Source organism: Thamnophis sirtalis, unplaced genomic scaffold (assembly GCF_051295495.1).
Source record: "Thamnophis sirtalis isolate CommonGarterSnake01/CBP01778 unplaced genomic scaffold, rThaSir2_p1.2 scaffold_2, whole genome shotgun sequence".
NCBI lineage: Eukaryota > Metazoa > Chordata > Lepidosauria > Squamata > Natricidae > Thamnophis > Thamnophis sirtalis.
In genome coordinates, this window is record NW_028261382.1 from 49,685,184 (window position 1) to 49,754,770 (window position 69,587).

The window sequence follows — 69,587 nt, forward strand, 5'->3', positions numbered from 1 at the left end:
CTTGTCCAAATACTCACCATCTCCTTTTTCCCACATCATGGAGGTTCCTGGGATCTTTTGCCTTGTCCAAATACTCACCATCTCCTTTTTCCCACATCATGGAGGTTCCTGGTCTCCTTTGCCTTGTCCAAATACTCACCATCTTCTTTTTCCCATATCATGGAGGTTCCTGGGTTCCTTTGCCTTGTCTAAATGCTCAACATCTTTTTTTCACATCATGGAGGTTCCTGGGATCTTTTGCCTTGTCCAAATACTCATCATCTCCTTTTATTCATATCATGGAGGATCCTGGGCTCCTTTGCCTTATCTAAATACTCACCACCTCCTTTACCCCTCATCATGGAGGTTCCTGGGATCTTTTCCCTCTTCTAAATACTCACCATCTCCTTTTATCCACATCATGGAGGTTCCTGGGCTCTTTTGCCTTGTCCAAATACTCACCATCTCGTTTTTTCCACATCATGGAGGTTCCTGGGATGTTTTGCCTGTTCTAAATACTCACCATCTCCTTTTCCCACATCATGGAAGTTCCTGGTCTCCTTTGCCTTGTCCAAATACTCACCATTTCCTTTTTCCCACATCATGGAGGTTCCTGGGATCTTTTCCCTCTTCTAAATACTCACCATCTCCTTTTATCCACATCATGGAGGTTCCTGGGCTCTTTTGCCTTGTCCAAATACTCACCATCTCGTTTTTTCCACATCATGGAGGTTCCTGGGATGTTTTGCCTGTTCTAAATACTCACCATCTCCTTTTCCCACATCATGGAAGTTCCTGGTCTCCTTTGCCTTGTCCAAAAACTCACCATTTCCTTTTTCCCACATCATGGAGGTTCCTGGGATCTTTTCCCTCTTCTAAATACTCACCATCTTCTTTTTCCCACATCATGGAGGTTCCTGGTCTCCTTTACCTTTTCCAAATACTCACCATCTTCTTTTTCCCACATCATGGAGGTTCCTGGGATCTTTTCCCTCTTCTAAATACTCACCATCTCCTTTTATCCACATCATGGAGGTTCCTCGGCTCTTTTGCCTTGTCCAAATACTCACCATCACCTTTTTTCCACATCATGGAGGTTCCTGGGATGTTTTGCCTCTTCTAAATACTCACCATCTCCTTTTCCCCACATCATGGAGGTTCCTGGGCTCTTTTGCCTTGTCCAAATACTCAAACATCTTTTTTTTCACATCATGGATGTTCCTGGGATCTTTTCCCTCTTCTAAATACTCACCATCTCCTTTTATCCACATCATGGAGGTTCCTGGGCTCTTTTGCCTTGTCCAAATACTCACCATCTCCTTTTATCCACATCATGGAGGTTCCTAGGCTTTCATTCCTTTTCTAAATACTCACCATCTCCTTTTCCTCACATCATGGAGGTTCCTGGGCTCTTTTGCCTTGTCCAAATACTCACCATTTCCTTTATCCCATATCATGGAGGTTCCTGCTTTCCTTTGCCTTGTCTAAATGCTCAACATCTTTTTTCCACATCATGGAGGTTCCTGGGATCTTTTCCCTCTTCTAAATACCCACCATCTCGTTTTATCCACATCATGGAGGTTCCTGGGCTCTTTTGCCTTGTCCAAATACTCACCATCTCGTTTTTTCCACATCATGGAGGTTCCTGGGATGTTTTGCCTCTTCTAAATACTCACCATCTCCTTTTTCCCACATCATGGAAGTTCCTGGTCTCCTTTGCCTTGTCCAAATACTCACCATCTTTTTCTCACATCATGGATGTTCCTGGGCTCTTTTGCCTTGTCCAAATACTCACCATCTCCTTTTTCCCACATCATGGAGGTTCCTGGGTTCTTTTACCTTCTCTTAATACTCACCATCTCCTTTTATCCACATCATGGAGGTTCCTCGGCTCTTTTGCCTTGTCCAAATACTCACCATCTCCTTTTCCCCACATCAGGGTGGTTCCTAGGCTCTCATTCCTTCTCTAAATACTCACCACCTCCTTTACGTCTCATCATGGAGGATCCTGGGCTCCTTTGCCTTATCTAAATACTCACCATCTACTTTTTCCCACATCATGGGGGTTCCTTTGCCTTATCTAAATACTCACCATCTACTTTTTCCAAATCATGGAAGTTCCTGGGATGTTTTCCCTCTTCTAAATACTCACCATCTCCTTTATCCCAAGGCTCCTTTGCCTTGTCTAAATACTCACCATCTTTTTTTCACATCATGGAGGTTCCTGGGATCTTTTCCCTCTTCTAAATACTCACCATCTCCTTTTATCTACATCATGGAGGAGGCTCTTTTGCCTTGTCCAAATACTCACCATCTCCTTTTTCCCACATCATGGAGGTTCCTGGGATCTTTTCTCTCTTCTAAATACTCTCCATCTCCTTTTATCCACATCATGGAGTTCCTGATCTCCTTTGCCTTGTCGAAATACTCACTATCTCCTTTTCCCCATATCATAGAGGTTCCTGGGTTCCTTTGCCTTGTCTAAATGCTCAAAATCTTTTTTTCACATCATGGAGGTTCCTGGGATCTTTTGCCTTGTCCAAATACTCACCATCTCCTTTTCCCCACATCATGGAGGTTCCTGGGTTCTTTTACCTTCTCTTAATACTCACCATCTCCTTTTATCCACATCATGGAGGTTCCTCGGCTCTTTTGCCTTGTCCAAATACTCACCATCTCCTTTTCCCCACATCAGGGTGGTTCCTAGGCTCTCATTCCTTCTCTAAATACTCACCACCTCCTTTACGCCTCATCATGGAGGATCCTGGGCTCCTTTGCCTTATCTAAATACTCACCATCTCCTTTTTCCCACATCATGGGGGTTCCTTTGCCTTATCTAAATACTCACTATCTCCTTTTTCCCACATCATGGAGGTTCCTGGGATCTTTTGCCTTGTCCAAATACTCACCATCTCCTTTTTCCCACATCATGGAGTTCCTGGTTTCCTTTGCCTTGTCCAAATACTCACCATCTCCTTTTTCCCACATCATGGAGGTTCCTGGTCTCCTTTACCTTTTCCAAATACTCACCATCTTCTTTTTCCCACATCATGCAGGTTCCTGAGATCTTTTGCCTTGTCCAAATACTCACCATCTCCTTTTTCCCACATCATGGAGGCTCCTGGGCTCTTTTGCCTTGTCCAAATACTCACCATCTCCTTTTTCCCACATCATGGAGGTTCCTGGGTCTCCTGCTTGAGTAAAGCGGGAGGACTAGAAGACACCCAAGGCCCCCTCCAACTCTGTTATTCTGTAAGCGTCTCCTGCTTGAGTAATGGGGATGGACTAGATGAACTCCAAGGTCCCCTCCAACTCTGTTATTCTCTAAGCGTCTCCTGCTTGAGTAAAGGGGATGGACTAGATGACCCCCAAGGTCCCCTCCAACTCTGTTATTCTGTAAGCGTCTCCTGCTTGAGTAAAGGGGCTGGACTTAGAGACCCCCAAGGTCCCCTCCAACTCTGTTATTCTGTAAAGGTCTCCTGCTTGAGTAAAGGGACTGGACTAGAAGACACCCAAGGTCCCCTCCAACTCTGTTATTCTCTAAGCGTCTCCTGCTTGAGTAAAGGGGCTGGACTAGAAGACCCCCAAGGTCCCCTCCAACTCTGTTATTCTGTAAGGGTCTCCTGCTTGAGTAAAGCGGCAGGACTAGAAGACACCCAAGGCCCCCTCCAACTCTGTTATTCTGTAAGCGTCTCCTGCTTGAGTAATGGGGATGGACTAGATGATCTCCAAGGTAATCTCCAACTCTGTTATTCTGTAAGCGTCTCCTGCTTGAGTAAAGGGACTGGACTAGAAGACCCCCAAGGTCCCCTCCAACTCTGTTATTCTGTAAGCGTCTCCTGCTTGAGTAAAGGGGCTGGACTAGAAGACCCCCATGGTCCCCTCCAACTCTGTTATTCTGTAAAGGTCTCCTGCTTGAGTAAAGGGGCTCGACTAGAAGACACCCAAGGTCCCCTCCAACTCTGTTATTCTGTAAGCGTCTCCTGCTTGAGTAAAGCGGATGGACTTAAAGACCCCCAAGGTCCCCTCCAACTCTGTTATTCGGTAAGGGTCTCCTGCTTGAGTAAAGAGGCTGGAATAGAAGACACCCAAGGTCCCCTCCAACTCTGTTATTCTGTAAGCGTCTCCTGCTTGAGTAAAGGGGATGGACTAGATGACTTCCAAGGTCCCCTCCAACTCTGTTATTCTGTAAGCGTCTCCTGCTTGAGTAAAGTTGCTGGACTAGAAGACCCCCAAGGTCCCCTCCAACTCTGTTATTCTGTAAAGATCTCCTGCTTGAGTAAAGGGGATGGACTAGATGACCTCCAAGGTCCCCTCCAACTCTGTTATTCTGTAAGCGTCTCCTGCTTGAGTAAAGGGGATGGACTAGATGACCTACAAGGTCGCCTCCAACTCTGTTATTCTGTAAGCGTCTCCTGCTTGAGTAAAGGGGCTGGACTAGAAGACCCCCAAGGTCCCCTCCAACTCTGTTATTTGGTAAGGGTCTCCTGCTTGAGTAAAGGGGCTGGACTAGAAGACCCCCAAGGTCCCCTCCAACTCTGTTATTCTGTAAAGGTCTCCTGCTTGAAGAAGGGGGCTGGACTAGATGACCTCCAAGGTCCCCTCCAACTCTGTTATTCTGTAAGCGTCTCCTGCTTGACTAAAGGGGCTGGACTAGAAGACCCCCAAGGTCCCCTCCAATTCTGTTATTCTGTAAGCGTCCCCTGCTTGGGTAATGGGGATGGACTAGATGACCTCCAAGGTCCCCTCCAACTCTGTTATTCTCTAAGCGTCTCCTGCTTGAGTAAAGGGGATGGACTAGATGACCCCCCAGGTCCCCTCCAACTCTGTTATTCTTTAAGGGTCTCCTGCTTGAGTAAAGGGGATGGACTAGATGACCTCCAAGGTAATCTCCAACTGTTATTCTGTAAGGGTCTCCTGCTTGAGTAAAGGGGCTGGACTAGAAGACCCCCAAGGTCCCCTCCAACTCTGTTATTCTGTAAGGGTCTCCTGCTTGACTAAAGGGGCTGGACTAGAAGACCCCCAAGGTCCCCTCCAACTCTGTTATTCGGTAAGGGTCTCCTGCTTGAGTAAAGCGGCTGGACTAGAAGACACCCAAGGCCCCCTCCAACTCTGTTATTCTGTAAGCGTCTCCTGCTTGAGTAATGGGGATGGACTAGATGACCTCCAAGGTCCCCTCCAACTCGGTTATTCTCTAAGCGTCTCCTGCTTGAGTAAAGGGGATGGACTAGATGACCCCCAAGGTCCCCTCCAACTCTGTTATTCTGTAAGCGTCTCCTGCTTGAGTAAAGGGGCTGGACTAGAAGACCCCCAAGGTCCCCTCCGTTATTCTGTAAAGGTCTCCAGCTTGAGTAAAGGGGCTGGACTAGAAGACACCCAAGGTCCCCTCCAACTCTGTTATTCTGTAAGGGTCTCCTGCTTGACTAAAGGGGCTGGACTAGATGACCTACAAGGTCGCCTCCAACTCTGTTATTCTGTAAGCGTCTCCTGCTTGAGTAAAGGGGCTGGACTAGAAGACCCCCAAGGTCCCCTCCAACTCTGTTATTTGGTAAGGGTCTCCTGCTTGAGTAAAGGGGCTGGACTAGAAGATCCCCAAGGTCCCCTCCAACTCTGTTATTCTGCAAAGGTCTCCTGCTTGAAGAAGGGGGCTGGACTAGATGACCTCCAAGGTCCCCTCCAACTCTGTTATTCTGTAAGCGTCTCCTGCTTGACTAAAGGGGCTGGACTAGAAGACCCCCAAGGTCCCCTCCAACTCTATTATTCGGTAAGGGTCTCCTGCTTGAGTAAAGCGGCTGGACTAGAAGACACCCAAGGCCCCCTCCAATTCTGTTATTCTGTAAGCGTCTCCTGCTTGAGTAAAGCGGATGGACTAAAAGACCCCCCAGGTCCCCTCCAACTCTGTTATTCTTTAAGGGTCTCCTGCTTGAGTAAAGGGGATGGACTAGATGACCTCCAAGGTAATCTCCAACTGTTATTCTGTAAGGGTCTCCTGCTTGAGTAAAGGGGCTGGACTAGAAGACCCCCAAGGTCCCCTCCAACTCTGTTATTCTGTAAGGGTCTCCTGCTTGACTAAAGGGGCTGGACTAGAAGACCCCCAAGGTCCCCTCCAACTCTATTATTCGGTAAGGGTCTCCCGCTTGAGTAAAGCGGCTGGACTAGAAGACACCCAAGGCCCCCTCCAATTCTGTTATTCTGTAAGCGTCCCCTGCTTGGGTAATGGGGATGGACTAGATGACCTCCAAGGTCCCCTCCAACTCTGTTATTCTCTAAGCGTCTCCTGCTTGAGTAAAGGGGATGGACTAGATGACTTCCAAGGTCCCCTCCAACTCTGTTATTCTGTAAGCGTCTCCTGCTTGAGTAAAGTTGCTGGACTAGAAGACCCCCAAGGTCCCCTCCAACTCTGTTATTCTGTAAAGATCTCCTGCTTCAGTAAAGGGGATGGACTAGATGACCTCCAAGGTCCCCTCCAACTCTGTTATTCTGTAAGCGTCTCCTGCTTGAGTAAAGGGGATGGACTAGATGACCTCCAAGGTCGCCTCCAACTCTGTTATTCTGTAAGCGTCTCCTGCTTGAGTAAAGGGGCTGGACTAGAAGACCCCCAAGGTCCCCTCCAACTCTGTTATTCTGTAAAGGTCTCCTGCTTGAGTAAAGGGGCTGGACTAGAAGACCCCCAAGGTCCCCTCCAACTCTGTTATTTGGTAAGGGTCTCCTGCTTGAGTTAAGGGGCTCGACTAGAAGACCCCCAAGGTCCCCTCCAACTCTGTTATTCTGTAAAGGTCTCCTGCTTGAGTAAAGGGGCTGGACTAGAAGACCCCCAAGGTCTCCTCCAACTCTGTTATTCTGTAAGGGTCTCCTTCTTGAGCAAAGGGGCTGGACTAGAAGACCCCCAAGGTCCCCTCCAACTCTGTTATTCGGTAAGGGTCTCCTGCTTGAGTAAAGGGGATGGACTAGAAGACCCCCAAGGTCCCCTCCAACTCTCTTATTCTGTAAGGGTCTCCTGCTTGAGTAAAGGGGATGGACTAAAAGACCCCCAAGGTCCCCTCCAACTCTGTTATTCTGTAAGGGTCTCCTGCTTGAGTAAAGGGGATGGACTAGATGATCTCCAAGGTAATCTCCAACTCTGTTATTCTGTAAGCGTCTCCTGCTTGAGTAAAGGGACTGGACTAGAAGACCCCCAAGGTCCCCTCCAACTCTGTTATTCTGTAAGCGTCTCCTGCTTGAGTAAAGGGGCTGGACTAGAAGACCCCCATGGTCCCCTCCAACTCTGTTATTCTGTAAAGGTCTCCTGCTTGAGTAAAGGGGCTCGACTAGAAGACACCCAAGGTCCCCTCCAACTCTGTTATTCTGTAAGCGTCTCCTGCTTGAGTAAAGCGGATGGACTTAAAGACCCCCAAGGTCCCCTCCAACTCTGTTATTCTGTAAGGGTCTCCTGCTTGAGTAAAGGGGATGGACTAGATGACTTCCAAGGTCCCCTCCAACTCTGTTATTCTGTAAGCGTCTCCTGCTTGAGTAAAGGGGATGGACTAGATGACTTCCAAGGTCCCCTCCAACTCTGTTATTCTGTAAGCGTCTCCTGCTTGAGTAAAGTTGCTGGACTAGAAGACCCCCAAGGTCCCCTCCAACTCTGTTATTCTGTAAAGGTCTCCTGCTTGAAGAAGGGGGCTGGACTAGATGACCTCCAAGGTCCCCTCCAACTCTGTTATTCTGTAAGCGTCTCCTGCTTGACTAAAGGGGCTGGACTAGAAGACCCCCAAGGTCCCCTCAAACTCTATTATTCGGTAAGGGTCTCCTGCTTGAGTAAAGTGGCTGGACTAGAAGACACCCAAGGCCCCCTCCAACTCTGTTATTCTGTAAAGATCTCCTGCTTGAGTAAAGGGGATGGACTAGATGACCTCCAAGGTCCCCTCCAACTCTGTTATTCTGTAAGCGTCTCCTGCTTGAGTAAAGGGGATGGACTAGATGACCTCCAAGGTCGCCTCCAACTCTGTTATTCTGTAAGCGTCTCCTGCTTGAGTAAAGGGGCTGGACTAGAAGACCCCCAAGGTCCCCTCCAACTCTGTTATTTGGTAAGGGTCTCCTGCTTGAGTAAAGGGGCTGGACTAGAAGACCCCCAAGGTCCCCTCCAACTCTGTTATTCTGTAAAGGTCTCCTGCTTGAAGAAGGGGGCTGGACTAGATGACCTCCAAGGTCCCCTCCAACTCTGTTATTCTGTAAGCGTCTCCTGCTTGACTAAAGGGGCTGGACTAGAAGACCCCCAAGGTCCCCTCAAACTCTATTATTCGGTAAGGGTCTCCTGCTTGAGTAAAGTGGCTGGACTAGAAGACACCCAAGGCCCCCTCCAATTCTGTTATTCTGTAAGCGTCTCCTGCTTGAGTAAAGCGGATGGACTAAAAGACCCCCCAGGTCCCCTCCAACTCTGTTATTCTTTAAAGGTCTCCTGCTTGAGTAAAGGGGATGGACTAGATGACCTCCAAGGTAATCTCCAACTGTTATTCTGTAAGGGTCTCCTGCTTGAGTAAAGGGGCTGGACTAGAAGACCCCCAAGGTCCCCTCCAACTCTGTTATTCTGTAAGGGTCTCCTGCTTGACTAAAGGGGCTGGACTAGAAGACCCCCAAGGTCCCCTCCAACTCTATTATTCGGTAAGGGTCTCCTGCTTGAGTAAAGCGGCTGGACTAGAAGACACCCAAGGCCCCCTCCAATTCTGTTATTCTGTAAGCGTCTCCTGCTTGAGTAATGGGGATGGACTAGATGACCTCCAAGGTCCCCTCCAACTCTGTTATTCTCTAAGCGTCTCCTGCTTGAGTAAAGGGGATGGACTAGATGACCCCCAAGGTCCCCTCCAACTCTGTTATTCTGTAAGGGTCTCCTGCTTGACTAAAGGGGCTGGACTAGAAGACCCCCAAGGTCCCCTCCAACTCTGTTATTCTGTAAAGGTCTCCTGCTTGATTAAAGGGGCTGGACTAGAAGACACCCAAGGTCCCCTCCAACTCTGTTATTCTGTAAGCGTCTCCTGCTTGAGTAAAGCGGATGGACTAAAAGACCCCCAAGGTCCCCTCCAACTCTGTTATTCTGTAAGGGTCTCCTGCTCGAGTAAAGGGGATGGACTAGATGACCCCAAAGGTCCCCTCCAACTCTGTTATTCGGTAAGGGTCTCCTGCTTGAGTAAAGGGGATGGACTAGAAGACCCCCAAGGTCCCCTCCAACTCTGTTATTCTGTAAGGGTGTCCTGCTTGAGTAAAGGGGATGGACTAAAAGACCCCCAAGGTCCCCTCCAACTCTGTTATTCTGTAAGGATCTCCTGCTTGAAGAAGGGGGCTGGACTAGATGACCTCCAAGGTCCCCTCCAACTCTGTTATTCTGTAAGCGTCTCCTGCTTGAGTAAAGGAGCTGGACTAGAAGACCCCCAAGGTCCCCTCCAACTCTGTTATTCTGTAAAGGTCCCCTGCTTGAAGAAGGGGGCTGGACTAGATGACCTCCAAGGTCCCCTCCAACTCTGTTATTCTGTAAGCGTCTCCTGCTTGAGTAAAGGGGATGGACTAGATGACCTCCAAGGTCCCCTCCAACTCTGTTATTCTCTAAGCGTCTCCTGCTTGAGTAAAGGGGATGGACTAGATGACCCCCAAGGTCCCCTCCAACTCTGTTATTCTGTAAGGGTCTCCTGCTTGACTAAAGGGGCTGGACTAGAAGACCCCCAAGGTCCCCTCCAACTCTGTTATTCTGTAAAGGTCTCCTGCTTGATTAAAGGGGCTGGACTAGAAGACACCCAAGGTCCCCTCCAACTCTGTTATTCTGTAAGCGTCTCCTGCTTGAGTAAAGCGGATGGACTAAAAGACCCCCAAGGTCCCCTCCAACTCTGTTATTCTGTAAGGGTCTCCTGCTCGAGTAAAGGGGATGGACTAGATGACCCCAAAGGTCCCCTCCAACTCTGTTATTCGGTAAGGGTCTCCTGCTTGAGTAAAGGGGATGGACTAGAAGACCCCCAAGGTCCCCTCCAACTCTGTTATTCTGTAAGGGTGTCCTGCTTGAGTAAAGGGGCTGGACTAAAAGACCCCCAAGGTCCCCTCCAACTCTGTTATTCTGTAAAGGTCTCCTGCTTGAAGAAGGGGGCTGGACTAGATGACCTCCAAGGTCCCCTCCAACTCTGTTATTCTGTAAGCGTCTCCTGCTTGAGTAAAGGGGCTGGACTAGAAGACCCCCAAGGTCCCCTCCAACTCTGTTATTCTGTAAAGGTCTCCTGCTTGAGTAAAGGGGCTGGACTAGAAGACCCCCAAGGTCCCCTCCAACTCTGTTATTCTGTAAAGATCTCCTGCTTGAGTAAAGGGGATGGACTAGATGACCTCCAAGGTCCCCTCCAACTCTGTTATTCTGTAAGCGTCTCCTGCTTCAGTAAAGGGGATGGACTAGATGACCTCCAAGGTCGCCTCCAACTCTGTTATTCTGTAAGCGTCTCCTGCTTGAGTAAAGGGGCTGGACTAGAAGACCCCCAAGGTCCCCTCCAACTCTGTTATTCTGTAAAGGTCTCCTGCTTGAGTAAAGGGGCTGGACTAGAAGACCCCCAAGGTCCCCTCCAACTCTGTTATTTGGTAAGGGTCTCCTGCTTGAGTAAAGGGGCTCGAGTAGAGGACCCCCAAGGTCCCCTCCAACTCTGTTATTCTGTAAAGGTCTCCTGCTTGAGTAAAGGGGCTGGACTAGAAGACACCCAAGGCCCCCTCCAACTCTGTTATTCTGTAAGCGTCTCCTGCTTGAGTAATGGGGATGGACTAGATGACCTCCAAGGTCCCCTCCAACTCTGTTATTCTCTAAGCGTCTCCTGCTTGAGTAAAGGGGATGGACTAGATGACCCCCAAGGTCCCCTCCAACTCTGTTATTCTGTAAGCGTTTCCTGCTTGAGTAAAGGGGCTGGACTTAGAGACCCCCAAGGTCCCCTCCAACTCTGTTATTCTGTAAGGGTCTCCTGCTTGAGTAAAGGGGATGGACTAGATGACCTCCAAGGTAATCTCCAACTCTGTTATTCTGTAAGGGTCTCCTGCTTGAGCAAAGGGGATGGACTAAAAGACCCCCAAGGTCCGCTCCAACTCTGTTATTCTGTAAGGGTCTCCTGCTTGAGTAAAGGGGATGGACTAGATGACCTCCAAGGTAATCTCCAACTGTTATTCTGTAAGGGTCTCCTGCTTGAGTAAAGGGGCTGGACTAGAAGACCCCCAAGGTCCCCTCCAACTCTGTTATTCTGTAAGGGTCTCCTGCTTGACTAAAGGGGCTGGACTAGAAGACCCCCAAGGTCCCCTCCAACTCTGTTATTCGGTAAGGGTCTCCTGCTTGAGTAAAGCGGCTGGACTAGAAGACACCCAAGGCCCCCTCCAACTCTGTTATTCTGTAAGCGTCTCCTGCTTGAGTAATGGGGATGGACTAGAAGACCCCCAAGGTCCCCTCCAACTCTGTTATTCTGTAAAGGTCTCCTGCTTGAGTAAAGGGGCTGGACTAGAAGACACCCAAGGTCCCCTCCAACTCTGTTATTCTGTAAGCGTCTCCTGCTTGAGTAAAGTTGCTGGACTAGAAGACCCCCAAGGTCCCCTCCAACTCCGTTATTCTGTAAAGATCTCCTGCTTCAGTAAAGGGGATGGACTAGATGACCTCCAAGGTCCCCTCCAACTCTGTTATTCTGTAAGCGTCTCCTGCTTGAGTAAAGGGGATGGACTAGATGACCTCCAAGGTCGCCTCCAACTCTGTTATTCTGTAAGCGTCTCCTGCTTGAGTAAAGGGGCTGGACTAGAAGACCCCCAAGGTCCCCTCCAACTCTGTTATTCTGTAAAGGTCTCCTGCTTGAGTAAAGGGGCTGGACTAGAAGACCCCCAAGGTCCCCTCCAACTCTGTTATTTGGTAAGGGTCTCCTGCTTGAGTTAAGGGGCTCGACTAGAAGACCCCCAAGGTCCCCTCCAACTCTGTTATTCTGTAAAGGTCTCCTGCTTGAGTAAAGGGGCTGGACTAGAAGACCCCCAAGGTCCCCTCCAACTCTGTTATTCTGTAAGGGTCTCCTGCTTGAGCAAAGGGGCTGGACTTGAAGACCCCCAAGGTCCCCTCCAACTCTGTTATTCGGTAAGGGTCTCCTGCTTGAGTAAAGGGGATGGACTAGAAGACCCCCAAGGTCCCCTCCAACTCTGTTATTCTGTAAGGGTCTCCTGCTTGAGTAAAGGGGATGGACTAAAAGACCCCCAAGGTCCCCTCCAACTCTGTTATTCTGTAAGGGTCTCCTGCTTGAGTAAAGGGACTGGACTAGAAGTCCCCCAAGGTCCCCTCCAACTCTGTTATTCTGTAAGCGTCTCCTGCTTGAGTAAAGGGGCTGGACTAGAAGACCCCCATGGTCCCCTCCAACTCTGTTATTCTGTAAAGGTCTCCTGCTTGAGTAAAGGGGATGGACTAGAAGACCCCCAAGGTCCCCTCCAACTCTGTTATTCTGTAAGCGTCTCCTGCTTGAGTAAAGCGGATGGACTAGATGATCTCCAAGGTAATCTCCAACTCTGTTATTCTGTAAGCGTCTCCTGCTTGAGTAAAGGGACTGGACTAGAAGACCCCCAAGGTCCCCTCCAACTCTGTTATTCTGTAAGCGTCTCCTGCTTGAGTAAAGGGGCTGGACTAGAAGACCCCCATGGTCCCCTCCAACTCTGTTATTCTGTAAAGGTCTCCTGCTTGAGTGAAGGGGATGGACTAGATGACCTCCAAGGTCGCCTCCAACTCTGTTATTCTGTAAGCGTCTCCTGCTTGAGTAAAGGGGCTGGACTAGAAGACCCCCAAGGTCCCCTCCAACTCTGTTATTCTGTAAAGGTCTCCTGCTTGAGTAAAGGGGCTGGACTAGAAGACCCCCAAGGTCCCCTCCAACTCTTATTTGGTAAGGGTCTCCTGCTTGAGTAAAGGGGCTGGACTAGAAGACCCCCAAGGTCCCCTCCAACTCTGTTATTCTGTAAAGGTCTCCTGCTTGAGTAAAGGGGCTGGACTAGAAGACCCCCAAGGTCCCCTCCAACTCTGTTATTCTGTAAGCGTCTCCTGCTTGAGTAAAGCGGATGGACTAAAAGACCCCCAAGGTCCCCTCCAACTCTGTTATTCTGTAAGGGTCTCTTGCTTGAGTAAAGGGGATGGACTAGATGACCTCCAAGGTAATCTCCAACTGTTATTCTGTAAGGGTCTCCTGCTTGAGTAAAGGGGCTGGACTAGAAGACCCCCAAGGTCCCATCCAACTCTATTATTCGGTAAGGGTCTCCTGCTTGAGTAAAGCAGCAGGACTAGAAGACACCCAAGGCCCCCTCCAACTCTGTTATTCTGTAAGCGTCTCCTGCTTGAGTAAAAGGGATGGACTAGATGACTTCCAAGGTCCCCTCCAACTCTGTTATTCTGTAAGCGTCTCCTGCTTGAGTAAAGTTGCTGGACTAGATGACCCCCAAGGTCCCCTCCAACTCTGTTATTCTGTAAAGATCTCCTGCTTCAGTAAAGGGGATGGACTAGATGACCTCCAAGGTCGCCTCCAACTCTGTTATTCTGTAAGCGTCTCCTGCTTGAGTAAAGGGGCTGGACTAGAAGACCCCCAAGGTCCCCTCCAACTCTGTTATTCTGTAAAGGTCTCCTGCTTGAGTAAAGGGGCTGGACTAGAAGACCCCCAAGGTCCCCTCCAACTCTTATTTGGTAAGGGTCTCCTGCTTGAGTAAAGGGGCTGGACTAGAAGACCCCCAAGGTCCCCTCCAACTCTGTTATTCTGTAAAGGTCTCCTGCTTGAGTAAAGGGGCTGGACTAGAAGACCCCCAAGGTCCCCTCCAACTCTGTTATTCTGTAAGGGTCTCCTGCTTGAGCAAAGGGGCTGGACTAGAAGACCCCCAAGGTCCCCTCCAACTCTGTTATTCGGTAAGGGTCTCCTGCTTGAGTAATGGGGATGGACTAGAAGACACCCAAGGCCCCCTCCAACTCTGTTATTCTGTAAGGGTCTCCTGCTTGAGTAATGGGGATGGACTAGATGACCTCCAAGGTCCCCTCCAACTCTATTATTCTCTAAGCGTCTCCTGCTTGAGTAAAGGGGATGGACTAGAAGACCCCCAAGGTCCCCTCCAACTCTGTTATTCTGTAAAGGTCTCCTGCTTGAGTAAAGGGGCTGGACTAGAAGACACCCAAGGTCCCCTCCAACTCTGTTATTCTGTAAGCGTCTCCTGCTTGAGTAAAGTTGCTGGACTAGAAGACCCCCAAGGTCCCCTCCAACTCTGTTATTCTGTAAAGATCTCCTGCTTCAGTAAAGGGGATGGACTAGATGACCTCCAAGGTCCCCTCCAACTCTGTTATTCTGTAAGCGTCTCCTGCTTGAGTAAAGCGGATGGACTAAAAGACCCACAAGGTCCCCTCCAACTCTGTTATTCTGTAAGGGTCTCCTGCTCGAGTAAAGGGGATGGACTAGATGACCCCAAAGGTCCCCTCCAACTCTGTTATTCGGTAAGGGTCTCATGCTTGAGTAAAGGGGATGGACTAGAAGACCCCCAAGGTCCCCTCCAACTCTGTTATTCTGTAAGGGTCTCCTGCTTGAGTAAAGGGGCTGGACTAGAAGACCCCCAAGGTCCCCTCCAACTCTGTTATTTGGTAAGGGTCTCCTGCTTGAGTAAAGGGGCTGGACTAGAAGACCCCCAAGGTCCCCTCCAACTCTGTTATTCTGTAAAGGTCTCCTGCTTGAGTAAAGGGGCTGGACTAGAAGACCCCCAAGGTCCCCTCCAACTCTGTTATTCTGTAAGGGTCTCCTGCTTGAGCAAAGGGGCTGGACTAGAAGACCCCCAAGGTCCCCTCCAACTCTGTTATTCGGTAAGGGTCTCCTGCTTGAGTAATGGGGATGGACTAGAAGACACCCAAGGCCCCCTCCAACTCTGTTATTCTGTAAGGGTCTCCTGCTTGAGTAATGGGGATGGACTAGATGACCTCCAAGGTCCCCTCCAACTCTATTATTCTCTAAGCGTCTCCTGCTTGAGTAAAGGGGATGGACTAGAAGACCCCCAAGGTCCCCTCCAACTCTGTTATTCTGTAAAGGTCTCCTGCTTGAGTAAAGGGGCTGGACTAGAAGACACCCAAGGTCCCCTCCAACTCTGTTATTCTGTAAGCGTCTCCTGCTTGAGTAAAGTTGCTGGACTAGAAGACCCCCAAGGTCCCCTCCAACTCTGTTATTCTGTAAAGATCTCCTGCTTCAGTAAAGGGGATGGACTAGATGACCTCCAAGGTCCCCTCCAACTCTGTTATTCTGTAAAGGTCTCCTGCTTGAGTAAAGGGGCTGGACTAGAAGACACCCAAGGCCCCCTCCAACTCTGTTATTCTGTAAGCGTCTCCTGCTTGAGTAATGGGGATGGACTAGATGACCTCCAAGGTCCCCTCCAACTCTGTTATTCTCTAAGCGTCTCCTGCTTGAGTAAAGGGGATGGACTAGATGACCCCCAAGGTCCCCTCCAACTCTGTTATTCTGTAAGCGTCTCCTGCTTGAGTAAAGGGGCTGGACTTAGAGACCCCCAAGGTCCCCTCCAACTCTGTTATTCTGTAAGGGTCTCCTGCTTGAGTAAAGGGGATGGACTAGATGACCTCCAAGGTAATCTCCAACTCTGTTATTCTGTAAGGGTCTCCTGCTTGAGCAAAGGGGATGGACTAAAAGACCCCCAAGGTCCGCTCCAACTCTGTTATTCTGTAAGGGTCTCCTGCTTGAGTAAAGGGGATGGACTAGATGACCTCCAAGGTAATCTCCAACTGTTATTCTGTAAGGGTCTCCTGCTTGAGTAAAGGGGCTGGACTAGAAGACCCCCAAGGTCCCCTCCAACTCTGTTATTCTGTAAGGGTCTCCTGCTTGACTAAAGGGGCTGGACTAGAAGACCCCCAAGGTCCCCTCCAACTCTGTTATTCGGTAAGGGTCTCCTGCTTGAGTAAAGCGGCTGGACTAGAAGACACCCAAGGCCCCCTCCAACTCTGTTATTCTGTAAGCGTCTCCTGCTTGAGTAATGGGGATGGACTAGAAGACCCCCAAGGTCCCCTCCAACTCTGTTATTCTGTAAAGGTCTCCTGCTTGAGTAAAGGGGCTGGACTAGAAGACACCCAAGGTCCCCTCCAACTCTGTTATTCTGTAAGCGTCTCCTGCTTGAGTAAAGTTGCTGGACTAGAAGACCCCCAAGGTCCCCTCCAACTCCGTTATTCTGTAAAGATCTCCTGCTTCAGTAAAGGGGATGGACTAGATGACCTCCAAGGTCCCCTCCAACTCTGTTATTCTGTAAGCGTCTCCTGCTTGAGTAAAGGGGATGGACTAGATGACCTCCAAGGTCGCCTCCAACTCTGTTATTCTGTAAGCGTCTCCTGCTTGAGTAAAGGGGCTGGACTAGAAGACCCCCAAGGTCCCCTCCAACTCTGTTATTCTGTAAAGGTCTCCTGCTTGAGTAAAGGGGCTGGACTAGAAGACCCTCAAGGTCCCCTCCAACTCTGTTATTTGGTAAGGGTCTCCTGCTTGAGTTAAGGGGCTCGACTAGAAGACCCCCAAGGTCCCCTCCAACTCTGTTATTCTGTAAAGGTCTCCTGCTTGAGTAAAGGGGCTGGACTAGAAGACCCCCAAGGTCCCCTCCAACTCTGTTATTCTGTAAGGGTCTCCTGCTTGAGCAAAGGGGCTGGACTTGAAGACCCCCAAGGTCCCCTCCAACTCTGTTATTCGGTAAGGGTCTCCTGCTTGAGTAAAGGGGATGGACTAGAAGACCCCCAAGGTCCCCTCCAACTCTGTTATTCTGTAAGGGTCTCCTGCTTGAGTAAAGGGGATGGACTAAAAGACCCCCAAGGTCCCCTCCAACTCTGTTATTCTGTAAGGGTCTCCTGCTTGAGTAAAGGGACTGGACTAGAAGACCCCCAAGGTCCCCTCCAACTCTGTTATTCTGTAAGCGTCTCCTGCTTGAGTAAAGGGGATGGACTAGAAGACCCCCAAGGTCCCCTCCAACTCTGTTATTCTGTAAGCGTCTCCTGCTTGAGTAAAGCGGATGGACTAGATGATCTCCAAGGTAATCTCCAACTCTGTTATTCTGTAAGCGTCTCCTGCTTGAGTAAAGGGACTGGACTAGAAGACCCCCAAGGTCCCCTCCAACTCTGTTATTCTGTAAGCGTCTCCTGCTTGAGTAAAGGGGCTGGACTAGAAGACCCCCATGGTCCCCTCCAACTCTGTTATTCTGTAAAGGTCTCCTGCTTGAGTAAAGGGGATGGACTAGAAGACCCCCAAGGTCCCCTCCAACTCTGTTATTCTGTAAGCGTCTCCTGCTTGAGTAAAGCGGATGGACTAAAAGACCCCCAAGGTCCCCTCCAACTCTGTTATTCTGTAAGGGTCTCTTGCTTGAGTAAAGGGGATGGACTAGATGACCTCCAAGGTAATCTCCAACTGTTATTCTGTAAGGGTCTCCTGCTTGAGTAAAGGGGCTGGACTAGAAGACCCCCAAGGTCCCCTCCAACTCTGTTATTCTGTAAGGGTCTCCTGCTTGACTAAAGGGGCTGGACTAGAAGACCCCCAAGGTCCCATCCAACTCTATTATTCGGTAAGGGTCTCCTGCTTGAGTAAAGCAGCAGGACTAGAAGACACCCAAGGCCCCCTCCAACTCTGTTATTCTGTAAGCGTCTCCTGCTTGAGTAAAAGGGATGGACTAGATGACTTCCAAGGTCCCCTCCAACTCTGTTATTCTGTAAGCGTCTCCTGCTTGAGTAAAGTTGCTGGACTAGATGACCCCCAAGGTCCCCTCCAACTCTGTTATTCTGTAAAGATCTCCTGCTTCAGTAAAGGGGATGGACTAGATGACCTCCAAGGTCGCCTCCAACTCTGTTATTCTGTAAGCGTCTCCTGCTTGAGTAAAGGGGCTGGACTAGAAGACCCCCAAGGTCCCCTCCAACTCTGTTATTCTGTAAAGATCTCCTGCTTCAGTAAAGGGGATGGACTAGATGACCCCCAAGGTCCCCTCCAACTCTGTTATTCTGTAAAGGTCTCCTGCTTGAGTAAAGGGGCTGGACTAGAAGACACCCAAGGCCCCCTCCAACTCTGTTATTCTGTAAGCGTCTCCTGCTTGAGTAAAAGGGATGGACTAGATGACTTCCAAGGTCCCCTCCAACTCTGTTATTCTGTAAGCGTCTCCTGCTTGAGTAAAGTTGCTGGACTAGATGACCCCCAAGGTCCCCTCCAACTCTGTTATTCTGTAAAGATCTCCTGCTTCAGTAAAGGGGATGGACTAGATGACCTCCAAGGTCGCCTCCAACTCTGTTATTCTGTAAGCGTCTCCTGCTTGAGTAAAGGGGCTGGACTAGAAGACCCCCAAGGTCCCCTCCAACTCTGTTATTCTGTAAAGGTCTCCTGCTTGAGTAAAGGGGCTGGACTAGAAGACCCCCAAGGTCCCCTCCAACTCTGTTATTTGGTAAGGGTCTCCTGCTTGAGTAAAGGGGCTGGACTAGAAGACCCCCAAGGTCCCCTCCAACTCTGTTATTCTGTAAAGGTCTCCTGCTTGAGTAAAGGGGCTGGACTAGAAGACCCCCAAGGTCCCCTCCAACTCTGTTATTCTGTAAGGGTCTCCTGCTTGAGCAAAGGGGCTGGACTAGAAGACCCCCAAGGTCCCCTCCAACTCTGTTATTCTGTAAGCGTCTCCTGCTTGAGTAAAGCGGATGGACTAAAAGACCCACAAGGTCCCCTCCAACTCTGTTATTCTGTAAGGGTCTCCTGCTCGAGTAAAGGGGATGGACTAGATGACCCCAAAGGTCCCCTCCAACTCTGTTATTCGGTAAGGGTCTCATGCTTGAGTAAAGGGGATGGACTAGAAGACCCCCAAGGTCCCCTCCAACTCTGTTATTCTGTAAGGGTCTCCTGCTTGAGTAAAGGGGCTGGACTAGAAGACCCCCAAGGTCCCCTCCAACTCTGTTATTTGGTAAGGGTCTCCTGCTTGAGTAAAGGGGCTGGACTAGAAGACCCCCAAGGTCCCCTCCAACTCTGTTATTCTGTAAAGGTCTCCTGCTTGAGTAAAGGGGCTGGACTAGAAGACCCCCAAGGTCCCCTCCAACTCTGTTATTCTGTAAGGGTCTCCTGCTTGAGCAAAGGGGCTGGACTAGAAGACACCCAAGGCCCCCTCCAACTCTGTTATTCTGTAAGGGTCTCCTGCTTGAGTAATGGGGATGGACTAGATGACCTCCAAGGTCCCCTCCAACTCTATTATTCTCTAAGCGTCTCCTGCTTGAGTAAAGGGGATGGACTAGAAGACCCCCAAGGTCCCCTCCAACTCTGTTATTCTGTAAAGGTCTCCTGCTTGAGTAAAGGGGCTGGACTAGAAGACACCCAAGGTCCCCTCCAACTCTGTTATTCTGTAAGCGTCTCCTGCTTGAGTAAAGTTGCTGGACTAGAAGACCCCCAAGGTCCCCTCCAACTCTGTTATTCTGTAAAGATCTCCTGCTTCTGTAAAGGGGATGGACTAGATGACCTCCAAGGTCCCCTCCAACTCTGTTATTCTGTAAGGGTCTCCTGCTTGAGTAAAGGGGCTGGACTAGAAGACCCCCAAGGTCCCCTCCAACTCTGTTATTCTGTAAGGGTCTCCTGCTTGACTAAAGGGGCTGGACTAGAAGACCCCCAAGGTCCCATCCAACTCTATTATTCGGTAAGGGTCTCCTGCTTGAGTAAAGCAGCAGGACTAGAAGACACCCAAGGCCCCCTCCAACTCTGTTATTCTGTAAGCGTCTCCTGCTTGAGTAAAAGGGATGGACTAGATGACTTCCAAGGTCCCCTCCAACTCTGTTATTCTGTAAGCGTCTCCTGCTTGAGTAAAGTTGCTGGACTAGATGACCCCCAAGGTCCCCTCCAACTCTGTTATTCTGTAAAGATCTCCTGCTTCAGTAAAGGGGATGGACTAGATGACCTCCAAGGTCGCCTCCAACTCTGTTATTCTGTAAGCGTCTCCTGCTTGAGTAAAGGGGCTGGACTAGAAGACCCCCAAGGTCCCCTCCAACTCTGTTATTCTGTAAAGATCTCCTGCTTCAGTAAAGGGGATGGACTAGATGACCCCCAAGGTCCCCTCCAACTCTGTTATTCTGTAAAGGTCTCCTGCTTGAGTAAAGGGGCTGGACTAGAAGACACCCAAGGCCCCCTCCAACTCTGTTATTCTGTAAGCGTCTCCTGCTTGAGTAAAAGGGATGGACTAGATGACTTCCAAGGTCCCCTCCAACTCTGTTATTCTGTAAGCGTCTCCTGCTTGAGTAAAGTTGCTGGACTAGATGACCCCCAAGGTCCCCTCCAACTCTGTTATTCTGTAAAGATCTCCTGCTTCAGTAAAGGGGATGGACTAGATGACCTCCAAGGTCGCCTCCAACTCTGTTATTCTGTAAGCGTCTCCTGCTTGAGTAAAGGGGCTGGACTAGAAGACCCCCAAGGTCCCCTCCAACTCTGTTATTCTGTAAAGGTCTCCTGCTTGAGTAAAGGGGCTGGACTAGAAGACCCCCAAGGTCCCCTCCAACTCTGTTATTTGGTAAGGGTCTCCTGCTTGAGTAAAGGGGCTGGACTAGAAGACCCCCAAGGTCCCCTCCAACTCTGTTATTCTGTAAAGGTCTCCTGCTTGAGTAAAGGGGCTGGACTAGAAGACCCCCAAGGTCCCCTCCAACTCTGTTATTCTGTAAGGGTCTCCTGCTTGAGCAAAGGGGCTGGACTAGAAGACCCCCAAGGTCCCCTCCAACTCTGTTATTCTGTAAGCGTCTCCTGCTTGAGTAAAGCGGATGGACTAAAAGACCCACAAGGTCCCCTCCAACTCTGTTATTCTGTAAGGGTCTCCTGCTCGAGTAAAGGGGATGGACTAGATGACCCCAAAGGTCCCCTCCAACTCTGTTATTCGGTAAGGGTCTCATGCTTGAGTAAAGGGGATGGACTAGAAGACCCCCAAGGTCCCCTCCAACTCTGTTATTCTGTAAGGGTCTCCTGCTTGAGTAAAGGGGCTGGACTAGAAGACCCCCAAGGTCCCCTCCAACTCTGTTATTTGGTAAGGGTCTCCTGCTTGAGTAAAGGGGCTGGACTAGAAGACCCCCAAGGTCCCCTCCAACTCTGTTATTCTGTAAAGGTCTCCTGCTTGAGTAAAGGGGCTGGACTAGAAGACCCCCAAGGTCCCCTCCAACTCTGTTATTCTGTAAGGGTCTCCTGCTTGAGCAAAGGGGCTGGACTAGAAGACACCCAAGGCCCCCTCCAACTCTGTTATTCTGTAAGGGTCTCCTGCTTGAGTAATGGGGATGGACTAGATGACCTCCAAGGTCCCCTCCAACTCTATTATTCTCTAAGCGTCTCCTGCTTGAGTAAAGGGGATGGACTAGAAGACCCCCAAGGTCCCCTCCAACTCTGTTATTCTGTAAAGGTCTCCTGCTTGAGTAAAGGGGCTGGACTAGAAGACACCCAAGGTCCCCTCCAACTCTGTTATTCTGTAAGCGTCTCCTGCTTGAGTAAAGTTGCTGGACTAGAAGACCCCCAAGGTCCCCTCCAACTCTGTTATTCTGTAAAGATCTCCTGCTTCTGTAAAGGGGATGGACTAGATGACCTCCAAGGTCCCCTCCAACTCTGTTATTCTGTAAGCGTCTCCTGCTTGAGTAAAGCGGATGGACTAAAAGACCCACAAGGTCCCCTCCAACTCTGTTATTCTGTAAGGGTCTCCTGCTCGAGTAAAGGGGATGGACTAGATGACCCCAAAGGTCCCCTCCAACTCTGTTATTCGGTAAGGGTCTCATGCTTGAGTAAAGGGGATGGACTAGAAGACCCCCAAGGTCCCCTCCAACTCTGTTATTCTGTAAGGGTCTCCTGCTTGAGTAAAGGGGGATGGACTAGATGACCTCCAAGGTAATCTCCAACTCTGTTATTCTGTAAGGGTCTCCTGCTTGAGCAAAGGGAATGGACTAAAAGACCCCCAAGGTCCGCTCCAACTCTGTTATTCTGTAAGGGTCTCCTGCTTGAGTAAAGGGGATGGACTAGATGACCTCCAAGGTAATCTCCAACTGTTATTCTGTAAGGGTCTCCTGCTTGAGTAAAGGGGCTGGACTAGAAGACCCCCAAGGTCCCCTCCAACTCTGTTATTCTGTAAGGGTCTCCTGCTTGACTAAAGGGGCTGGACTAGAAGACCCCCAAGGTCCCCTCCAACTCTGTTATTCGGTAAGGGTCTCCTGCTTGAGTAAAGCGGCTGGACTAGAAGACACCCAAGGCCCCCTCCAACTCTGTTATTCTGTAAGCGTCTCCTGCTTGAGTAATGGGGATGGACTAGATGACCTCCAAGGTCCCCTCCAACTCGGTTATTCTCTAAGCGTCTCCTGCTTGAGTAAAGGGGATGGACTAGATGACCCCCAAGGTCCCCTCCAACTCTGTTATTCTGTAAGCGTCTCCTGCTTGAGTAAAGGGGCTGGACTAGAAGACCCCCAAGGTCCCCTCCGTTATTCTGTAAAGGTCTCCAGCTTGAGTAAAGGGGCTGGACTAGAAGACACCCAAGGTCCCCTCCAACTCTGTTATTCTGTAAGCGTCTCCTGCTTGAGTAAAGTTGCTGAACTAGAAGACCCCCAAGGTCCCCTCCAACTCCGTTATTCTGTAAAGATCTCCTGCTTCAATAAAGGGGATGGACTAGATGACCTCCAAGGTCCCCTCCAACTCTGTTATTCTGTAAGCGTCTCCTGCTTGAGTAAAGGGGATGGACTAGATGACCTCCAAGGTCGCCTCCAACTCTGTTATTCTGTAAGCGTCTCCTGCTTGAGTAAAGGGACTGGACTAGAAGACCCCCAAGGTCCCCTCCAACTCTGTTATTCTGTAAAGGTCTCCTGCTTGAGTAAAGGGGCTGGACTAGAAGACCCCCAAGGTCCCCTCCAACTCTGTTATTTGGTAAGGGTCTCCTGCTTGAGTTAAGGGGCTCGACTAGAAGACCCCCAAGGTCCCCTCCAACTCTGTTATTCTGTAAAGGTCTCCTGCTTGAGTAAAGGGGCTGGACTAGAAGACCCCCAAGGCCCCCTCCAACTCTGTTATTCTGTAAGGGTCTCCTGCTTGAGCAAAGGGGCTGGACTAGAAGACCCCCAAGGTCCCCTCCAACTCTGTTATTCGGTAAGGGTCTCCTGCTTGAGTAAAGGGGATGGACTAGAAGACCCCCAAGGTCCCCTCCAACTCTGTTATTCTGTAAGGGTCTCCTGCTTGAGTAAAGGGGATGGACTAAAAGACCCCCAAGGTCCCCTCCAACTCTGTTATTCTGTAAGGGTCTCCTGCTTGAGTAAAGGGGATGGACTAGATGATCTCCAAGGTAATCTCCAACTCTGTTATTCTGTAAGCGTCTCCTGCTTGAGTAAAGGGACTGGACTAGAAGACCCCCAAGGTCCCCTCCAACTCTGTTATTCTGTAAGCGTCTCCTGCTTGAGTAAAGGGGCTGGACTAGAAGACCCCCATGGTCCCCTCCAACTCTTTTATTCTGTAAAGGTCTCCTGCTTGAGTAAAGGGGATGGACTAGAAGACCCCCAAGATCCCCTCCAACTCTGTTATTCTGTAAGCGTCTCCTGCTTGAGTAAAGCGGATGGACTAAAAGACCCCCAAGGTCCCCTCCAACTCTGTTATTCTGTAAGGGTCTCTTGCTTGAGTAAAGGGGATGGACTAGATGACCTCCAAGGTAATCTCCAACTGTTATTCTGTAAGGGTCTCCTGCTTGAGTAAAGGGGCTGGACTAGAAGACCCCCAAGGTCCCCTCCAACTCTGTTATTCTGTAAGGGTCTCCTGCTTGACTAAAGGGGCTGGACTAGAAGACCCCCAAGGTCCCCTCCAACTCTATTATTCGGTAAGGGTCTCCTGCTTGAGTAAAGCGGCAGGACTAGAAGACACCCAAGGCCCCCTCCAACTCTGTTATTCTGTAAGCGTCTCCTGCTTGAGTAAAGTTGCTGGACTAGATGACCCCCAAGGTCCCCTCCAACTCTGTTATTCTGTAAAGATCTCCTTCTTCAGTAAAGGGGATGGACTAGATGACCTCCAAGGTCGCCTCCAACTCTGTTATTCTGTAAGCGTCTCCTGCTTGAGTAAAGGGGCTGGACTAGAAGACCCCCAAGGTCCCCTCCAACTCTGTTATTCTGTAAAGGTCTCCTGCTTGAGTAAAGGGGCTGGACTAGAAGACCCCCAAGGTCCCCTCCAACTCTGTTATTTGGTAAGGGTCTCCTGCTTGAGTAAAGGGGCTCGACTAGAAGACCCCCAAGGTCCCCTCCAACTCTGTTATTCTGTAAAGGTCTCCTGCTTGAGTAAAGGGGCTGGACTAGAAGACCCCCAAGGTCCCCTCCAACTCTGTTATTCTGTAAGGGTCTCCTGCTTGAGCAAAGGGGCTGGACAAGAAGACACCCAAGGCCCCCTCCAACTCTGTTATTCTGTAAGGGTCTCCTGCTTGAGTAATGGGGATGGACTAGATGACCTCCAAGGTCCCCTCCAACTCTATTATTCTCTAAGCGTCTCCTGCTTGAGTAAAGGGGATGGACTAGAAGACCCCGAAGGTCCCCTCCAACTCTGTTATTCTGTAAAGGTCTCCCGCTTGAGTAAAGGGGCTGGACTAGAAGACACCCAAGGTCCCCTCCAACTCTGTTATTCTGTAAGCGTCTCCTGCTTGAGTAAAGTTGCTGGACTAGAAGACCCCCAAGGTCCCCTCCAACTCTGTTATTCTGTAAAGATCTCCTGCTTCTGTAAAGGGGATGGACTAGATGACCTCCAAGGTCCCCTCCAACTCTGTTATTCTGTAAGCGTCTCCTGCTTGAGTAAAGCGGATGGACTAAAAGACCCACAAGGTCCCCTCCAACTCTGTTATTCTGTAAGGGTCTCCTGCTCGAGTAAAGGGGATGGACTAGATGACCCCAAAGGTCCCCTCCAACTCTGTTATTCGGTAAGGGTCTCATGCTTGAGTAAAGGGGATGGACTAGAAGACCCCCAAGGTCCCCTCCAACTCTGTTATTCTGTAAGGGTCTCCTGCTTGAGTAAAGGGGGATGGACTAGATGACCTCCAAGGTAATCTCCAACTCTGTTATTCTGTAAGGGTCTCCTGCTTGAGCAAAGGGGATGGACTAAAAGACCCCCAAGGTCCGCTCCAACTCTGTTATTCTGTAAGGGTCTCCTGCTTGAGTAAAGGGGATGGACTAGATGACCTCCAAGGTAATCTCCAACTGTTATTCTGTAAGGGTCTCCTGCTTGAGTAAAGGGGCTGGACTAGAAGACCCCCAAGGTCCCCTCCAACTCTGTTATTCTGTAAGGGTCTCCTGCTTGACTAAAGGGGCTGGACTAGAAGACCCCCAAGGTCCCCTCCAACTCTGTTATTCGGTAAGGGTCTCCTGCTTGAGTAAAGCGGCTGGACTAGAAGACACCCAAGGCCCCCTCCAACTCTGTTATTCTGTAAGCGTCTCCTGCTTGAGTAATGGGGATGGACTAGATGACCTCCAAGGTCCCCTCCAACTCGGTTATTCTCTAAGCGTCTCCTGCTTGAGTAAAGGGGATGGACTAGATGACCCCCAAGGTCCCCTCCAACTCTGTTATTCTGTAAGCGTCTCCTGCTTGAGTAAAGGGGCTGGACTAGAAGACCCCCAAGGTCCCCTCCGTTATTCTGTAAAGGTCTCCAGCTTGAGTAAAGGGGCTGGACTAGAAGACACCCAAGGTCCCCTCCAACTCTGTTATTCTGTAAGCGTCTCCTGCTTGAGTAAAGTTGCTGAACTAGAAGACCCCCAAGGTCCCCTCCAACTCCGTTATTCTGTAAAGATCTCCTGCTTCAATAAAGGGGATGGACTAGATGACCTCCAAGGTCCCCTCCAACTCTGTTATTCTGTAAGCGTCTCCTGCTTGAGTAAAGGGGATGGACTAGATGACCTCCAAGGTCGCCTCCAACTCTGTTATTCTGTAAGCGTCTCCTGCTTGAGTAAAGGGACTGGACTAGAAGACCCCCAAGGTCCCCTCCAACTCTGTTATTCTGTAAAGGTCTCCTGCTTGAGTAAAGGGGCTGGACTAGAAGACCCCCAAGGTCCCCTCCAACTCAGTTATTTGGTAAGGGTCTCCTGCTTGAGTTAAGGGGCTCGACTAGAAGACCCCCAAGGTCCCCTCCAACTCTGTTATTCTGTAAAGGTCTCCTGCTTGAGTAAAGGGGCTGGACTAGAAGACCCCCAAGGCCCCCTCCAACTCTGTTATTCTGTAAGGGTCTCCTGCTTGAGCAAAGGGGCTGGACTAGAAGACCCCCAAGGTCCCCTCCAACTCTGTTATTCGGTAAGGGTCTCCTGCTTGAGTAAAGGGGATGGACTAGAAGACCCCCAAGGTCCCCTCCAACTCTGTTATTCTGTAAGGGTCTCCTGCTTGAGTAAAGGGGATGGACTAAAAGACCCCCAAGGTCCCCTCCAACTCTGTTATTCTGTAAGGGTCTCCTGCTTGAGTAAAGGGGATGGACTAGATGATCTCCAAGGTAATCTCCAACTCTGTTATTCTGTAAGCGTCTCCTGCTTGAGTAAAGGGACTAGACTAGAAGACCCCCAAGGTCCCCTCCAACTCTGTTATTCTGTAAGCGTCTCCTGCTTGAGTAAAGGGGCTGGACTAGAAGACCCCCATGGTCCCCTCCAACTCTTTTATTCTGTAAAGGTCTCCTGCTTGAGTAAAGGGGATGGACTAGAAGACCCCCAAGATCCCCTCCAACTCTGTTATTCTGTAAGCGTCTCCTGCTTGAGTAAAGCGGATGGACTAAAAGACCCCCAAGGTCCCCTCCAACTCTGTTATTCTGTAAGGGTCTCTTGCTTGAGTAAAGGGGATGGACTAGATGACCTCCAAGGTAATCTCCAACTGTTATTCTGTAAGGGTCTCCTGCTTGAGTAAAGGGGCTGGACTAGAAGACCCCCAAGGTCCCCTCCAACTCTGTTATTCTGTAAGGGTCTCCTGCTTGACTAAAGGGGCTGGACTAGAAGACCCCCAAGGTCCCCTCCAACTCTATTATTCGGTAAGGGTCTCCTGCTTGAGTAAAGCGGCAGGACTAGAAGACACCCAAGGCCCCCTCCAACTCTGTTATTCTGTAAGCGTCTCCTGCTTGAGTAATGGGGATGGACTAGATGACCTCCAAGGTCCCCTCCAACTCTGTTATTCTGTAAAGGTCTCCTGCTTGAGTAAAGGGGCTGGACTAGAAGACCCCCAAGGTCCCCTCCAACTCTGTTATTTGGTAAGGGTCTCCTGCTTGAGTAAAGGGGCTCGAGTAGAAGACCCCCAAGGTCCCCTCCAACTCTGTTATTCTGTAAAGGTCTCCTGCTTGAGTAAAGGGGCTGGACTAGAAGACCCCCAAGGTCCCCTCCAACTCTGTTATTCTGTAAGGGTCTCCTGCTTGAGCAAAGGGGCTGGACTAGAAGACCCCCAAGGTCCCCTCCAACTCTGTTATTCGGTAAGGGTCTCCTGCTTGAGTAATGGGGATGGACTAGAAGACACCCAAGGCCCCCTCCAACTCTGTTATTCTGTAAGGGTCTCTTGCTTGAGTAATGGGGATGGACTAGATGACCTCCAAGGTCCCCTCCAACTCTATTATTCTCTAAGCGTCTCCTGCTTGAGTAAAGGGGATGGACTAGATGACCCCCAAGGTCCCCTCCAACTCTGTTATTCTCTAAGCGTCTCCTGCTTGAGTAAAGGGGATGGACTAGATGACCCCCAAGGTCCCCTCCAACTCTGTTATTCTGTAAGGGTCTCCTGCTTGACTAAAGGGGCTGGACTAGAAGACCCCCAAGGTCCCCTCCAACTCTGTTATTCTGTAAAGGTCTCCTGCTTGAGTAAAGGGGCTGGACTAGAAGACACCCAAGGTCCCCTCCAACTCTGTTATTCTGTAAGCGTCTCCTGCTTGAGTAAAGGGGATGGACTAGATGACCTCCAAGGTCCCCTCCAACTCTGTTATTCTGTAAGCGTCTCCTGCTTGAGTAAAGCGGATGGACTAAAAGACCCCCAAGGTCCCCTCCAACTCTGTTATTCTGTAAGGGTCTCCTGCTCGAGTAAAGGGGATGGACTAGATGACCCCAAAGGTCCCCTCCAACTCTGTTATTCGGTAAGGGTCTCCTGCTTGAGTAAAGGGGATGGACTAGAAGACCCCCAAGGTCCTTTCCAATTCTGTTATTCTGTAAGGGTGTCCTGCTTGAGTAAAGGGGATGGACTAAAAGACCCCCAAGGTCCCCTCCAACTTTGTTATTCTGTAAGGATCTCCTGCTTGAAGAAGGGGGCTGGACTAGATGACCTCCAAGGTCCCCTCCAACTCTGTTATTCTCTAAGCGTCTCCTGCTTGAGTAAAGGGGCTGGACTAGAAGACCCCCAAGGTCCCCTCCAACTCTGTTATTCTGTAAAGGTCTCCTGCTTGAGCAAAGGGGATGGACTAGAAGACCCCCAAGGTCCCCTCCAACTCTGTTATTCTGTAAGGGTCTCCTGCTTGAGTAAAGGGGATGGACTAAAAGACCCCCAAGGTCCCCTCCAACTCTGTTATTCTGTAAGGGTCTCCTGCTTGAGTAAAGGGGATGGACTAGATGATCTCCAAGGTAATCTCCAACTCTGTTATTCTGTAAGCGTCTCCTGCTTGAGTAAAGGGACTAGACTAGAAGACCCCCAAGGTCCCCTCCAACTCTGTTATTCTGTAAGCGTCTCCTGCTTGAGTAAAGGGGCTGGACTAGAAGACCCCCATGGTCCCCTCCAACTCTTTTATTCTGTAAAGGTCTCCTGCTTGAGTAAAGGGGATGGACTAGAAGACCCCCAAGATCCCCTCCAACTCTGTTATTCTGTAAGCGTCTCCTGCTTGAGTAAAGCGGATGGACTAAAAGACCCCCAAGGTCCCCTCCAACTCTGTTATTCTGTAAGGGTCTCTTGCTTGAGTAAAGGGGATGGACTAGATGACCTCCAAGGTAATCTCCAACTGTTATTCTGTAAGGGTCTCCTGCTTGAGTAAAGGGGCTGGACTAGAAGACCCCCAAGGTCCCCTCCAACTCTGTTATTCTGTAAGGGTCTCCTGCTTGACTAAAGGGGCTGGACTAGAAGACCCCCAAGGTCCCCTCCAACTCTATTATTCGGTAAGGGTCTCCTGCTTGAGTAAAGCGGCAGGACTAGAAGACACCCAAGGCCCCCTCCAACTCTGTTATTCTGTAAGCGTCTCCTGCTTGAGTAATGGGGATGGACTAGATGACCTCCAAGGTCCCCTCCAACTCTGTTATTCTGTAAAGGTCTCCTGCTTGAGTAAAGGGGCTGGACTAGAAGACCCCCAAGGTCCCCTCCAACTCTGTTATTTGGTAAGGGTCTCCTGCTTGAGTAAAGGGGCTCGAGTAGAAGACCCCCAAGGTCCCCTCCATCTCTGTTATTCTGTAAAGGTCTCCTGCTTGAGTAAAGGGGCTGGACTAGAAGACCCCCAAGGTCCCCTCCAACTCTGTTATTCTGTAAGGGTCTCCTGCTTGAGCAAAGGGGCTGGACTAGAAGACCCCCAAGGTCCCCTCCAACTCTGTTATTCGGTAAGGGTCTCCTGCTTGAGTAATGGGGATGGACTAGAAGACACCCAAGGCCCCCTCCAACTCTGTTATTCTGTAAGGGTCTCCTGCTTGAGTAATGGGGATGGACTAGATGACCTCCAAGGTCCCCTCCAACTCTATTATTCTCTAAGCGTCTCCTGCTTGAGTAAAGGGGATGGACTAGATGACCCCCAAGGTCCCCTCCAACTCTGTTATTCTCTAAGCGTCTCCTGCTTGAGTAAAGGGGATGGACTAGATGACCCCCAAGGTCCCCTCCAACTCTGTTATTCTGTAAGGGTCTCCTGCTTGACTAAAGGGGCTGGACTAGAAGACCCCCAAGGTCCCCTCCAACTCTGTTATTCTGTAAAGGTCTCCTGCTTGAGTAAAGGGGCTGGACTAGAAGACACCCAAGGTCCCCTCCAACTCTGTTATTCTGTAAGCGTCTCCTGCTTGAGTAAAGGGGATGGACTAGATGACCTCCAAGGTCCCCTCCAACTCTGTTATTCTGTAAGCGTCTCCTGCTTGAGTAAAGCGGATGGACTAAAAGACCCCCAAGGTCCCCTCCAACTCTGTTATTCTGTAAGGGTCTCCTGCTCGAGTAAAGGGGATGGACTAGATGACCCCAAAGGTCCCCTCCAACTCTGTTATTCGGTAAGGGTCTCCTGCTTGAGTAAAGGGGATGGACTAGAAGACCCCCAAGGTCCTTTCCAATTCTGTTATTCTGTAAGGGTGTCCTGCTTGAGTAAAGGGGATGGACTAAAAGACCCCCAAGGTCCCCTCCAACTTTGTTATTCTGTAAGGATCTCCTGCTTGAAGAAGGGGGCTGGACTAGATGACCTCCAAGGTCCCCTCCAACTCTGTTATTCTCTAAGCGTCTCCTGCTTGAGTAAAGGGGCTGGACTAGAAGACCCCCAAGGTCCCCTCCAACTCTGTTATTCTGTAAAGGTCTCCTGCTTGAAGAAGGGGCTGGACTAGATGACCTCCAAGGTCCCCACCAACTCTGTTATTCTGTAAGCGTCTCCTGCTTGAGTAAAGGGGATGGACTAGATGATCTCCAAGGTAATCTCCAACTCTGTTATTCTGTAAGCGTCTCCTGCTTGAGTAAAGGGGCTGGACTAGAAGACCCCCAAGGTCCCCTCCAACTCTGTTATTCTGTAAAGGTCTCCTGCTTGAAGAAGGGGGCTGGACTAGATGACCTCCAAGGTCCCCTCCAACTCTGTTATTCTGTAAGCGTCTCCTGCTTGAGTAAAGGGGCTGGACTAGAAGACCCCCAAGGTCCCCACCAACTCTGTTATTCTGTAAAGGTCTCCTGCTTGAGTAAAGGGGCTGGACTAGAAGACCCCCAAGGTCCCCTCCAACTCTGTTATTCTGTAAGCGTCTCCTGCTTGAGTAAAGCGGATGGACTAAAAGACCCCCAAGGTCCCCTCCAACTCTGTTATTCTGTAAGGGTCTCTTGCTTGAGTAAAGGGGATGGACTAGATGACCTCCAAGGTAATCTCCAACTGTTATTCTGTAAGGGTCTCCTGCTTGAGTAAAGGGGCTGGACTAGAAGACCCCCAAGGTCCCCTCCAACTCTGTTATTCTGTAAGGGTCTCCTGCTTGACTAAAGGGGCTGGACTAGAAGACCCCCAAGGTCCCCTCCAACTCTATTATTCGGTAAGGGTCTCCTGCTTGAGTAAAGCGGCAGGACTAGAAGACACCCAAGGCCCCCTCCAACTCTGTTATTCTGTAAGCGTCTCCTGCTTGAGTAATGGGGATGGACTAGATGACCTCCAAGGTCCCCTCCAACTCTGTTATTCTGTAAAGGTCTCCTGCTTGAGTAAAGGGGCTGGACTAGAAGACCCCCAAGGTCCCCTCCAACTCTGTTATTTGGTAAGGGTCTCCTGCTTGAGTAAAGGGGCTCGAGTAGAAGACCCCCAAGGTCCCCTCCATCTCTGTTATTCTGTAAAGGTCTCCTGCTTGAGTAAAGGGGCTGGACTAGAAGACCCCCAAGGTCCCCTCCAACTCTGTTATTCTGTAAGGGTCTCCTGCTTGAGCAAAGGGGCTGGACTAGAAGACCCCCAAGGTCCCCTCCAACTCTGTTATTCGGTAAGGGTCTCCTGCTTGAGTAATGGGGATGGACTAGAAGACACCCAAGGCCCCCTCCAACTCTGTTATTCTGTAAGGGTCTCCTGCTTGAGTAATGGGGATGGACTAGATGACCTCCAAGGTCCCCTCCAACTCTATTATTCTCTAAGCGTCTCCTGCTTGAGTAAAGGGGATGGACTAGATGACCCCCAAGGTCCCCTCCAACTCTGTTATTCTCTAAGCGTCTCCTGCTTGAGTAAAGGGGATGGACTAGATGACCCCCAAGGTCCCCTCCAACTCTGTTATTCTGTAAGGGTCTCCTGCTTGACTAAAGGGGCTGGACTAGAAGACCCCCAAGGTCCCCTCCAACTCTGTTATTCTGTAAAGGTCTCCTGCTTGAGTAAAGGGGCTGGACTAGAAGACACCCAAGGTCCCCTCCAACTCTGTTATTCTGTAAGCGTCTCCTGCTTGAGTAAAGGGGATGGACTAGATGACCTCCAAGGTCCCCTCCAACTCTGTTATTCTGTAAGCGTCTCCTGCTTGAGTAAAGCGGATGGACTAAAAGACCCCCAAGGTCCCCTCCAACTCTGTTATTCTGTAAGGGTCTCCTGCTCGAGTAAAGGGGATGGACTAGATGACCCCAAAGGTCCCCTCCAACTCTGTTATTCGGTAAGGGTCTCCTGCTTGAGTAAAGGGGATGGACTAGAAGACCCCCAAGGTCCTTTCCAATTCTGTTATTCTGTAAGGGTGTCCTGCTTGAGTAAAGGGGATGGACTAAAAGACCCCCAAGGTCCCCTCCAACTTTGTTATTCTGTAAGGATCTCCTGCTTGAAGAAGGGGGCTGGACTAGATGACCTCCAAGGTCCCCTCCAACTCTGTTATTCTCTAAGCGTCTCCTGCTTGAGTAAAGGGGCTGGACTAGAAGACCCCCAAGGTCCCCTCCAACTCTGTTATTCTGTAAAGGTCTCCTGCTTGAAGAAGGGGCTGGACTAGATGACCTCCAAGGTCCCCACCAACTCTGTTATTCTGTAAGCGTCTCCTGCTTGAGTAAAGGGGATGGACTAGATGATCTCCAAGGTAATCTCCAACTCTGTTATTCTGTAAGCGTCTCCTGCTTGAGTAAAGGGGCTGGACTAGAAGACCCCCAAGGTCCCCTCCAACTCTGTTATTCTGTAAAGGTCTCCTGCTTGAAGAAGGGGGCTGGACTAGATGACCTCCAAGGTCCCCTCCAACTCTGTTATTCTGTAAGCGTCTCCTGCTTGAGTAAAGGGGCTGGACTAGAAGACCCCCAAGGTCCCCACCAACTCTGTTATTCTGTAAAGGTCTCCTGCTTGAGTAAAGGGGCTGGACTAGAAGACCCCCAAGGTCCCCTCCAACTCTGTTATTCTGTAAAGATCTCCTGCTTGAGTAAAGGGGATGGACTAGATGACCTCCAAGGTCCCCTCCAACTCTGTTATTCTGTAAGCGTCTCCCGCTTCAGTAAAGGGGATGGACTAGATGACCTCCAAGGTCGCCTCCAACTCTGTTATTCTGTAAGCGTCTCCTGCTTGAGTAAAGGGGCTGGACTAGAAGACCCCCAAGGTCCCCTCCAACTCTGTTATTCTGTAAAGGTCTCCTGCTTGAGTAAAGGGGCTGGACTAGAAGACCCCCAAGTTCCCCTCCAACTCTGTTATTTGGTAAGGGTCTCCTGCTTGAATAGAGGGGCTCGACTAGAGGACCCCCAAGGTCCCCTCCAACTCTGTTATTCTGTAAAGGTCTCCTGCTTGAGTAAAGGGCCTGGACTAGAAGACCCCCAAGGTCCCCTCCAACTCTGTTTTCTGTAAGGGTCTCCTGCTTGAGTAAAGGGGATGGACTAGATGATCTCCAAGGTAATCTCCAACTCTGTTATTCTGTAAGCGTCTCCTGCTTGAGTAAAGGGGCTGGACTAGAAGACCCCCAAGGTCCCCTCCAACTCTGTTATTCTGTAAAGGTCTCCCTGCTTGAAGAAGGGGGCTGGACTAGATGACCTCCAAGGTCCCCTCCAACTCTGTTATTCTGTAAGCGTCTCCTGCTTGAGTAAAGGGGCTGGACTAGAAGACCCCCAAGGTCCCCTCCATTATTCTGTAAAGGTCTCCTGCTTGAGTAAAGGGGCTGGATTAGAAGACACCCAAGGTCCCCTCCAACTCTGTTATTCTGTAAGCGTCTCCTGCTTGAGTAAAGCGGATGGACTAAAAGACCCCCAAGGTCCCCTCCAACTCTGTTATTCGGTAAGGGTCTCCTGCTTGAGTAAAGGGGCTGGACTAGAAGACACCCAAGGTCCCTCCAACTCTGTTATTCTGTAAGCGTCTCCTGCTTGAGTAAAGGGGACTGGACTAGATGACTTCCAAGGTCCCTCCAACTCTATTATTCTGTAAGGCGTCTCCTGCTTGAGTAAAGTTGCTGGACTAGAAGACGCCCAAGGTCCCTCCAACTCTGTTATTCTCTAAAGATCTCCTGCTTGAGTAAAGGGGATGGACTAGATGACCTCCAAGGTCCCCTCCAACTCTGTTATTCTGTAAGGGTCTCCTGCTGAGTAAAGGGGATGGACTAGATGACCTCCAAGGTCGCCTCCAACTCTGTTATTCTGTAAGCGTCTCCTGCTTGAGTAAAGGGGCTGGACTAGAAGACCCCCAAGGTCCCCTCCAACTCTGTTATTCTGTAAAGGTCTCCTGCTTGAGTAAAGGGGCTGGACTAGAAGACCCCCAAGTTCCCCTCCAACTCTGTTATTTGGTAAGGGTCTCCTGCTTGAGTAGAGGGGCTCGACTAGAGGACCCCCAAGGTCCCCTCCAACTCTGTTATTCTGTAAAGGTCTCCTGCTTGAGTAAAGGGCCTGGACTAGAAGACCCCCAAGGTCCCTCCAACTCTGTTATTCGGTAAGGGTCTCCTGCTTGAGTAAAGGGGATGGACTAGAGGACCCCCAGGTCCCCTCCAACTCTATTATTCTGTAAGGGTCTCCTGCTTGAGTAAAGGGGAATGGGACTAAAAGACCCCCAAGGTCCCCTCCAACTCTGTTTTCTGTAAGGGTCTCCTGCTTGAGTAAAGGGGATGGACCTAGATGATCTCCCAAGGTAATCTCCAACTCTGTTATTCTGTAAGCGTCTCCTGCTTGAGTAAAGGGGCTGGACTAGAAGACCCCCAAGGTCCCTCCAACTCTGTTATTCTGTAAAGGTCTCCTGCTTGAAGAAGGGGGCTGGACTAGATGACCTCCAAGGTCCCTCCAACTCTGTTATTCTGTAAGCGTCTCCTGCTTGAGTAAAGGGGCTGGACCTAGAAGACCCCCAAGGTCCCTCCATTATTCTGTAAAGGTCTCCTGCTTGAGTAAAGGGCTGGATTAGAAGACACCCAAGGTCCCCTCCAACTCTGTTATTTCTGTAAGCGTTCCTGCTTGAGTAAAGCGGATGGACTAAAAGACCCCCAAGGTCCCCTCCCAACTCTGTTATTCGGTAAGGGTCTCCTGCTTGAGTAAAGGGGGCTGGACTAGAAGACACCAGGTCCCCTCCAACTCTGTTATTCTGTAAGCGTCTCCTGCTTGAGTAAAGGGGATGGAATAGATGACTTCCAAGGTCCCCTCCAACTCTATTATTCTGTAGCGTCTCCTGCTTGGTAAAGTTGCTGGACTAGAAGACGCCCAAGGTCCCCTCCAACCTCTGTTATTCTCTAAAGATCTCCTGCTTGAGTAAAGGGGATGGAATAGATGACTCCAAGGTCCCCTCCAACTCTGTTATTCTGTAAGGGTCTCCTGCTTGAGTAAAGGGGATGGACTAGATGACCTCCAAGGTCGCCTCCAACTCTGTTATTCTGTAAGCGTCTCCTGCTTGAGTAAAGGGGCTGGACTAGAAGACCCCCAAGGTCCCCTCCAACTCTGTTATTCTGTAAAGGTCTCCTGCTTGAGTAAAGGGGCTGGACTAGAAGACCCCCAAGTTCCCCCTCAACTCTGTTATTTGGTAAGGGTCTCCTGCTTGAGTAGAGGGGGCTCGACTAGAGGACCCCCAAGGTCCCCTCCAACTCTGTTATTCTGTAAAGGTCTCCTGCTTGAGTAAAGGGCCTGGACTAGAAGACCCCCAAGGTCCCCTCCAACTCTGGTTATTCGGTAAGGGTCTCCTGCTTGAGTAAAGGGGATGGACTAGAAACCCCCCAGGTCCCCTCCAACTCTATTATTCTGTAAGGGTCATCCTGCTTGAGAAAAGGGGATTGGACTAAAAGACCCCCAAGGTCCCCTCCAACTCTGTTTTCTGTAAGGGTCTCCTGCTTGAGTAAAGGGGATGGGACTAGATGATCTCCAAGGTAATCTCCAACTCTGTTATTCTGTAAGCGTCTCCTGCTTGAGTAAAGGTGCTGGACTAGAAGACCCCAAGGTCCCCTCCAACTCTGTTATTCTGTAAAGGTCTCCTGCTTGAAGAAGGGGGCTGGACTAGATGACCTCCAAGGTCCCCTCCAACTCTGTTATTCTGTAAGCGTCTCCTGCTTGAGTAAAGGGGCTGGACTAGAAGACCCCCAAGGTCCCCTCCATTATTCTGTAAAGGTCTCCTGCTTGAGTAAAGGGGCTGGATTAGAAGACACCCAGGTCCCCTCCAACTCTGTTATTCTGTAAGCGTCTCCTGCTTGAGTAAAGCGGATGGACTAAAAGACCCCCAAGGTCCCCTCCAACTCTGTTATCGGTAAGGGTCTCCTGCTTGAGTAAAGGGCTGGACTAGAAGACACCCAAGGTCCCCTCCAACTCTGTTATTCTGTAAGCGTCTCCTGCTTGAGTAAAGGGGATGGACTAGATGACTTCCAAGGTCCCCTCCAACTCTATTATTCTGTAAGCGTCTCCTGCTTGAGTAAAGTTGCTGGACTAGAAGACGCCCAAGGTCCCCTCCAACTCTGTTATTCTCTAAAGATCTCCTGCTTGAGTAAAGGGGATGGACTAGATGACCTCCAAGGTCCCCTCCAACTCTGTTATTCTGTAAGGGTCTCCTGCTTGAGTAAAGGGGATGGACTAGATGACCTCCAAGGTTGCCTCCAACTCTGTTATTCTGTAAGCGTCTCCTGCTTGAGTAAAGGGGCTGGACTAGAAGACTCCCAAGGTCCCCTCCAACTCTGCTATTCTGTAAAGGTCTCCTGCTTGAGTAAAGGGGCTGGACTAGAAGACCCCCAAGATCCCCTCCAACTCTGTTATTTGGTAACGGTCTCCTGCTTGAGTAAAGGGGCTGGACTAGAAGACCCCCAAGGTCCCCTCCAACTCTGTTATCCTGTAAAGGTCTCCCGCTTGAAGAAGGGGGCTGGACTAGATGACCTCCAAGGTCCCCTCCAACTCTGTTATTCTGTAAGCGTCTCCTGCTTGAGTAAATTGGCTGGACTAGAAGACCCCCAAGGTCCCCTCCGTTATTCTGTAAAGGTCTCCTGCTTGAGTAAAGGGGATGGATTAGAAGACACCCAAGGTCCCCTCCAACTCTGTTATTCTGTAAGCATCTCCTGCTTGAGTAAAGCGGATGGACTAAAAGACCCCCAAGGTCCCTCCAACTCTGTTATTCTGTAAGGGTCTCCTGCTTGAGTAAAGGGGATGGACTAGATGACCTCCAAGGTAATCTCCAACTGTTATTCTGTAAGGGTCTCCTGCTTGAGTAAAGGGGCTGGACTAGAAGACCCCCAAGGTCCCCTCCAACTCTATTATTCTGTAAGCGTCTCCTGCTTCAGTAAAGGGGATGGACTAGATGACCTCCAAGGTCGCCTCCAACTCTGTTATTCTGTAAGCGTCTCCTGCTTGAGTAAAGGGGCTGGACTAGAAGACCCCCAAGGTCCCCTCCAACTCTGTTATTCTGTAAAGGTCTCCTGCTTGAGTAAAGGGGCTGGACTAGAAGACCCCCAAGGTCCCCTCCAACTCTGTTATTTGGTAAGGGTCTCCTGCTTGAGTAAAGGGGCTCGACTAGAGGACCCCCAAGGTCCCCTCCAACTCTGTTATTCTGTAAAGGTCTCCTGCTTGAGTAAAGGAGCTGGACTAGAAGACCACCAAGGTCCCCTCCAACTCTGTTATTCTGTAAGGGTCTCCTGCTTGAGCAAAGGGGCTGGACTAGAAGACCCCCAAGGTCCCCTCCAACTCTGTTATTCGGTAAGGGTCTCCTGCTTGAGTAAAGGGGATGGGCTAGAAGACCCCCAAGGTCCCCTCCAACTCTATTATTCTGTAAGGGTCTCCTGCTTGAGTAAAGGGTATGGACTAAAAGACCCCCAAGGTCCCCTCCAACTCTGTTATTCTGTAAGGGTCTCCTGCTTGAGTAAAGGGGATGGACTAGATGATCTCCAAGGTAATCTCCAACTCTGTTATTCTGTAAAGGTCTCCTGCTTGAAGAAGGGGGCTGGACTAGAAGACCCCCAAGGTCCCCTCCAACTCTGTTATTCTGTAAAGGTCTCATGCTTGAGTAAAGGGGCTGGACTAGAAGACCCCCAAGGTCCCCTCCAACTCTGTTATTTGGTAAGGGTCTCCTGCTTGAGTAAAGTGGCTGGACTAGAAGACCCCCAAGGTCCCCTCCAACTCTGTTATTCTGTAAGCGTCTCCTGCTTGAGTAAAGGGGATGGACTAGATGACCTCCAAGGTCCCCTCCAACTCTGTTATTCTGTAAGGGTCTCCTGCTTGAGTAAAGGGGCTGGACTAGAAGACCCCCAAGGTCCCCTCCAACTCTGTTATTCTGTAAAGGTCTCCTGCTTGAGTAAAGGGGCTGGATTAGAAGACACCCAAGGTCCCCTCCAACTCTGTTATTCTGTAAGCGTCTCCTGCTTGAGTAAAGCGGATGGACTAAAAGACCCCCAAGGTCCCCTCCAACTCTGTTATTCTGTAAGGGTCTCCTGCTTGAGTAAAGGGGATGGACTTAGATGACCTCCAAGGTAATCTCCAACTGTTATTCTGTAAGGGTCTCCTGCTTGAGTAAAGGGGCTGGACTAGAAGACCCCCAAGGTCCCCTCCAACTCTGTTATTCTGTAAGGGTCTCCTGCTTGACTAAAGGGACTGGACTAGAAGACCCCCAAGGTCCCCTCCAACTCTATTATTCGGTAAGGGTCTCCTGCTTGAGTAAAGCGGCTGGACTAGAAGACACCCAAGGCCCCCTCCAACTCTGTTATTCTGTAAGCGTCTCCTGCTTGAGTTATGGGGATGGACTAGATGACCTCCAAGGTCCCCTCCAACTCTGTTATTCTCTAAGCGTCTCCTGCTTGAGTAAAGGGGATGGACTAGATGACTTCCAAGGTCCCCTCCAACTCTGTTATTCTGTAAGCGTCTCCTGCTTGAGTAAAGTTGCTGGACTAGAAGACCCCCAAGGTCCCCTCCAACTCTGTTATTCTGTAAAGATCTCCTGCTTCAGTAAAGGGGATGGACTAGATGACCTCCAAGGTCGCCTCCAACTCTGTTATTCTGTAAGGGTCTCCTGCTTGAGTAAAGGGGCTGGACTAGAAGACCCCCAAGGTCCCCTCCAACTCTGTTATTCTGTAAAGGTCTCCTGCTTGAGTAAAGGGGCTGGACTAGAAGACCTCCAAGGTCCCTTCCAACTCTGTTATTCTGTAAGGGTCTCCTGCTTGAGCAAAGGGGCTGGACTAGAAAACCCCCAAGGTCCCCTCCAACTCTGTTATTCTGTAAGGGTCTCCTGCTTGAGTAAAGGGGATGGACTAGATGATCTCCAAGGTAATCTCCAACTCTGTTATTCTGTAAGCGTCTCCTGCTTGAGTAAAGGGGCTGGACTAGAAGACCCCCAAGGTCCCCTCCAACTCTGTTATTCTGTAAAGGTATCCTGCTTGAAGAAGGGGGCTGGACTAGATGACCTCCAAGGTCCCCTCCAACTCTGTTATTCTGTAAGCGTCTCCTGCTTGAGTAAAGGGGCTGGACTAGAAGACCCCCAAGGTCCCCTCCAACTCTGTTATTCTGTAAAGGTCTCCTGCTTGAGTAAAGGGGCTGGATTAGAAGACACCCAAGGTCCCCTCCAACTCTGTTATTCTGTAAGCGTCTCCTGCTTGAGTAAAGCGGATGGACTAAAAGACCCCCAAGGTCCCCTCCAACTCTGTTATTCGGTAAGGGTCTCCTGCTTGAGTAAAGGGGCTGGACTAGAAGACACCCAAGGTCCCCCCCAACTCTGTTATTCTGTAAGCGTCTCCTGCTTGAGTAAAGGGGATGGACTAGATGACTTCCAAGGTCCCCTCCAACTCTATTATTCTGTAAGCGTCTCCTGCTTGAGTAAAGTTGCTGGACTAGAAGACCCCCAAGGTCCCCTCCAACTCTGTTATTCTCTAAAGATCTCCTGCTTGAGTAAAGGGGATGGACTAGATGACCTCCAAGGTCCCCTCCAACTCTGTTATTCTGTAAGGGTCTCCTGCTTGAGTAAAGGGGATGGACTAGAAGACCCCCAAGGCCCCTCCAACTCTGTTATTCTGTAAGCGTCTCCTGGCTTGAGTAAAAGGGATGGACTAGATGACTTCCAAGGTCCCCTCCAACTCTGTTATTCTGTAAGCGTCTCCTGCTTGAGTAAAGTTGCTGGACTAGATGACCCCCAAGGTCCCCTCCAACTCTGTTATTCTGTAAAGATCTCCTGCTTCAGTAAAGGGGATGGACTAGATGACCTCCAAGGTCGCCTCCAACTCTGTTATTCTGTAAGCGTCTCCTGCTTGAGTAAAGGGGATGGACTAGAAGACCCCCCAGGTCCCCTCCAACTCTATTATTCTGTAAGGGTCTCCTGCTTGAGTAAAGGGGATGGACTAAAAGACCCCCAAGGTCCCCTCCAACTCTGTTTTCTGTAAGGGTCTCCTGCTTGAGTAAAGGGGATGGACTAGATGATCTCCAAGGTAATCTCCAACTCTGTTATTCTGTAAGCCGTCTCCTGCTTGAGTAAAGGGGCTGGACTAGAAGACCCCCAAGGTCCCCTCCAACTCTGTTATTCTGTAAAGGTCTCCTGCTTGAAGAAGGGGGCTGGACTAGATGACCTCCAAGGTCCCCTCCAACTCTGTTATTCTGTAAGCGTCTCCTGCTTGAGTAAAGGGGCTGGACTAGAAGACCCCCAAGGTCCCCTCCATTATTCTGTAAAGGTCTCCTGCTTGAGTAAAGGGGCTGGATTAGAAGACACCCAAGGTCCCCTCCAACTCTGTTATTCTGTAAGCGTCTCCTGCTTGAGTAAAGCGGATGGACTAAAAGACCCCCAAGGTCCCCTCCAACTCTGTTATTCGGTAAGGGTCTCCTGCTTGAGTAAAGGGGCTGGACTAGAAGACACCCAAGGTCCCCTCCAACTCTGTTATTCTGTAAGCGTCTCCTGCTTGAGTAAAGGGGATGGACTAGATGACTTCCAAGGTCCCCTCCAACTCTATTATTCTGTAAGCGTCTCCTGCTTGAGTAAAGTTGCTGGACTAGAAGACGCCCAAGGTCCCCTCCAACTCTGTTATTCTCTAAAGATCTCCTGCTTGAGTAAAGGGGATGGACTAGATGACCTCCAAGGTCCCCTCCAACTCTGTTATTCTGTAAGGGTCTCCTGCTTGAGTAAAGGGGATGGACTAGATGACCTCCAAGGTCGCCTCCAACTCTGTTATTCTGTAAGCGTCTCCTGCTTGAGTAAAGGGGCTGGACTAGAAGACCCCCAAGGTCCCCTCCAACTCTGTTATTCTGTAAAGGTCTCCTGCTTGAGTAAAGGGGCTGGACTAGAAGACCCCCAAGTTCCCCTCCAACTCTGTTATTTGGTAAGGGTCTCCTGCTTGAGTAGAGGGGCTCGACTAGAGGACCCCCAAGGTCCCCTCCAACTCTGTTATTCTGTAAAGGTCTCCTGCTTGAGTAAAGGGCCTGGACTAGAAGACCCCCAAGGTCCCCTCCAACTCTGTTATTCGGTAAGGGTCTCCTGCTTGAGTAAAGGGGATGGACTAGAAGACCCCCCAGGTCCCCTCCAACTCTATTATTCTGTAAGGGTCTCCTGCTTGAGTAAAGGGGATGGACTAAAAGACCCCCAAGGTCCCCTCCAACTCTGTTTTCTGTAAGGGTCTCCTGCTTGAGTAAAGGGGATGGACTAGATGATCTCCAAGGTAATCTCCAACTCTGTTATTCTGTAAGCGTCTCCTGCTTGAGTAAAGGGGCTGGACTAGAAGACCCCCAAGGTCCCCTCCAACTCTGTTATTCTGTAAAGGTCTCCTGCTTGAAGAAGGGGGCTGGACTAGATGACCTCCAAGGTCCCCTCCAACTCTGTTATTCTGTAAGCGTCTCCTGCTTGAGTAAAGGGGCTGGACTAGAAGACCCCCAAGGTCCCCTCCATTATTCTGTAAAGGTCTCCTGCTTGAGTAAAGGGGCTGGATTAGAAGACACCCAAGGTCCCCTCCAACTCTGTTATTCTGTAAGCGTCTCCTGCTTGAGTAAAGCGGATGGACTAAAAGACCCCCAAGGTCCCCTCCAACTCTGTTATTCGGTAAGGGTCTCCTGCTTGAGTAAAGGGGCTGGACTAGAAGACACCCAAGGTCCCCTCCAACTCTGTTATTCTGTAAGCGTCTCCTGCTTGAGTAAAGGGGATGGACTAGATGACTTCCAAGGTCCCCTCCAACTCTATTATTCTGTAAGCGTCTCCTGCTTGAGTAAAGTTGCTGGACTAGAAGACGCCCAAGGTCCCCTCCAACTCTGTTATTCTCTAAAGATCTCCTGCTTGAGTAAAGGGGATGGACTAGATGACCTCCAAGGTCCCCTCCAACTCTGTTATTCTGTAAGGGTCTCCTGCTTGAGTAAAGGGGATGGACTAGATGACCTCCAAGGTTGCCTCCAACTCTGTTATTCTGTAAGCGTCTCCTGCTTGAGTAAAGGGGCTGGACTAGAAGACTCCCAAGGTCCCCTCCAACTCTGCTATTCTGTAAAGGTCTCCTGCTTGAGTAAAGGGGCTGGACTAGAAGACCCCCAAGATCCCCTCCAACTCTGTTATTTGGTAACGGTCTCCTGCTTGAGTAAAGGGGCTGGACTAGAAGACCCCCAAGGTCCCCTCCAACTCTGTTATCCTGTAAAGGTCTCCCGCTTGAAGAAGGGGGCTGGACTAGATGACCTCCAAGGTCCCCTCCAACTCTGTTATTCTGTAAGCATCTCCTGCTTGAGTAAATTGGCTGGACTAGAAGACCCCCAAGGTCCCCTCCGTTATTCTGTAAAGGTCTCCTGCTTGAGTAAAGGGGATGGATTAGAAGACACCCAAGGTCCCCTCCAACTCTGTTATTCTGTAAGCATCTCCTGCTTGAGTAAAGCGGATGGACTAAAAGACCCCCAAGGTCCCCTCCAACTCTGTTATTCTGTAAGGGTCTCCTGCTTGAGTAAAGGGGATGGACTAGATGACCTCCAAGGTAATCTCCAACTGTTATTCTGTAAGGGTCTCCTGCTTGAGTAAAGGGGCTGGACTAGAAGACCCCCAAGGTCCCCTCCAACTCTATTATTCTGTAAGCGTCTCCTGCTTCAGTAAAGGGGATGGACTAGATGACCTCCAAGGTCGCCTCCAACTCTGTTATTCTGTAAGCGTCTCCTGCTTGAGTAAAGGGGCTGGACTAGAAGACCCCCAAGGTCCCCTCCAACTCTGTTATTCTGTAAAGGTCTCCTGCTTGAGTAAAGGGGCTGGACTAGAAGACCCCCAAGGTCCCCTCCAACTCTGTTATTTGGTAAGGGTCTCCTGCTTGAGTAAAGGGGCTCGACTAGAGGACCCCCAAGGTCCCCTCCAACTCTGTTATTCTGTAAAGGTCTCCTGCTTGAGTAAAGGGGCTGGACTAGAAGACCACCAAGGTCCCCTCCAACTCTGTTATTCTGTAAGGGTCTCCTGCTTGAGCAAAGGGGCTGGACTAGAAGACCCCCAAGGTCCCCTCCAACTCTGTTATTCGGTAAGGGTCTCCTGCTTGAGTAAAGGGGATGGGCTAGAAGACCCCCAAGGTCCCCTCCAACTCTATTATTCTGTAAGGGTCTCCTGCTTGAGTAAAGGGTATGGACTAAAAGACCCCCAAGGTCCCCTCCAACTCTGTTATTCTGTAAGGGTCTCCTGCTTGAGTAAAGGGGATGGACTAGATGATCTCCAAGGTAATCTCCAACTCTGTTATTCTGTAAAGGTCTCCTGCTTGAAGAAGGGGGCTGGACTAGAAGACCCCCAAGGTCCCCTCCAACTCTGTTATTCTGTAAAGGTCTCATGCTTGAGTAAAGGGGCTGGACTAGAAGACCCCCAAGGTCCCCTCCAACTCTGTTATTTGGTAAGGGTCTCCTGCTTGAGTAAAGTGGCTGGACTAGAAGACCCCCAAGGTCCCCTCCAACTCTGTTATTCTGTAAGCGTCTCCTGCTTGAGTAAAGGGGATGGACTAGATGACCTCCAAGGTCCCCTCCAACTCTGTTATTCTGTAAGGGTCTCCTGCTTGAGTAAAGGGGCTGGACTAGAAGACCCCCAAGGTCCCCTCCAACTCTGTTATTCTGTAAAGGTCTCCTGCTTGAGTAAAGGGGCTGGATTAGAAGACACCCAAGGTCCCCTCCAACTCTGTTATTCTGTAAGCGTCTCCTGCTTGAGTAAAGCGGATGGACTAAAAGACCCCCAAGGTCCCCTCCAACTCTGTTATTCTGTAAGGGTCTCCTGCTTGAGTAAAGGGGATGGACTAGATGACCTCCAAGGTAATCTCCAACTGTTATTCTGTAAGGGTCTCCTGCTTGAGTAAAGGGGCTGGACTAGAAGACCCCCAAGGTCCCCTCCAACTCTGTTATTCTGTAAGGGTCTCCTGCTTGACTAAAGGGACTGGACTAGAAGACCCCCAAGGTCCCCTCCAACTCTATTATTCGGTAAGGGTCTCCTGCTTGAGTAAAGCGGCTGGACTAGAAGACACCCAAGGCCCCCTCCAACTCTGTTATTCTGTAAGCGTCTCCTGCTTGAGTTATGGGGATGGACTAGATGACCTCCAAGGTCCCCTCCAACTCTGTTATTCTCTAAGCGTCTCCTGCTTGAGTAAAGGGGATGGACTAGATGACTTCCAAGGTCCCCTCCAACTCTGTTATTCTGTAAGCGTCTCCTGCTTGAGTAAAGTTGCTGGACTAGAAGACCCCCAAGGTCCCCTCCAACTCTGTTATTCTGTAAAGATCTCCTGCTTCAGTAAAGGGGATGGACTAGATGACCTCCAAGGTCGCCTCCAACTCTGTTATTCTGTAAGGGTCTCCTGCTTGAGTAAAGGGGCTGGACTAGAAGACCCCCAAGGTCCCCTCCAACTCTGTTATTCTGTAAAGGTCTCCTGCTTGAGTAAAGGGGCTGGACTAGAAGACCTCCAAGGTCCCTTCCAACTCTGTTATTCTGTAAGGGTCTCCTGCTTGAGCAAAGGGGCTGGACTAGAAAACCCCCAAGGTCCCCTCCAACTCTGTTATTCTGTAAGGGTCTCCTGCTTGAGTAAAGGGGATGGACTAGATGATCTCCAAGGTAATCTCCAACTCTGTTATTCTGTAAGCGTCTCCTGCTTGAGTAAAGGGGCTGGACTAGAAGACCCCCAAGGTCCCCTCCAACTCTGTTATTCTGTAAAGGTATCCTGCTTGAAGAAGGGGGCTGGACTAGATGACCTCCAAGGTCCCCTCCAACTCTGTTATTCTGTAAGCGTCTCCTGCTTGAGTAAAGGGGCTGGACTAGAAGACCCCCAAGGTCCCCTCCAACTCTGTTATTCTGTAAAGGTCTCCTGCTTGAGTAAAGGGGCTGGATTAGAAGACACCCAAGGTCCCCTCCAACTCTGTTATTCTGTAAGCGTCTCCTGCTTGAGTAAAGCGGATGGACTAAAAGACCCCCAAGGTCCCCTCCAACTCTGTTATTCGGTAAGGGTCTCCTGCTTGAGTAAAGGGGCTGGACTAGAAGACACCCAAGGTCCCCCCCAACTCTGTTATTCTGTAAGCGTCTCCTGCTTGAGTAAAGGGGATGGACTAGATGACTTCCAAGGTCCCCTCCAACTCTATTATTCTGTAAGCGTCTCCTGCTTGAGTAAAGTTGCTGGACTAGAAGACCCCCAAGGTCCCCTCCAACTCTGTTATTCTCTAAAGATCTCCTGCTTGAGTAAAGGGGATGGACTAGATGACCTCCAAGGTCCCCTCCAACTCTGTTATTCTGTAAGGGTCTCCTGCTTGAGTAAAGGGGATGGACTAGAAGACCCCCAAGATCCCCTCCAACTCCGTTATTCTTTAAGGGTCTCCTGCTTGAGCAAAGGGGCTGGACTAGAAGACCCCCAAGGTCCCCTCCAACTCTGTTATTCTGTAAGCGTCTCCTGCTTGAGTAAAGGGGCTGGACTAGATGACCTCCAAGGTCGCCTCCAACTCTGTTATTCTGTAAGCGTCTCCTGCTTGAGTAAAGGGTCTGGACTAGAAGACCCCCAAGGTCCCCTCCAACTCTGTTATTCTGTAAAGGTCTCCTGCTTGAGTAAAGGGGCTGGACTAGAAGACCCCCAAGGTCCCCTCCAACTCCGTTATTCTTTAAGGGTCTCCTGCTTGAGCAAAGGGGCTGGACTAGAAGACCCCCAAGGTCCCCTCCAACTCTGTTATTCGGTAAGGGTCTCCTGCTTGAGTAAAAGGGATGGACTAGATGACTTCCAAGGTCCCCTCCAACTCTGTTATTCTGTAAGCGTCTCCTGCTTGAGTAAAGTTGCTGGACTAGATGACCCCCAAGGTCCCCTCCAACTCTGTTATTCTGTAAAGATCTCCTGCTTCAGTAAAGGGGATGGACTAGATGACCTCCAAGGTCGCCTCCAACTCTGTTATTCTGTAAGCGTCTCCTGCTTGAGTAAAGGGGATGGACTAGAAGACCCCCCAGGTCCCCTCCAACTCTATTATTCTGTAAGGGTCTCCTGCTTGAGTAAAGGGGATGGACTAAAAGACCCCCAAGGTCCCCTCCAACTCTGTTTTCTGTAAGGGTCTCCTGCTTGAGTAAAGGGGATGGACTAGATGATCTCCAAGGTAATCTCCAACTCTGTTATTCTGTAAGCGTCTCCTGCTTGAGTAAAGGGGCTGGACTAGAAGACCCCCAAGGTCCCCTCCAACTCTGTTATTCTGTAAAGGTCTCCTGCTTGAAGAAGGGGGCTGGACTAGATGACCTCCAAGGTCCCCTCCAACTCTGTTATTCTGTAAGCGTCTCCTGCTTGAGTAAAGGGGCTGGACTAGAAGACCCCCAAGGTCCCCTCCATTATTCTGTAAAGGTCTCCTGCTTGAGTAAAGGGGCTGGATTAGAAGACACCCAAGGTCCCCTCCAACTCTGTTATTCTGTAAGCGTCTCCTGCTTGAGTAAAGCGGATGGACTAAAAGACCCCCAAGGTCCCCTCCAACTCTGTTATTCGGTAAGGGTCTCCTGCTTGAGTAAAGGGGCTGGACTAGAAGACACCCAAGGTCCCCTCCAACTCTGTTATTCTGTAAGCGTCTCCTGCTTGAGTAAAGGGGATGGACTAGATGACTTCCAAGGTCCCCTCCAACTCTATTATTCTGTAAGCGTCTCCTGCTTGAGTAAAGTTGCTGGACTAGAAGACGCCCAAGGTCCCCTCCAACTCTGTTATTCTCTAAAGATCTCCTGCTTGAGTAAAGGGGATGGACTAGATGACCTCCAAGGTCCCCTCCAACTCTGTTATTCTGTAAGGGTCTCCTGCTTGAGTAAAGGGGATGGACTAGATGACCTCCAAGGTCGCCTCCAACTCTGTTATTCTGTAAGCGTCTCCTGCTTGAGTAAAGGGGCTGGACTAGAAGACCCCCAAGGTCCCCTCCAACTCTGTTATTCTGTAAAGGTCTCCTGCTTGAGTAAAGGGGCTGGACTAGAAGACCCCCAAGTTCCCCTCCAACTCTGTTATTTGGTAAGGGTCTCCTGCTTGAGTAGAGGGGCTCGACTAGAGGACCCCCAAGGTCCCCTCCAACTCTGTTATTCTGTAAAGGTCTCCTGCTTGAGTAAAGGGCCTGGACTAGAAGACCCCCAAGGTCCCCTCCAACTCTGTTATTCGGTAAGGGTCTCCTGCTTGAGTAAAGGGGATGGACTAGAAGACCCCCCAGGTCCCCTCCAACTCTATTATTCTGTAAGGGTCTCCTGCTTGAGTAAAGGGGATGGACTAAAAGACCCCCAAGGTCCCCTCCAACTCTGTTTTCTGTAAGGGTCTCCTGCTTGAGTAAAGGGGATGGACTAGATGATCTCCAAGGTAATCTCCAACTCTGTTATTCTGTAAGCGTCTCCTGCTTGAGTAAAGGGGCTGGACTAGAAGACCCCCAAGGTCCCCTCCAACTCTGTTATTCTGTAAAGGTCTCCTGCTTGAAGAAGGGGGCTGGACTAGATGACCTCCAAGGTCCCCTCCAACTCTGTTATTCTGTAAGCGTCTCCTGCTTGAGTAAAGGGGCTGGACTAGAAGACCCCCAAGGTCCCCTCCATTATTCTGTAAAGGTCTCCTGCTTGAGTAAAGGGGCTGGATTAGAGACACCCAAGGTCCCCTCCAACTCTGTTATTCTGTAAGCGTCTCCTGCTTGAGTAAAGCGGATGGACTAAAAGACCCCCAAGGTCCCCTCCAACTCTGTTATTCGGTAAGGGTCTCCTGCTTGAGTAAAGGGGCTGGACTAGAAGACACCCAAGGTCCCCTCCAACTCTGTTATTCTGTAAGCGTCTCCTGCTTGAGTAAAGGGGATGGACTAGATGACTTCCAAGGTCCCCTCCAACTCTATTATTCTGTAAGCGTCTCCTGCTTGAGTAAAGTTGCTGGACTAGAAGACGCCCAAGGTCCCCTCCAACTCTGTTATTCTCTAAAGATCTCCTGCTTGAGTAAAGGGGATGGACTAGATGACCTCCAAGGTCCCCTCCAACTCTGTTATTCTGTAAGGGTCTCCTGCTTGAGTAAAGGGGATGGACTAGATGACCTCCAAGGTTGCCTCCAACTCTGTTATTCTGTAAGCGTCTCCTGCTTGAGTAAAGGGGCTGGACTAGAAGACTCCCAAGGTCCCCTCCAACTCTGCTATTCTGTAAAGGTCTCCTGCTTGAGTAAAGGGGCTGGACTAGAAGACCCCCAAGATCCCCTCCAACTCTGTTATTTGGTAACGGTCTCCTGCTTGAGTAAAGGGGCTGGACTAGAAGACCCCCAAGGTCCCCTCCAACTCTGTTATCCTGTAAAGGTCTCCCGCTTGAAGAAGGGGGCTGGACTAGATGACCTCCAAGGTCCCCTCCAACTCTGTTATTCTGTAAGCGTCTCCTGCTTGAGTAAATTGGCTGGACTAGAAGACCCCCAAGGTCCCCTCCGTTATTCTGTAAAGGTCTCCTGCTTGAGTAAAGGGGATGGATTAGAAGACACCCAAGGTCCCCTCCAACTCTGTTATTCTGTAAGCATCTCCTGCTTGAGTAAAGCGGATGGACTAAAAGACCCCCAAGGTCCCCTCCAACTCTGTTATTCTGTAAGGGTCTCCTGCTTGAGTAAAGGGGATGGACTAGATGACCTCCAAGGTAATCTCCAACTGTTATTCTGTAAGGGTCTCCTGCTTGAGTAAAGGGGCTGGACTAGAAGACCCCCAAGGTCCCCTCCAACTCTATTATTCTGTAAGCGTCTCCTGCTTCAGTAAAGGGGATGGACTAGATGACCTCCAAGGTCGCCTCCAACTCTGTTATTCTGTAAGCGTCTCCTGCTTGAGTAAAGGGGCTGGACTAGAAGACCCCCAAGGTCCCCTCCAACTCTGTTATTCTGTAAAGGTCTCCTGCTTGAGTAAAGGGGCTGGACTAGAAGACCCCCAAGGTCCCCTCCAACTCTGTTATTTGGTAAGGGTCTCCTGCTTGAGTAAAGGGGCTCGACTAGAGGACCCCCAAGGTCCCCTCCAACTCTGTTATTCTGTAAAGGTCTCCTGCTTGAGTAAAGGGGCTGGACTAGAAGACCACCAAGGTCCCCTCCAACTCTGTTATTCTGTAAGGGTCTCCTGCTTGAGCAAAGGGGCTGGACTAGAAGACCCCCAAGGTCCCCTCCAACTCTGTTATTCGGTAAGGGTCTCCTGCTTGAGTAAAGGGGATGGGCTAGAAGACCCCCAAGGTCCCCTCCAACTCTATTATCTGTAAGGGTCTCCTGCTTGAGTAAAGGGGATGGACTAAAAGACCCCCAAGGTCCCCTCCAACTCTGTTATTCTGTAAGGGTCTCCTGCTTGAGTAAAGGGGATGGACTAGATGATCTCCAAGGTAATCTCCAACTCTGTTATTCTGTAAAGGTCTCCTGCTTGAAGAAGGGGGCTGGACTAGAAGACCCCCAAGGTCCCCTCCAACTCTGTTATTCTGTAAAGGTCTCATGCTTGAGTAAAGGGGCTGGACTAGAAGACCCCCAAGGTCCCCTCCAACTCTGTTATTTGGTAAGGGTCTCCTGCTTGAGTAAAGTGGCTGGACTAGAAGACCCCCAAGGTCCCCTCCAACTCTGTTATTCTGTAAGCGTCTCCTGCTTGAGTAAAGGGGATGGACTAGATGACCTCCAAGGTCCCCTCCAACTCTGTTATCTGTAAGGGTCTCCTGCTTGAGTAAAGGGGCTGGACTAGAAGACCCCCAAGGTCCCCTCCAACTCTGTTATTCTGTAAAGGTCTCCTGCTTGAGTAAAGGGGCTGGATTAGAAGACACCCAAGGTCCCCTCCAACTCTGTTATTCTGTAAGCGTCTCCTGCTTGAGTAAAGCGGATGGACTAAAAGACCCCCAAGGTCCCCTCCAACTCTGTTATTCTGTAAGGGTCTCCTGCTTGAGTAAAGGGGATGGACTAGATGACCTCCAAGGTAATCTCCAACTGTTATTCTGTAAGGGTCTCCTGCTTGAGTAAAGGGGCTGGACTAGAAGACCCCCAAGGTCCCCTCCAACTCTGTTATTCTGTAAGGGTCTCCTGCTTGACTAAAGGGACTGGACTAGAAGACCCCCAAGGTCCCCTCCAACTCTATTATTCGGTAAGGGTCTCCTGCTTGAGTAAAGCGGCTGGACTAGAAGACACCCAAGGCCCCCTCCAACTCTGTTATTCTGTAAGCGTCTCCTGCTTGAGTTATGGGGATGGACTAGATGACCTCCAAGGTCCCCTCCAACTCTGTTATTCTCTAAGCGTCTCCTGCTTGAGTAAAGGGGATGGACTAGATGACTTCCAAGGTCCCCTCCAACTCTGTTATTCTGTAAGCGTCTCCTGCTTGAGTAAAGTTGCTGGACTAGAAGACCCCCAAGGTCCCCTCCAACTCTGTTATTCTGTAAAGATCTCCTGCTTCAGTAAAGGGGATGGACTAGATGACCTCCAAGGTCGCCTCCAACTCTGTTATTCTGTAAGGGTCTCCTGCTTGAGTAAAGGGGCTGGACTAGAAGACCCCCAAGGTCCCCTCCAACTCTGTTATTCTGTAAAGGTCTCCTGCTTGAGTAAAGGGGCTGGACTAGAAGACCTCCAAGGTCCCTTCCAACTCTGTTATTCTGTAAGGGTCTCCTGCTTGAGCAAAGGGGCTGGACTAGAAAACCCCCAAGGTCCCCTCCAACTCTGTTATTCTGTAAGGGTCTCCTGCTTGAGTAAAGGGGATGGACTAGATGATCTCCAAGGTAATCTCCAACTCTGTTATTCTGTAAGCGTCTCCTGCTTGAGTAAAGGGGCTGGACTAGAAGACCCCCAAGGTCCCCTCCAACTCTGTTATTCTGTAAAGGTATCCTGCTTGAAGAAGGGGGCTGGACTAGATGACCTCCAAGGTCCCCTCCAACTCTGTTATTCTGTAAGCGTCTCCTGCTTGAGTAAAGGGGCTGGACTAGAAGACCCCCAAGGTCCCCTCCAACTCTGTTATTCTGTAAAGGTCTCCTGCTTGAGTAAAGGGGCTGGATTAGAAGACACCCAAGGTCCCCTCCAACTCTGTTATTCTGTAAGCGTCTCCTGCTTGAGTAAAGCGGATGGACTAAAAGACCCCCAAGGTCCCCTCCAACTCTGTTATTCGGTAAGGGTCTCCTGCTTGAGTAAAGGGGCTGGACTAGAAGACACCCAAGGTCCCCCCCAACTCTGTTATTCTGTAAGCGTCTCCTGCTTGAGTAAAGGGGATGGACTAGATGACTTCCAAGGTCCCCTCCAACTCTATTATTCTGTAAGCGTCTCCTGCTTGAGTAAAGTTGCTGGACTAGAAGACCCCCAAGGTCCCCTCCAACTCTGTTATTCTCTAAAGATCTCCTGCTTGAGTAAAGGGGATGGACTAGATGACCTCCAAGGTCCCCTCCAACTCTGTTATTCTGTAAGGGTCTCCTGCTTGAGTAAAGGGGATGGACTAGAAGACCCCCAAGATCCCCTCCAACTCCGTTATTCTTTAAGGGTCTCCTGCTTGAGCAAAGGGGCTGGACTAGAAGACCCCCAAGGTCCCCTCCAACTCTGTTATTCTGTAAGCGTCTCCTGCTTGAGTAAAGGGCTGGACTAGATGACCTCCAAGGTCGCCTCCAACTCTGTTATTCTGTAAGCGTCTCCTGCTTGAGTAAAGGGTCTGGACTAGAAGACCCCCAGGTCCCCTCCAACTCTGTTATTCTGTAAAGGTCTCCTGCTTGAGTAAAGGGGCTGGACTAGAAGACCCCCAAGGTCCCCTCCAACTCCGTTATTCTTTAAGGGTCTCCTGCTTGAGCAAAGGGGCTGGACTAGAAGACCCCCAAGGTCCCCTCCAACTCTGTTATTCGGTAAGGGTCTCCTGCTTGAGTAAAGGGGATGGACTAGAAGACCCCAAGGTCCCCTCCAACTCTATTATTCTGTAAGGGTCTCCTGCTTGAGTAAAGGGGATGGACTAAAAGACCCCCAAGGTCCCCTCCAACTCTGTTATTCTGTAAAGGTCTCCTGCTTGAGTAAAGGGGCTGGATTAGAAGACACCCAAGGTCCCCTCCAACTCTGTTATTCTGTAAGCGTCTCCTGCTTGAGTAAAGCGGATGGACTAAAAGACCCCAAGGTCCCCTCCAACTCTGTTATTCTGTAAGGGTCTCCTGCTTGAGTAAAGGGGATGGACTAGATGACCCTCCAAGGTAATCTCCAACTGTTATTCTGTAAGGGTCTCCTGCTGAGTAAAGGGGCTGGACTAGAAGACCCCCAAGGTCCCCTCCAACTCTGTTATTCTGTAAAGGTCTCCTGCTTGAAGAAGGGGGCTGGACTAGATGACCCCCAAGGTCCCCTCCAACTCTGTTATTCTGTAAGCGTCTCCTGCTTGAGTAAAGGGGCTGGACTAGAAGACCCCCAAGGTCCCCTCCAACTCTGTTATTCTGTAAAGGTCTCCTGCTTGAGTAAAGGGGCTGGATTAGAAGACACCCAAGGTCCCCTCCAACTCTGTTATTCTCTAAGCGTCTCCTGCTTGAGTGAAGTGGATGGACTAGATGACCCCCAAGGTCCCCTCCAACTCTGTTATTCTGTAAGCGTCTCCTGCTTGAGTAAAGGGGCTGGACTAGAAGACCCCCAAGGTCCCCTCCAACTCTGTTATTCTGTAAGCATCTCCTGCTTGAGTAACGTTGCTGGACTAGAAGACCCCCAAGGTCCCCTCCAACTCTGTTATTCTGTAAAGGTCTCCTGCTTGAGTAAAGGGGCTGGACTAGAAGACCACCAAGGTCCCCTCCAACTCTGTTATTCTGTAAGGGTCTCCTGCTTGAGCAAAGGGGCTGGACTAGAAGACCCCCAAGGTCCCCTCCAACTCTGTTATTCGGTAAGGGTCTCCTGCTTGAGTAAAGGGGATGGACTAGAAGACCCCCAAGGTCCCCTCCAACTCTATTATTCTGTAAGGGTCTCCTGCTTGAGTAAAGGTGATGGACTAAAAGACCCCCAAGGTCCCCTCCAACTCTGTTATTCTGTAAGGGTCTCCTGCTTGAGTAAAGGGGATGGACTAGATGATCTCCAAGGTAATCTCCAACTCTGTTATTCTGTAAAGGTCTCCTGCTTGAAGAAGGGGGCTGGACTAGATGACCTCCAAGGTCCCCTCCAACTCTGTTATTCTGTAAGCGTCTCCTGCTTGAGTAAAGGGGCTGGACTAGAAGACCCCCAAGGTCCCCTCCAACTCTGTTATTCTGTAAGCGTCTCCTGCTTGAGTAAAGGGGATGGACTAGATGACCTCCAAGGTCCCCTCCAACTCTGTTATTCTGTAAGCGTCTCCTGCTTGAGTAACGTTGCTGGACTAGAAGACCCCCAAGGTCCCCTCCAACTCTGTTATTCTGTAAAGATCTCCTGCTTGAGTAAAGGGGATGGACTAGATGACCTCCAAGGTCCCCTCCAACTCTGTTATTCTGTAAGCGTCTCCTGCTTGAGTAAAGGGGCTGGACTAGAAGACCCCCAAGGTCCCCTCCAACTCTGTTATTCTGTAAAGGTCTCATGCTTGAGTAAAGGGGCTGGACTAGAAGACCCCCAAGGTCCCCTCCAACTCTGTTATTTGGTAAGGGTCTCCTGCTTGAGTAAAGGGGCTGGACTAGAAGACCCCCAAGGTCCCCTCCAACTCTGTTATTCTGTAAAGGTCTCCTGCTTGAAGAAGGGGGCTGGACTAGATGACCTCCAAGGTACCCTCCAACTCTGTTATTCTGTAAGCGTCTCCTGCTTGAGTAAAGGGGCTGGACTAGAAGACCCCCAAGGTCCCCTCCAACTCTGTTATTCTGTAAAGGTCTCCTGCTTGAGTAAAGGGGCTGGATTAGAAGACACCCAAGGTCCCCTCCAACTCTGTTATTCTGTAAGCGTCTCCTGCTTGAGTAAAGCGGATGGACTAAAAGACCCCCAAGGTCCCCTCCAACTCTGTTATTCTGTAAGGGTCTCCTGCTTGAGTAAAGGGGATGGACTAGATGACCTCCAAGGTAATCTCCAACTGTTATTCTGTAAGGGTCTCCTGCTTGAGTAAAGGGGCTGGACTAGAAGACCCCCAAGGTCCCCTCCAACTCTGTTATTCTGTAAGCGTCTCCTGCTTGACTAAAGGGACTGGACTAGAAGACCCCCAAGGTCCCCTCCAACTCTATTATTCGGTAAGGGTCTCCTGCTTGAGTAAAGCGGCTGGACTAGAAGACACCCAAGGCCCCCTCCAACTCTGTTATTCTGTAAGCGTCTCCTGCTTGAGTTATGGGGATGGACTAGATGACCTCCAAGGTCCCCTCCAACTCTGTTATTCTCTAAGCGTCTCCTGCTTGAGTAAAGGGGATGGACTAGATGACTTCCAAGGTCCCCTCCAACTCTGTTATTCTGTAAAGATCTCCTGCTTCAGTAAAGGGGATGGACAAGATGACCTCCAAGGTCGCCTCCAACTCTGTTATTCTGTAAGCGTCTCCTGCTTGAGTAAAGGGGCTGGACTAGAAGACCCCCAAGGTCCCCTCCAACTCTGTTATTCTGTAAAGGTCTCCTGCTTGAGTAAAGGGGCTCGACTAGAAGACCCCCAAGGTCCCCTCCAACTCTCTTATTCTGTAAGCGTCTCCAGCTTGAGCAGAGGGGGCTGGAGTAGAAGACCTCCAAGGTCCCTTCCAACTCTGTTATTCTGTAAGGGTCTCCTGCTTGAGCAAAGGGGCTGGACTAGAGGACCCCCAAGGTCCCCTCCAACTCTGTTATTCTGTAAAGGTCTCCTGCTTGAAGAAGGGGGCTGGACTAGATGACCTCCAAGGTCCCCTCCAACTCTGTTATTCTGTAAGCGTCTCCTGCTTGAGTAAAGGGGATGGACTAGATGATCTCCAAGGTAATCTCCAACTCTGTTATTCTGTAAGCGTCTCCTGCTTGAGTAAAGGGGCTGGACTAGAAGACCCCCAAGGTCCCCTCCAACTCTGTTATTCTGTAAAGGTCTCCTGCTTGAAGAAGGGGGCTGGACTAGATGACCTCCAAGGTCCCCTCCAACTCTGTTATTCTGTAAGCGTCTCCTGCTTGAGTAAAGGGGCTGGACTAGAAGACCCCCAAGGTCCCCTCCAACTCTGTTATTCTGTAAAGGTCTCCTGCTTGAAGAAGGGGGCTGGACTAGATGACCTCCAAGGTCCCCTCCAACTCTATTATTCTGTAAGCGTCTCCTGCTTGAGTAAAGTTGCTGGACTAGAAGACCCCCAAGGTCCCCTCCAACTCTGTTATTCTCTAAAGATCTCCTGCTTGAGTAAAGGGGATGGACTAGATGACCTCCAAGGTCCCCTCCAACTCTGTTATTCTGTAAGGGTCTCCTGCTTGAGTAAAGGGGATGGACTAGAAGACCCCCAAGATCCCCTCCAACTCCGTTATTCTTTAAGGGTCTCCTGCTTGAGCAAAGGGGCTGGACTAGAAGACCCCCAAGGTCCCCTCCAACTCTGTTATTCTGTAAGCGTCTCCTGCTTGAGTAAAGGGGCTGGACTAGATGACCTCCAAGGTCGCCTCCAACTCTGTTATTCTGTAAGCGTCTCCTGCTTGAGTAAAGGGTCTGGACTAGAAGACCCCCAAGGTCCCCTCCAACTCTGTTATTCTGTAAAGGTCTCCTGCTTGAGTAAAGGGGCTGGACTAGAAGACCCCCAAGGTCCCCTCCAACTCCGTTATTCTTTAAGGGTCTCCTGCTTGAGCAAAGGGGCTGGACTAGAAGACCCCCAAGGTCCCCTCCAACTCTGTTATTCGGTAAGGGTCTCCTGCTTGAGTAAAAGGGATGGACTAGATGACTTCCAAGGTCCCCTCCAACTCTGTTATTCTGTAAGCGTCTCCTGCTTGAGTAAAGTTGCTGGACTAGATGACCCCCAAGGTCCCCTCCAACTCTGTTATTCTGTAAAGATCTCCTGCTTCAGTAAAGGGGATGGACTAGATGACCTCCAAGGTCGCCTCCAACTCTGTTATTCTGTAAGCGTCTCCTGCTTGAGTAAAGGGGATGGACTAGAAGACCCCCCAGGTCCCCTCCAACTCTATTATTCTGTAAGGGTCTCCTGCTTGAGTAAAGGGGATGGACTAAAAGACCCCCAAGGTCCCCTCCAACTCTGTTTTCTGTAAGGGTCTCCTGCTTGAGTAAAGGGGATGGACTAGATGATCTCCAAGGTAATCTCCAACTCTGTTATTCTGTAAGCGTCTCCTGCTTGAGTAAAGGGGCTGGACTAGAAGACCCCCAAGGTCCCCTCCAACTCTGTTATTCTGTAAAGGTCTCCTGCTTGAAGAAGGGGGCTGGACTAGATGACCTCCAAGGTCCCCTCCAACTCTGTTATTCTGTAAGCGTCTCCTGCTTGAGTAAAGGGGCTGGACTAGAAGACCCCCAAGGTCCCCTCCATTATTCTGTAAAGGTCTCCTGCTTGAGTAAAGGGGCTGGATTAGAAGACACCCAAGGTCCCCTCCAACTCTGTTATTCTGTAAGCGTCTCCTGCTTGAGTAAAGCGGATGGACTAAAAGACCCCCAAGGTCCCCTCCAACTCTGTTATTCGGTAAGGGTCTCCTGCTTGAGTAAAGGGGCTGGACTAGAAGACACCCAAGGTCCCCTCCAACTCTGTTATTCTGTAAGCGTCTCCTGCTTGAGTAAAGGGGATGGACTAGATGACTTCCAAGGTCCCCTCCAACTCTATTATTCTGTAAGCGTCTCCTGCTTGAGTAAAGTTGCTGGACTAGAAGACGCCCAAGGTCCCCTCCAACTCTGTTATTCTCTAAAGATCTCCTGCTTGAGTAAAGGGGATGGACTAGATGACCTCCAAGGTCCCCTCCAACTCTGTTATTCTGTAAGGGTCTCCTGCTTGAGTAAAGGGGATGGACTAGATGACCTCCAAGGTCGCCTCCAACTCTGTTATTCTGTAAGCGTCTCCTGCTTGAGTAAAGGGGCTGGACTAGAAGACCCCCAAGGTCCCCTCCAACTCTGTTATTCTGTAAAGGTCTCCTGCTTGAGTAAAGGGGCTGGACTAGAAGACCCCCAAGTTCCCCTCCAACTCTGTTATTTGGTAAGGGTCTCCTGCTTGAGTAGAGGGGCTCGACTAGAGGACCCCCAAGGTCCCCTCCAACTCTGTTATTCTGTAAAGGTCTCCTGCTTGAGTAAAGGGCCTGGACTAGAAGACCCCCAAGGTCCCCTCCAACTCTGTTATTCGGTAAGGGTCTCCTGCTTGAGTAAAGGGGATGGACTAGAAGACCCCCCAGGTCCCCTCCAACTCTATTATTCTGTAAGGGTCTCCTGCTTGAGTAAAGGGGATGGACTAAAAGACCCCCAAGGTCCCCTCCAACTCTGTTTTCTGTAAGGGTCTCCTGCTTGAGTAAAGGGGATGGACTAGATGATCTCCAAGGTAATCTCCAACTCTGTTATTCTGTAAGCGTCTCCTGCTTGAGTAAAGGGGCTGGACTAGAAGACCCCCAAGGTCCCCTCCAACTCTGTTATTCTGTAAAGGTCTCCTGCTTGAAGAAGGGGGCTGGACTAGATGACCTCCAAGGTCCCCTCCAACTCTGTTATTCTGTAAGCGTCTCCTGCTTGAGTAAAGGGGCTGGACTAGAAGACCCCCAAGGTCCCCTCCATTATTCTGTAAAGGTCTCCTGCTTGAGTAAAGGGGCTGGATTAGAAGACACCCAAGGTCCCCTCCAACTCTGTTATTCTGTAAGCGTCTCCTGCTTGAGTAAAGCGGATGGACTAAAAGACCCCCAAGGTCCCCTCCAACTCTGTTATTCGGTAAGGGTCTCCTGCTTGAGTAAAGGGGCTGGACTAGAAGACACCCAAGGTCCCCTCCAACTCTGTTATTCTGTAAGCGTCTCCTGCTTGAGTAAAGGGGATGGACTAGATGACTTCCAAGGTCCCCTCCAACTCTATTATTCTGTAAGCGTCTCCTGCTTGAGTAAAGTTGCTGGACTAGAAGACGCCCAAGGTCCCCTCCAACTCTGTTATTCTCTAAAGATCTCCTGCTTGAGTAAAGGGGATGGACTAGATGACCTCCAAGGTCCCCTCCAACTCTGTTATTCTGTAAGGGTCTCCTGCTTGAGTAAAGGGGATGGACTAGATGACCTCCAAGGTTGCCTCCAACTCTGTTATTCTGTAAGCGTCTCCTGCTTGAGTAAAGGGGCTGGACTAGAAGACTCCCAAGGTCCCCTCCAACTCTGCTATTCTGTAAAGGTCTCCTGCTTGAGTAAAGGGGCTGGACTAGAAGACCCCCAAGATCCCCTCCAACTCTGTTATTTGGTAACGGTCTCCTGCTTGAGTAAAGGGGCTGGACTAGAAGACCCCCAAGGTCCCCTCCAACTCTGTTATCCTGTAAAGGTCTCCCGCTTGAAGAAGGGGGCTGGACTAGATGACCTCCAAGGTCCCCTCCAACTCTGTTATTCTGTAAGCGTCTCCTGCTTGAGTAAATTGGCTGGACTAGAAGACCCCCAAGGTCCCCTCCGTTATTCTGTAAAGGTCTCCTGCTTGAGTAAAGGGGATGGATTAGAAGACACCCAAGGTCCCCTCCAACTCTGTTATTCTGTAAGCATCTCCTGCTTGAGTAAAGCGGATGGACTAAAAGACCCCCAAGGTCCCCTCCAACTCTGTTATTCTGTAAGGGTCTCCTGCTTGAGTAAAGGGGATGGACTAGATGACCTCCAAGGTAATCTCCAACTGTTATTCTGTAAGGGTCTCCTGCTTGAGTAAAGGGGCTGGACTAGAAGACCCCCAAGGTCCCCTCCAACTCTATTATTCTGTAAGCGTCTCCTGCTTCAGTAAAGGGGATGGACTAGATGACCTCCAAGGTCGCCTCCAACTCTGTTATTCTGTAAGCGTCTCCTGCTTGAGTAAAGGGGCTGGACTAGAAGACCCCCAAGGTCCCCTCCAACTCTGTTATTCTGTAAAGGTCTCCTGCTTGAGTAAAGGGGCTGGACTAGAAGACCCCCAAGGTCCCCTCCAACTCTGTTATTTGGTAAGGGTCTCCTGCTTGAGTAAAGGGGCTCGACTAGAGGACCCCCAAGGTCCCCTCCAACTCTGTTATTCTGTAAAGGTCTCCTGCTTGAGTAAAGGGGCTGGACTAGAAGACCACCAAGGTCCCCTCCAACTCTGTTATTCTGTAAGGGTCTCCTGCTTGAGCAAAGGGGCTGGACTAGAAGACCCCCAAGGTCCCCTCCAACTCTGTTATTCGGTAAGGGTCTCCTGCTTGAGTAAAGGGGATGGGCTAGAAGACCCCCAAGGTCCCCTCCAACTCTATTATTCTGTAAGGGTCTCCTGCTTGAGTAAAGGGGATGGACTAAAAGACCCCCAAGGTCCCCTCCAACTCTGTTATTCTGTAAGGGTCTCCTGCTTGAGTAAAGGGGATGGACTAGATGATCTCCAAGGTAATCTCCAACTCTGTTATTCTGTAAAGGTCTCCTGCTTGAAGAAGGGGGCTGGACTAGAAGACCCCCAAGGTCCCCTCCAACTCTGTTATTCTGTAAAGGTCTCATGCTTGAGTAAAGGGGCTGGACTAGAAGACCCCCAAGGTCCCCTCCAACTCTGTTATTTGGTAAGGGTCTCCTGCTTGAGTAAAGTGGCTGGACTAGAAGACCCCCAAGGTCCCCTCCAACTCTGTTATTCTGTAAGCGTCTCCTGCTTGAGTAAAGGGGATGGACTAGATGACCTCCAAGGTCCCCTCCAACTCTGTTATTCTGTAAGGGTCTCCTGCTTGAGTAAAGGGGCTGGACTAGAAGACCCCCAAGGTCCCCTCCAACTCTGTTATTCTGTAAAGGTCTCCTGCTTGAGTAAAGGGGCTGGATTAGAAGACACCCAAGGTCCCCTCCAACTCTGTTATTCTGTAAGCGTCTCCTGCTTGAGTAAAGCGGATGGACTAAAAGACCCCCAAGGTCCCCTCCAACTCTGTTATTCTGTAAGGGTCTCCTGCTTGAGTAAAGGGGATGGACTAGATGACCTCCAAGGTAATCTCCAACTGTTATTCTGTAAGGGTCTCCTGCTTGAGTAAAGGGGCTGGACTAGAAGACCCCCAAGGTCCCCTCCAACTCTGTTATTCTGTAAGGGTCTCCTGCTTGACTAAAGGGACTGGACTAGAAGACCCCCAAGGTCCCCTCCAACTCTATTATTCGGTAAGGGTCTCCTGCTTGAGTAAAGCGGCTGGACTAGAAGACACCCAAGGCCCCCTCCAACTCTGTTATTCTGTAAGCGTCTCCTGCTTGAGTTATGGGGATGGACTAGATGACCTCCAAGGTCCCCTCCAACTCTGTTATTCTCTAAGCGTCTCCTGCTTGAGTAAAGGGGATGGACTAGATGACTTCCAAGGTCCCCTCCAACTCTGTTATTCTGTAAGCGTCTCCTGCTTGAGTAAAGTTGCTGGACTAGAAGACCCCCAAGGTCCCCTCCAACTCTGTTATTCTGTAAAGATCTCCTGCTTCAGTAAAGGGGATGGACTAGATGACCTCCAAGGTCGCCTCCAACTCTGTTATTCTGTAAGGGTCTCCTGCTTGAGTAAAGGGGCTGGACTAGAAGACCCCCAAGGTCCCCTCCAACTCTGTTATTCTGTAAAGGTCTCCTGCTTGAGTAAAGGGGCTGGACTAGAAGACCTCCAAGGTCCCTTCCAACTCTGTTATTCTGTAAGGGTCTCCTGCTTGAGCAAAGGGGCTGGACTAGAAAACCCCCAAGGTCCCCTCCAACTCTGTTATTCTGTAAGGGTCTCCTGCTTGAGTAAAGGGGATGGACTAGATGATCTCCAAGGTAATCTCCAACTCTGTTATTCTGTAAGCGTCTCCTGCTTGAGTAAAGGGGCTGGACTAGAAGACCCCCAAGGTCCCCTCCAACTCTGTTATTCTGTAAAGGTATCCTGCTTGAAGAAGGGGGCTGGACTAGATGACCTCCAAGGTCCCCTCCAACTCTGTTATTCTGTAAGCGTCTCCTGCTTGAGTAAAGGGGCTGGACTAGAAGACCCCCAAGGTCCCCTCCAACTCTGTTATTCTGTAAAGGTCTCCTGCTTGAGTAAAGGGGCTGGATTAGAAGACACCCAAGGTCCCCTCCAACTCTGTTATTCTGTAAGCGTCTCCTGCTTGAGTAAAGCGGATGGACTAAAAGACCCCCAAGGTCCCCTCCAACTCTGTTATTCGGTAAGGGTCTCCTGCTTGAGTAAAGGGGCTGGACTAGAAGACACCCAAGGTCCCCCCCAACTCTGTTATTCTGTAAGCGTCTCCTGCTTGAGTAAAGGGGATGGACTAGATGACTTCCAAGGTCCCCTCCAACTCTATTATTCTGTAAGCGTCTCCTGCTTGAGTAAAGTTGCTGGACTAGAAGACCCCCAAGGTCCCCTCCAACTCTGTTATTCTCTAAAGATCTCCTGCTTGAGTAAAGGGGATGGACTAGATGACCTCCAAGGTCCCCTCCAACTCTGTTATTCTGTAAGGGTCTCCTGCTTGAGTAAAGGGGATGGACTAGAAGACCCCCAAGATCCCCTCCAACTCCGTTATTCTTTAAGGGTCTCCTGCTTGAGCAAAGGGGCTGGACTAGAAGACCCCCAAGGTCCCCTCCAACTCTGTTATTCTGTAAGCGTCTCCTGCTTGAGTAAAGGGGCTGGACTAGATGACCTCCAAGGTCGCCTCCAACTCTGTTATTCTGTAAGCGTCTCCTGCTTGAGTAAAGGGTCTGGACTAGAAGACCCCCAAGGTCCCCTCCAACTCTGTTATTCTGTAAAGGTCTCCTGCTTGAGTAAAGGGGCTGGACTAGAAGACCCCCAAGGTCCCCTCCAACTCCGTTATTCTTTAAGGGTCTCCTGCTTGAGCAAAGGGGCTGGACTAGAAGACCCCCAAGGTCCCCTCCAACTCTGTTATTCGGTAAGGGTCTCCTGCTTGAGTAAAGGGGATGGACTAGAAGACCCCCAAGGTCCCCTCCAACTCTATTATTCTGTAAGGGTCTCCTGCTTGAGTAAAGGGGATGGACTAAAAGACCCCCAAGGTCCCCTCCAACTCTGTTATTCTGTAAAGGTCTCCTGCTTGAGTAAAGGGGCTGGATTAGAAGACACCCAAGGTCCCCTCCAACTCTGTTATTCTGTAAGCGTCTCCTGCTTGAGTAAAGCGGATGGACTAAAAGACCCCCAAGGTCCCCTCCAACTCTGTTATTCTGTAAGGGTCTCCTGCTTGAGTAAAGGGGATGGACTAGATGACCTCCAAGGTAATCTCCAACTGTTATTCTGTAAGGGTCTCCTGCTTGAGTAAAGGGGCTGGACTAGAAGACCCCCAAGGTCCCCTCCAACTCTGTTATTCTGTAAAGGTCTCCTGCTTGAAGAAGGGGGCTGGACTAGATGACCCCCAAGGTCCCCTCCAACTCTGTTATTCTGTAAGCGTCTCCTGCTTGAGTAAAGGGGCTGGACTAGAAGACCCCCAAGGTCCCCTCCAACTCTGTTATTCTGTAAAGGTCTCCTGCTTGAGTAAAGGGGCTGGATTAGAAGACACCCAAGGTCCCCTCCAACTCTGTTATTCTCTAAGCGTCTCCTGCTTGAGTGAAGTGGATGGACTAGATGACCCCCAAGGTCCCCTCCAACTCTGTTATTCTGTAAGCGTCTCCTGCTTGAGTAAAGGGGCTGGACTAGAAGACCCCCAAGGTCCCCTCCAACTCTGTTATTCTGTAAGCATCTCCTGCTTGAGTAACGTTGCTGGACTAGAAGACCCCCAAGGTCCCCTCCAACTCTGTTATTCTGTAAAGGTCTCCTGCTTGAGTAAAGGGGCTGGACTAGAAGACCACCAAGGTCCCCTCCAACTCTGTTATTCTGTAAGGGTCTCCTGCTTGAGCAAAGGGGCTGGACTAGAAGACCCCCAAGGTCCCCTCCAACTCTGTTATTCGGTAAGGGTCTCCTGCTTGAGTAAAGGGGATGGACTAGAAGACCCCCAAGGTCCCCTCCAACTCTATTATTCTGTAAGGGTCTCCTGCTTGAGTAAAGGTGATGGACTAAAAGACCCCCAAGGTCCCCTCCAACTCTGTTATTCTGTAAGGGTCTCCTGCTTGAGTAAAGGGGATGGACTAGATGATCTCCAAGGTAATCTCCAACTCTGTTATTCTGTAAAGGTCTCCTGCTTGAAGAAGGGGGCTGGACTAGATGACCTCCAAGGTCCCCTCCAACTCTGTTATTCTGTAAGCGTCTCCTGCTTGAGTAAAGGGGCTGGACTAGAAGACCCCCAAGGTCCCCTCCAACTCTGTTATTCTGTAAGCGTCTCCTGCTTGAGTAAAGGGGATGGACTAGATGACCTCCAAGGTCCCCTCCAACTCTGTTATTCTGTAAGCGTCTCCTGCTTGAGTAACGTTGCTGGACTAGAAGACCCCCAAGGTCCCCTCCAACTCTGTTATTCTGTAAAGATCTCCTGCTTGAGTAAAGGGGATGGACTAGATGACCTCCAAGGTCCCCTCCAACTCTGTTATTCTGTAAGCGTCTCCTGCTTGAGTAAAGGGGCTGGACTAGAAGACCCCCAAGGTCCCCTCCAACTCTGTTATTCTGTAAAGGTCTCATGCTTGAGTAAAGGGGCTGGACTAGAAGACCCCCAAGGTCCCCTCCAACTCTGTTATTTGGTAAGGGTCTCCTGCTTGAGTAAAGGGGCTGGACTAGAAGACCCCCAAGGTCCCCTCCAACTCTGTTATTCTGTAAAGGTCTCCTGCTTGAAGAAGGGGGCTGGACTAGATGACCTCCAAGGTACCCTCCAACTCTGTTATTCTGTAAGCGTCTCCTGCTTGAGTAAAGGGGCTGGACTAGAAGACCCCCAAGGTCCCCTCCAACTCTGTTATTCTGTAAAGGTCTCCTGCTTGAGTAAAGGGGCTGGATTAGAAGACACCCAAGGTCCCCTCCAACTCTGTTATTCTGTAAGCGTCTCCTGCTTGAGTAAAGCGGATGGACTAAAAGACCCCCAAGGTCCCCTCCAACTCTGTTATTCTGTAAGGGTCTCCTGCTTGAGTAAAGGGGATGGACTAGATGACCTCCAAGGTAATCTCCAACTGTTATTCTGTAAGGGTCTCCTGCTTGAGTAAAGGGGCTGGACTAGAAGACCCCCAAGGTCCCCTCCAACTCTGTTATTCTGTAAGCGTCTCCTGCTTGACTAAAGGGACTGGACTAGAAGACCCCCAAGGTCCCCTCCAACTCTATTATTCGGTAAGGGTCTCCTGCTTGAGTAAAGCGGCTGGACTAGAAGACACCCAAGGCCCCCTCCAACTCTGTTATTCTGTAAGCGTCTCCTGCTTGAGTTATGGGGATGGACTAGATGACCTCCAAGGTCCCCTCCAACTCTGTTATTCTCTAAGCGTCTCCTGCTTGAGTAAAGGGGATGGACTAGATGACTTCCAAGGTCCCCTCCAACTCTGTTATTCTGTAAAGATCTCCTGCTTCAGTAAAGGGGATGGACAAGATGACCTCCAAGGTCGCCTCCAACTCTGTTATTCTGTAAGCGTCTCCTGCTTGAGTAAAGGGGCTGGACTAGAAGACCCCCAAGGTCCCCTCCAACTCTGTTATTCTGTAAAGGTCTCCTGCTTGAGTAAAGGGGCTCGACTAGAAGACCCCCAAGGTCCCCTCCAACTCTCTTATTCTGTAAGCGTCTCCAGCTTGAGCAGAGGGGGCTGGAGTAGAAGACCTCCAAGGTCCCTTCCAACTCTGTTATTCTGTAAGGGTCTCCTGCTTGAGCAAAGGGGCTGGACTAGAGGACCCCCAAGGTCCCCTCCAACTCTGTTATTCTGTAAAGGTCTCCTGCTTGAAGAAGGGGGCTGGACTAGATGACCTCCAAGGTCCCCTCCAACTCTGTTATTCTGTAAGCGTCTCCTGCTTGAGTAAAGGGGATGGACTAGATGATCTCCAAGGTAATCTCCAACTCTGTTATTCTGTAAGCGTCTCCTGCTTGAGTAAAGGGGCTGGACTAGAAGACCCCCAAGGTCCCCTCCAACTCTGTTATTCTGTAAAGGTCTCCTGCTTGAAGAAGGGGGCTGGACTAGATGACCTCCAAGGTCCCCTCCAACTCTGTTATTCTGTAAGCGTCTCCTGCTTGAGTAAAGGGGCTGGACTAGAAGACCCCCAAGGTCCCCTCCAACTCTGTTATTCTGTAAAGGTCTCCTGCTTGAAGAAGGGGGCTGGACTAGATGACCTCCAAGGTCCCCTCCAACTCTGTTATTCTGTAAGCGTCTCCTGCTTGAGTAAAGGGGCTGGACTAGATGACCTCCAAGGTCGCCTCCAACTCTGTTATTCTGTAAGCGTCTCCTGCTTGAGTAAAGGGTCTGGACTAGAAGACCCCCAAGGTCCCCTCCAACTCTGTTATTCTGTAAAGGTCTCCTGCTTGAGTAAAGGGGCTGGACTAGAAGACCCCCAAGGTCCCCTCCAACTCCGTTATTCTTTAAGGGTCTCCTGCTTGAGCAAAGGGGCTGGACTAGAAGACCCCCAAGGTCCCCTCCAACTCTGTTATTCGGTAAGGGTCTCCTGCTTGAGTAAAGGGGATGGACTAGAAGACCCCCAAGGTCCCCTCCAACTCTATTATTCTGTAAGGGTCTCCTGCTTGAGTAAAGGGGATGGACTAAAAGACCCCCAAGGTCCCCTCCAACTCTGTTATTCTGTAAAGGTCTCCTGCTTGAGTAAAGGGGCTGTATTAGAAGACACCCAAGGTCCCCTCCAACTCTGTTATTCTGTAAGCGTCTCCTGCTTGAGTAAAGCGGATGGACTAAAAGACCCCCAAGGTCCCCTCCAACTCTGTTATTCTGTAAGGGTCTCCTGCTTGAGTAAAGGGGATGGACTAGATGACCTCCAAGGTAATCTCCAACTGTTATTCTGTAAGGGTCTCCTGCTTGAGTAAAGGGGCTGGACTAGAAGACCCCCAAGGTCCCCTCCAACTCTGTTATTCTGTAAAGGTCTCCTGCTTGAAGAAGGGGGCTGGACTAGATGACCTCCAAGGTCCCCTCCAACTCTGTTATTCTGTAAGCGTCTCCTGCTTGAGTAAAGGGGCTGGACTAGAAGACCCCCAAGGTCCCCTCCAACTCTGTTATTCTGTAAAGGTCTCCTGCTTGAGTAAAGGGGCTGGATTAGAAGACACCCAAGGTCCCCTCCAACTCTGTTATTCTCTAAGCGTCTCCTGCTTGAGTGAAGTGGATGGACTAGATGACCCCCAAGGTCCCCTCCAACTCTGTTATTCTGTAAGCGTCTCCTGCTTGAGTAAAGGGGCTGGACTAGAAGACCCCCAAGGTCCCCTCCAACTCTGTTATTCTGTAAGCATCTCCTGCTTGAGTAACGTTGCTGGACTAGAAGACCCCCAAGGTCCCCTCCAACTCTGTTATTCTGTAAAGATCTCCTGCTTGAGTAAAGGGGATGGACTAGATGACCTCCAAGGTCCCCTCCAACTCTGTTATTCTGTAAGCGTCTCCTGCTTGAGTAAAGGGGCTGGACTAGAAGACCCCCAAGGTCCCCTCCAACTCTGTTATTCTGTAAAGGTCTCATGCTTGAGTAAAGGGGCTGGACTAGAAGACCCCCAAGGTCCCCTCCAACTCTGTTATTTGGTAAGGGTCTCCTGCTTGAGTAAAGGGGCTGGACTAGAAGACCCCCAAGGTCCCCTCCAACTCTGTTATTCTGTAAAGGTCTCCTGCTTGAAGAAGGGGGCTGGACTAGATGACCTCCAAGGTCCCCTCCAACTCTGTTATTCTGTAAGCGTCTCCTGCTTGAGTAAAGGGGCTGGACTAGAAGACCCCCAAGGTCCCCTCCAACTCTGTTATTCTGTAAAGGTCTCCTGCTTGCGTAAAGGGGCTGGATTAGAAGACACCCAAGGTCCCCTCCAACTCTGTTATTCTGTAAGCGTCTCCTGCTTGAGTAAAGCGGATGGACTAAAAGACCCCCAAGGTCCCCTCCAACTCTGTTATTCTGTAAGCGTCTCCTGCTTGAGTAAAAGGGATGGACTAGATGACCTCCAAGGTAATCTCCAACTGTTATTCTGTAAGGGTCTCCTGCTTGAGTAAAGGGGCTGGACTAGAAGACCCCCAAGGTCCCCTCCAACTCTGTTATTCTGTAAAGGTCTCCTGCTTGAGTAAAGGGGCTGGACTAGAAGACCACCAAGGTCCCCTCCAACTCTGTTATTCTGTAAGGGTCTCCTGCTTGAGCAAAGGGGCTGGACTAGAAGACCCCCAAGGTCCCCTCCAATTCTGTTATTCGGTAAGGGTCTCCTGCTTGAGTAAAGGGGATGGACTAGAAGACCCCCAAGGTCCCCTCCAACTCTATTATTCTGTAAGGGTCTCCTGCTTGAGTAAAGGGTATGGACTAAAAGACCCCCAAGGTCCCCTCCAACTCTGTTATTCTGTAAGGGTCTCCTGCTTGAGTAAAGGGGATGGACTAGATGATCTCCAAGGTAATCTCCAACTCTGTTATTCTGTAAAGGTCTCCTGCTTGAAGAAGGGGGCTGGACTAGAAGACCCCCAAGGTCCCCTCCAACTCTGTTATTCTGTAAAGGTCTCATGCTTGAGTAAAGGGGCTGGACTAGAAGACCCCCAAGGTCCCCTCCAACTCTGTTATTTGGTAAGGGTCTCCTGCTTGAGTAAAGGGGCTGGACTAGAAGACCCCCAAGGTGCCCTCCAACTCTGTTATTCTGTAAAGGTCTCCTGCTTGAAGAAGGGGGCTGGACTAGATGACCTCCAAGGTACCCTCCAACTCTGTTATTCTGTAAGCGTCTCCTGCTTGAGTAAAGGGGCTGGACTAGAAGACCCCCAAGGTCCCCTCCAACTCTGTTATTCTGTAAAGGTCTCCTGCTTGAGTAAAGGGGCTGGATTAGAAGACACCCAAGGTCCCCTCCAACTCTGTTATTCTGTAAGCGTCTCCTGCTTGAGTAAAGCGGATGGACTAAAAGACCCCCAAGGTCCCCTCCAACTCTGTTATTCTGTAAGGGTCTCCTGCTTGAGTAAAGGGGATGGACTAGATGACCTCCAAGGTAATCTCCAACTGTTATTCTGTAATGGTCTCCTGCTTGAGTAAAGGGGGTGGACTAGAAGACCCCCAAGGTCCCCTCCAACTCTGTTATTCTGTAAGGGTCTCCTGCTTGACTAAAGGGACTGGACTAGAAGACCCCCAAGGTCCCCTCCAACTCTATTATTCGGTAAGGGTCTCCTGCTTGAGTAAAGCGGCTGGACTAGAAGACACCCAAGGCCCCCTCCAACTCTGTTATTCTGTAAGCGTCTCCTGCTTGAGTTATGGGGATGGACTAGATGACCTCCAAGGTCCCCTCCAACTCTGTTATTCTCTAAGCGTCTCCTGCTTGAGTAAAGGGGATGGACTAGATGACTTCCAAGGTCCCCTCCAACTCTGTTATTCTGTAAGCGTCTCCTGCTTGAGTAAAGTTGCTGGACTAGAAGACCCCCAAGGTCCCCTCCAACTCTGTTATTCTGTAAAGATCTCCTGCTTCAGTAAAGGGGATGGACTAGATGACCTCCAAGGTCGCCTCCAACTCTGTTATTCTGTAAGGGTCTCCTGCTTGAGTAAAGGGGCTGGACTAGAAGACCCCCAAGGTCCCCTCCAACTCTGTTATTCTGTAAAGGTCTCCTGCTTGAGTAAAGGGGCTCGACTAGAAGACCCCCAAGGTCCCCTCCAACTCTCTTATTCTGTAAGCGTCTCCAGCTTGAGCAGAGGGGGCGGGAGTAGAAGACCTCCAAGGTCCCTTCCAACTCTGTTATTCTGTAAGGGTCTCCTGCTTGAGCAAAGGGGCTGGACTAGAAGACCCCCAAGGTCCCCTCCAACTCTGTTATTCTGTAAGGGTCTCCTGCTTGAGTAAAGGGGATGGACTAGATGATCTCCAAGGTAATCTCCAACTCTGTTATTCTGTAAGCGTCTCCTGCTTGAGTAAAGGGGCTGGACTAGAAGACCCCCAAGGTCCCCTCCAACTCTGTTATTCTGTAAAGGTCTCCTGCTTGAAGAAGGGGGCTGGACTAGATGACCTCCAAGGTCCCCTCCAACTCTGTTATTCTGTAAGCGTCTCCTGCTTGAGTAAAGGGGCTGGACTAGAAGACCCCCAATGTCCCCTCCAACTCTGTTATTCTGTAAAGGTCTCCTGCTTGAGTAAAGGGGCTGGATTAGAAGACACCCAAGGTCCCCTCCAACTCTGTTATTCTGTAAGCGTCTCCTGCTTGAGTAAAGCGGATGGACTAAAAGACCCCCAAGGTCCCCTCCAACTCTGTTATTCGGTAAGGGTCTCCTGCTTGAGTAAAGGGGCTGGACTAGAAGACACCCAAGGTCCCCTCCAACTCTGTTATTCTGTAAGCGTCTCCTGCTTGAGTAAAGGGGATGGACTAGATGACTTCCAAGGTCCCCTCCAACTCTGTTATTCT